The following is a 72,089-nucleotide window of genomic DNA, read 5'->3' as shown; positions in this document are numbered from 1 at the left end:
TGATGATGAGCCCAGATTCCACAAAATGGCTTGAGGCCATGAAATCTGAGATGGGATCCATGTATGAGAACAAAGTGTGGACTTTGGTTGACTTGCCCGATGATCGGCAGGCCATCGAAAATAAATGGATCTTCAGGAAGAAGACAGACGATGATGGTAATGTTACTGTCTACAAAGCTCGACTTGTTGCAAAAGGTTTTCGACAAGTTCAAGGAGTTGACTACGATGAGACCTTCTCACCAGTAGCGATGCTTAAGTCCGTCCGAATCATGTTAGCTATTGCCACATTTTATGATTATGAAATTTGGCAAATGGATGTAAAGACTACATTCCTGAATGGATTTCTAGAAGAAGAGTTGTATATGATGCAACCTGAAGGTTTTGTCGATCCAAAAGGTGCTAACAAAGTGTGCAAGCTCCAGCGATCCATTTATGGACTGGTGCAAGCCTCTCGGAGTTGGAATAAACGTTTTGATAGTGTGATCAAAGCATATGGTTTTATACAGACTTTTGGAGAAGTCTGTATTTACAAGAAAGTGAGTGGGAGCTCTGTAGCATTTCTAATATTATATGTGGATGACATATTGTTGATTGGAAATGATATAGAATTTCTGGATAGCATAAAAGGATACTTGAACAAGAGTTTTTCAATGAAAGACCTCGGTGAAGCTGCTTACATATTAGGCATCAAGATCTATAGAGATAGATCAAGACGCTTAATTGGACTTTCACAAAGCACATACCTTGACAAAGTTTTGAAGAAGTTCAAAATGGATCAGGCAAAGAAAGGGTTCTTGCCTGTGTTACAAGGTGTGAAGTTGAGTAAGACTCAATGCCCGACCACTCCAGAAGATAGAGAGAAAATGAAAGATGTTCCCTATGCTTCAGCCATAGGCTCTATCATGTATGCAATGCTGTGTACCAGACCTGATGTGTGCCTTGCTATTAGTTTAGCAGGGAGTTACCAAAGTAATCCAGGAGTGGATCACTAGACAGCTGTCAAGAACATCCTGAAATACCTAAAAAGGACTAAGGATATGTTTCTCGTTTATGGAGGTGACAAAGAGCTCATAGTAAATGGTTGCATTGATGCAAGCTTTGACACTGACCTGGACGATTCTAAATCGCAAACCGGATACGTGTTCATATTGAACGGTGGACCTATCAGTTGGAGAAGTTCTAAACAGAGTGTCGTGGCGGGATCTACGTGTGAAGCGGAGTACATTGCTGCTTCGGAAGCAGCGAATGAAGGAGTCTGGATGAAGGAGTTCATATCCGATCTAGGTGTCATACCTAGTGCATCGGGTCCAATGAAAATCTTTTGTGACAATACTGGTGCAATTGCCTTGGCAAAGGAATCCAGATTTCACAAGAGAACCAAGCACATCAAGAGACGCTTCAACTCCACCCGAGATCAAGTCCAGGTGGGAGACATAGAGATTTGCAAGATACATACAGATTTGAATGTTGTAGACCCGTTGACTAAGCCTCTTCCACGAGCAAAACATGATCAGCACCAAGGCTCCATGGGTGTTAGAATCATTACTGTGTAATCTAGATTATTGACTCTAGTGCAAGTGGGAGACTGAAGGAAATATGCCCTAGAGGCAATAATAAAGTTATTATTTATTTCCTTATATCATGATAAATGTTTATTATTCATGCTAGAATTTTATTAACCGGAAACATGATACATGTGTGAATACATAGACAAAAAGAGTGTCACTAGTATGCCTCTACTTGACTAGCTCGTTTATCAAAGATGGTTATGTTTCCTAACCATAGACATGAGTTGTCATTTGATTAACAGGATCACATCATTAGGAGAATGATGTGATTGACTTGACCCATTCCGTTAGCTTAGCACTTGATCGTTTAGTATGTTGCTATTGCTTTCTTCATGACTTATACATGTTCCTATGACTATGAGATTATGCAACTCCCATTTACCAGAGGAACACTTTGTGTGCTACCAAACGTCACAACATAACTGGGTGATTATAAAGGTGCTCTACAGGTGTCTCCGAAGGTACTTGTTGAGTTGGCGTATTTCGAGATTAGGATTTGTCACTCCGATTGTCGGAGAGATATCTCTGGGCCCACTCGGTAATGCACATCATTATAAGCCTTGCAAGCATTGTAACTAATGAGTTAGTTGCGGGATGATGTATTACAGAACAAGTAAAGAGACTTGCCGGTAACGAGATTGAACTAGGTATTGAGATACCGACGATCGAATCTCGGGCAAGTAACATACCGATGACAAAGGGAACACGTATGTTGTTATGCGGTTTGACCGATAAAGATCTTCGTAGAATATGTAGGAACCAATATGAGCATCCAGGTTCGGCGATTGGTTATTCACCGGAGACGTGTCTCGGTCATGTCTACATAGTTCTCGAACCCGTAGGGTCCGCACGCTTAAAGTTCGGTGACGATCGGTATTATGAGTTTTTGTGTTTTGATGTACCGAAGGTAGTTCGGAGTCCCGGATATGATCACGGACATGACGAGGAGTGTCTAAATGGTCGAGACATAAAGATCGATATATTGGACGACAATATTTGGATAGCGGAATGGTTCCGGGTGAGATCGGGAATTACCGGAGCATCGGGAGGTTATCGGAACCCCCCGGGAGGTATATGGGCCTTATTGGGCTTTAGTGGAAAGGAGGGGAAAGGAGCAAGGGAGGTGGCTCCCCTCCCAAGCCCAATCCGAATTGGGAGGGGGCCGGCCCCCCCTTTCCTTCCTCCCTCCTTCCTCTTCCTTCCCTCTCCTACTCCAAGTTGGAAAAGGGGGAATCCTACTCCCGGTGGGAGTAGGACTCCCCTTGGCGCGCCTCTCCCTGGCCCGCCGCCTCCTCCCCCTTGCTCCTTTATATACGGGGCAGGGGGGCACCCCATAGACACAATAATTTACCATTGATCTCTTAGCCGTGTGTGGTGCCCCCCTCCACCATAATCCACCTCGATCATATCGTAGCGGTGCTTAGGCAAAGCCCTGCGTCGGTAGCATCATCATCACCGTCACCACACCGTCGTGCTGACGAAACTCTCCTGTGAAGCCTTGCTGGATCGGAGCTCGCGGGACGTCATCGAGTTGAACATGTGCAGAACTCGAAGGTGCCGTGCGTTCGGTACTTGGATCGGTTGGATCGTTAAGACGTACGACTACATCAACCCCGTTGTGCTAACGCTTCCGCATTCGGTCTACGAGGGTACGTAGACACACTCTCCTCTCTCGTTGCTATGCATCACCATGATCTTGTGTGTGTAGGAAATTTTTGAAATTACTACGTTCCCCAACAATGTTGAGTACCAGACCTATTGTGTACCTCACCATAAGTTTGGCAAGAGTGTACAATAGTGATCCAGGAGTGGATTACTGGACAGCGGTCAAAAATATCCTTTGTGGAATAAGGAAATGTTTCTCGGTTATGGAGGTGACAAAGAGTTCATCGTAAAGAGTTACGTCGATGCAAGCTTTGACACCGATCTGGATGACTCTAAGTCTCGATCTAGATACATATTGAAAGTGGGAGCAATTAGCTAGAGTAGCTCCGTGCAAAGCATTGTAAACATAGAAAATTTGCAAAATACATACGGCTCTGAATGTGACAGACCCGTTGACTAAATTTCTCTCACAAGCAAAACATGATCACTCTTTGGCTGTTAGTCACATAGCGATGTGAACTAGATTATTGACTCTAGTAAACCCTTTGGGTGTTAGTCACATGGAGATGTGAACTAATCACATAAATATGTGAACTATTGGTGTTAAATCACATGACGATGTGAACTAGATTATTGACTCTAGTGCAAGTGGGAGACTGAAGGAAATATGCCCTAGAGGCAATAATAAAGTTGTTATTATATTTCCTTATATCATGATAAATGTTTATTATTCATGCTAGAATTGTATTAACCGGAAACTTAGTACATGTGTGAATACATAGACAAACAGAGTGTCACTAGTTTGCCTCTACTTGACTAGCTCGTTGAATCAATGATGGTTATGTTTCCTAACCATAGACATGAGTTGTCATTTGATTAACGGGATCACATCATTATAAAATGATGTGATTGACTTGACCCATCCGTTAGCTTAGCATGATGATCGTTTAGTTTGTTGCTATTGCTTTCTCCATAACTATACATGTTCCTATGACTATGAGGTCATGCAACTCCCGAATACCGGAGGAACACTTTATGTGCTACCAAACGTCACAACGTGACTGGGTGATTATAAAGGTGCTCTACAGGTGTCTCCGATGGTGTTTGTTGAGTTCGCATGGATCAAGATTAGGATTTGTCACTCCGATTGTCGGATAGGTATCTCTGGGCCCTCTCGGTAATGTACATCACTATGAGCCTTGCAAGCAATGTAGCTAATGAGTTAGTTACGGGATATAGCATTACAGAACAAGTAAAGAGACTTGCCGGTAACGAGATTGAACTAGGTATTAAGATACCGACGATCGAATCTTGGGCAAGTAACATACCGATGACAAAGGGAACAACGTATACCGTTATGCGGTTTGACCGATAAAGATCTTCGTAGAATATGTAGGAGCCAATATGAGCATCCAGGTTCTGCTATTGGTTATTGACCGGAGACATGTCTCGGTCATGTCTACATAGTTCTCGAACCTGTAGGGTCCGCACGCTTAACGTTCGGTGACGATTGGTATTATGAGTTTATGTGATTTGATGTACCGAAGGTTGTTCGGAGTCCCGGATGAGATCACGGACATGACGAGGAGTCTCGAAATGATCGAGCCGTAAATATCGATATATTGGAAGGCTATATTCGGACATCGGAAAGGTTCTGAGTGATCCGGGTATTTTTCGGAGTACCGGGGCAGTTACAGGAAGACGGGAGTACATATGGGCCTTAGTGGGATTTAAGGGAAAAAGAGGAGAAGCCACGAGGGCTGGCCGCGCGCCCCCCATGGGCCTAGTCCGAATTGGACTAGGGGAGGAGTTGTGCCCCCTCTTTCCTTCTCCTCCCCTTCTCCTTCCTCCCCCTCCTAGTAGGACTAGGAAAGGAGGAATCCTACTCCTACTAGGAGGAGGATTCCTCCACCCCCTTGGCGTGCCTAGAGAGGCCGGCCGGCCTCCCCTCCCTCCTTTATATACATGGGGAGGGGGGCACCCTAGAACACACAAGTTGATCAGTTGATCTTTTAGCCGTGTGCGGTGCCCCCCTCCACCATAATCCACCTCAGTCATATCGTAGCGGTGCTTAGGTGAAGCCCTGCGTCGGTAGCATCATCATCACGTCATCACGCTGTCGTGCTGATGGAACTCTCTCGTGAAGCTCTGCTGGATCGTGAGTTCGTGGGACTTCACCGAGCTAAACGTGTGCTGAACTCGGAGGTGCCGTGTGTTCGGTACTTTGATCGGTCGGATCGTGAAGACGTACGACTACATCAACCGCGTTCTCATAACGCTTCCGCTTATGGTCTACGTGTTGGGGAACGTAGTAATTTCAAAAATATTCCTACGCACACGCAAGATCATGGTGATGCATAGCAACGAGAGGGGAGAGTGTTGTCTACGTACCCTCGTAGACCGGAAGCGGAAGCGTTAGCACAACGTGGTTGATGTAGTCGTACGTCTTCACGGCCCGACCGATCAAGCACCGAAACTACGGCACCTCCGAGTTCTAGCACACGTTCAGCTTGATGACGATCCCTGGACTCCGATCCAGTAGAATGTCGGGGAAGAGTTCCGTCAGCACGATGGCGTGGTGACGATCTTGATGTTCTACCGTCGCGGGGCTTCGCCTAAGCACCACTACAATATTATCAAGGATTATGGTGGAGGAGGGCACCGCACACGGCTAATAGATCTCAAGGATCAATTGTTGTCTAGAGGTGCCCCCCTGCCCCCGTATATAAAGGAGCAAGGGGGAGGGGCAGCCGGCCAGGAGGAGGCGCGCCAGGGAGGAGTCCTACTCCTACCGGGAGTAGGACTCCCTCCTTTCCTTGTCCAACTAGGAGAGGGGGAAGGAAGGGAGAGAGGAGAGAAAGGAAAGGGGGGTGCCGCCCCTCCCTCCTTGTCCAATTCGGACTAGAGGGGGAGGGGCGCGCAGCCTGCCCTGGCCGCCCCTCCTCTGCTCCACTTTGGGCCCATGAGGCCCATTAACCCCCGGGGGGGTTCCGGTAACCCCCGGTACTCCGTTTTATATCCGATAACTCCCGAAACCATTCCTGTGTCCGAATATAGTCGTCCAATATATCAATCTTTATGTCTCGACTATTTCGAGACTCCTCGTTATGTCCGTGATCACATCCGGGACTCCGAACAACCTTCAGTACATCAAAATATATAAACTAATAATGAAACTGTCATCGTAACGTTAAGCGTACGGACCCTATGGGTTCGAGAACAATGTAGACATGACCGAGACACGTCTCCGGTCAATAACCAATAGCGGAACCTGGATGCTCATATTGGCTCCTACATATTCTACGAAGATCTTTTATCGGTCAGACCGCATAACAACATACATTGTTCCCTTTGTCATCGGTATGTTACTTGCCCGAGATTTGATCGTCGGTATCTCAATACCTAGTTCAATCTCGTTACCGGCAAGTCTCTTTACTCGTTCCGTAATACATCATCCTGCAACTAACTTATTAGTTGCAATGCTTGCAAGGCTTATGTGATGTGCATTACCGAGAGGGCCAGAGATACCTCTCCGAAAATCGGAGTGACAAATCCTAATCTCGAAATACGCCAACCCAACAAGTACCTTCAGAGACACCTGTAGAGCACCTTTATAATCACCCAGTTACGTTGTGACGTTTGGTAGCACACAAAGTGTTCCTCCGGTAAACGGGAGTTGCATAATCTCATAGTCATAGGAACATGTATAAGTCATGAAGAAAGCAATAGCAACAAACTAAACGATCAAGTGCTAAGCTAACGAAATGGGTCAAGTCAATCACATCATTCTCCTAATGATGTGATCCTGTTAATCAAACGACAACTCATGTCTATGGTTAGGAAACATAACCATCTTCGATCAACAAGCTAGTCAAGTAGAGGCATACTAGTGACACTATGTTTGTCTATGTATTCACACATGTATTATGTTTCCGGTTAATACAATTCTAGCATGAATAATAAACATTTATCATGATATAAGGAAATAAATAATAACTTTATTATTGCCTCTAGGGCATATTTCCTTCAGTCTCCCACTTACACTAGAGTCAATAATCTAGATTACACAGTAATGATTCTAACACCCATGGAGCCTTGGTGCTGATCATGTTTTGCTCGTGGAAGAGGCTTAGTCAGCGGGTCTGCAACATTCAGATCCGTATGTATCTTGCAAATTTCTATGTCTCCCACTTGGACTAAATCCCTAATGGAATTGAAGCGTCTCTTGATGTGCTTGGTTCTCTTGTGAAATCTGGATTTCTTTGCCAAGGCAATTGCACCAGTATTGTCACAAAAGATTTTCATTGGACCCGATGCACTAGGTATGACACCTAGATCGGATATGAACTCCTTCATCCAGACTCCTTCATTTGCTGCTTCCGAAGCAGCTATGTACTCTGCTTCTCATGTAGATCCCGCCACGACGCTTTGTTTAGAACTGCACCAACTGACAGCTCCACCGTTCAGTAAAAACACGTATCCGATTTGCGATTTAGAATCGTCCGGATCAGTGTCAAAGCTTGCATCAACGTAACCATTTACGATGAGCTCTTTGTCACCTCCATATACGAGAAACATATCCTTAGTCCTTTTCAGGTATTTCAGGATGTTCTTGACCGTTGTCCAGTGATCCACTCCTGGATTACTTTGGTACCTCCTCGTTGGACTTATAGCAAGGCACACATCAGGTCTGGTACACAGCATTGCATACATGATAGAGCCTATGGCTGAAGCATAGGGAACATCTTTCATTTTCTCTGTATCTTTTGCGGTGGTCGGACATTGAGTCTTACTCAACTTCACACCTTGTAACACAAGCAAGAACCCTTTCTTTGCTTGATCCATTTTGAACTTCTTCAAAACCTTGTCAAGGTATGTGCTTTGTGATAGTCCAATTAAGCATCTTGATCTATCTCTATAGATCTTAATGCCCAATATGTAAGCAGCTTCACCGAGGTCTTTCATTGAAAAACTCTTATTCAAGTATCCCTTTATGCTATCCAGAAATTCTATATCATTTCCAATCAATAATATGTCATCCACATATAATATCAGAAATGCTACAGAGCTCCCACTCAGTTTCTTGTAAATACAGGCTTCTCCAAAAGTCTGTACAAAACCAAATGCTTTGATCACACTATCAAAGCGTTTATTCCAACTCCGAGAGGCTTGCACCAGTCCATAAATGGATCGCTGGAGCTTGCACACTTTGTTAGCTCCCTTTGGATCGACAAAACCTTGTGGTTGCATCATATACAACTCTTCTTCCAGAAATCCATTAAGGAATGCAGTTTTGACATCCATTTGCCAAATTTCATAATCATAAAATGCGGTAATTGCTAACATGATTCGGACAGACTTAAGCATCGCTACATGTGAGAAGGTCTCATTGTAGTCAATCCCTTGAACTTGTCGAAAACCTTTTGCAACAAGTCGAGCTTTATAGACAGTAACATTACCGTCAGCGTCAGTCTTCTTCTTGAAGATCCATTTATTCTCAATTGCTTGCCGATCAACGGGCAAGTCAACCAAAGTCCACACTTTGTTCTCATACATGGATCCCATCTCAGATTTCATGGCTTCTAGCCATTTTGCGGATCAGGGGGCGCGCAGCCTGCCCTGGCCGCCCCTCCTCTGCTCCACTTTGGGCCCATGAGGCCCATTAACCCCCAGGGGGGTTCCGGTAACCCCCGGTACTCCGTTTTATATCCGGTAACTCCCGGAACCATTCCTGTGTCCGAATATAGTCGTCCAATATATCAATCTTTATGTCTCGACTATTTCGAGACTCCTCGTTATGTCCATGATCACATCCGGGACTCCGAACAACCTTCGGTACATCAAAATATATAAACTCATAATGAAACTGTCATCATAACGTTAAGCGTGCGGACCCTACGGGTTCGAGAACAATGTAGACATGACCGAGACACGTCTCCGGTCAATAACCAATAGCGGAACCTAGATGCTCATATTGGCTCCTACATATTCTACGAAGATCTTTTATTGGTCAGACCGCATAACAACATACATTGTTCCCTTTGTCATCGGTATGTTACTTGCCCGAGATTTGATCGTCGGTATCTCAATACCTAGTTCAATCTCGTTACCGGCAAGTCTCTTTACTCGTTCCGTAATACATCATCGCGCAACTAACTTATTAGTTGCAATGCTTGCAAGGCTTATGTGATGTGCATTACCGAGAGGGCCCAGAGATACCTCTCCGACAATCGGAGTGACAAATCCTAATCTCGAAATACGCCAACCCAACAAGTACCTTCGGAGACACCTGTAGAGCACCTTTATAATCACCCAGTTATGTTGTGACGTTTGGTAGCACACAAAGTGTTCCTCCGGTAAACGGGAGTTGCATAATCTCATAGTCATAGGAACATGTATAAGTCATGAAGAAAGCAATAGCAACAAACTAAACGATCAAGTGCTAAGCTAATGAAATGGGTCAAGTCAATCACATCATTCTCCTAATGATGTGATCCCGTTAATCAAATGACAACTCATGTCTACGGTTAGGAAACATAACCATCTTCGATCAACGAGCTAGTCAAGTAGAGGCATACTAGTGACACTATGTTTGTCTATGTATTCACACATGTATTATGTTTCCGGTTAATACAATTCTAGCATGAATAATAAAAATTTATCATGATATAAGGAAATAAATAATAACTTTATTATTGCCTCTAGGGCATATTTCCTTTACTACGAGGGTATGTGGACGACACTCTCCCCTCTCATTGCTATGCATCACCATGATCCTGCGTGTGCGTAGGAATTTTTTTGAAATTACTGCATTCCCCAACAATATCACACAAGGTATTCCTCCGGTATCCGGGAGTTGCATAATCTCATAGTCAAAGGAATATGTATATGACATGAAGAAAGCAATAGCAATAAAACTGAACCATCAATATGCTAAGCTAACGGATGGGTCTTGTCCATCACATCATTCTCGTAATGATGTGATCTCGTTCATCAAATGACAACACATGTCTATGGTTAGGAAACTTAACCATCTTTGATTAATGAGCTAGTCTAGTAGAGGCTTACTAGGGACACTATGTTTTGTCTATGTATCCACACATGTATCAAGTTTTCGATTAATACAATTCTAGCATGAATAATAAACATTTATCATGACATAAGGAAATATAAAATAACAACTTTATTATTGCCTCTAGGGCATATTTCCTTCAGTAAGCGTATCGATCCCATAGAGAGTACGAGAAATTGGACTTTATCCCTTACAGAAACTTCTGGAGATGTGCCTCCGAGTTAGTTGTAGACGCTAGCATCGTGCTTCTCGACTGGGGATAATGCCTCGAAAGGTTGTGTTGCTTTGCTCGATGCGACTCATGTCCATTTGCATTTTATTGAGCGTGTCCTCGTAGATGAGGTTCAGCCCGCTGCCGCCGTCCATGAGAACCTTAGTGAGCCGGAAGCCATCCACAATTGGGTTTAAGACCAAGGCGGCAGTGCTTGGACTGATCTGGCCCTTGGTTCGTCATCGGCAGTGAAGGTTATTGCCATATCGTTCCAAGGATTTATTGCGGCTACTTGGTCGACTTCGGCGAGGTCGCGAAGCGCCCTTTTGCGTCGATTGTTTGAAGAAAAGGTCTCGAAGACCGTAAAGACATTGAGATCGTCGTCCTCTGAAGAGTGCGTCTCCGGGGTGAGGTTGGTGAGGATGGCCTCGCCGCTCTTAGCCACTTGCCGGAGCACCCAACATGCCCGAAGGTTATGTGTTGGTTCGATATTCGGCGTAGTGTGCATCTGACAGGGCTTGTCGAGCAGTTCGTCAAGGACAGTTCTATGTCCTATGAAGGATTTGATTCTCTTGTCAATGAGGTGATGATTGGGTGACCCGTAAGGGTGCATCCTTTTAGCCCGTCCGGTGTGCTCCTTAAAGGTAGTAGGATCCCATCGGGCTGTCTGGGCTTTCCAAGCACTTTCCATTGCGCAATACTTCTGTACTATGTGTGCCAAATCTGCAAAAATGCAGTATGAGGCGGCGGTTGAGGGCATTGAGGATTCCCTCGTCCGCACAATTGCGGCAAAAAACTGAAACTGCATCATCGTCGCATCAATCTTTAATCTTGTTTTTAACAAGGAGGAACCTGGGCCAGAAGTGATGGACCGTTTCCTGAGGCTGTTGTCGTACATACATTAGGTCACATATGTCTGGAGTACCTGAATTGCTTGGGGAATATTTCTTGTGGTGGGTGGGCGGGTTAAAATCCGAACCCTGACCCGCCATTGGATCTGGAGCTTGAAGAATCTCTGAGGTCACTAGTCCAGGATCCGGAGGGTCCTGGAGACTTTCGGGCTTGACACCTGAGTCCATATTCGGAGGACATACAGTCTCTTCCCAAAGACGGGTATCCGGCACACAAGGCTCGAAAATCCGAACATAGCTTGTTCTTAACTTGGGGGAGAAGTGTTCTCAGATTGCTCCTCCACGACCGCTAGCAGATGGGTGATCGGCGGGGACTTGATTTCCCTCTGATTGGGTTCAAGCACAATCCAATCATAATCCGTTGTGACTCCCAGGGCGGCGATGCGATCTAGCAGTCCGTTCAAGGGCGAGACATCTGCCGGATCCATCTTTTTGGAGTGTTTGAGGCTGATGCAGAGGTGATGGTTGGTGATTGTGAGGGCTGCCTTTGGCTTAACAGCCAGGCGGGCGCTCATGGTGAAACCGCCAAGCTGGAGGACCTGTCCTAGAGCTAGGGCCCTTCCAGAGGTGATGCCATTATTATGACAAGGCGATCCATCGATCCTTCCATCAACGACACAGAGGGACTCTCAATGAAAGCACCAATGTCGGTGTCAAAACCGGCCGATCTCGGGTAGGAGGTTCCGAACTGTGCGTCTGAGGATCGAAGGTAACAGGAGACAAAGGGGACACGACGTTTACCCAGGTTTGGGCCCTCTCGATGTAGGTAAAACCCTACTTCCTGCTTGATTGACTTTGATGAGTATAGGGGTTACAAGAGTTGATCTACCTCGAGATCGTAATGGCTAAACCCTAGATGTCTAGCCTATATGAATTCTGATTATCCCTACGCACTAAATCCTCGGTTTATATAGACACCGGAGGGGCCTAGGGTTGTACAGAGTCGGTTTATAGAAGAAGGAATCTATACATCCGGACGCCAATCTTGCCATCCACGCAAAGGAGAATCCCATCCGGACACGGGGAAAGCCTTTTACTCTTTATCTTCACGGTCCATCAGTCCGGCCCATAATACACGGGCCAGATACCAGAGGACCCCTTAATTCAGGACTCCCTCAGACGCGGAGCACAATGAAGGCAAAAGATAGTAATGATTTTGAGTTGAGTGTGAACAAAACTAAATAGCATAAAGAATTAGAAGGGCGCATCACAACGAATAAAGCATTGAAATCGACGAAGGATTAAAGCGTTCTCAGGGACGTCTGAAATTCCCATTGGTATGTGTCTAACATAACATATGCTACTGCATAGTTCTAAGCTGGATACTTGACTCAAGAATTCCTCAAGTCACTCTTGATATTTGTGATTGGGCGGATCCTAGTACAGAATACGTTCTACTCGGGGTAGACTTCATACCATGCACGCCACTACTATAGTTTCCCTACTCGGTTATCACTACCGTAACTAAGGGTTTCCCCGTGGACGCAACATCGCCAAGGGTTCTCCGTTATTCCCCTATCAATTGCAAATGTGAGGTAGAGAGGTTTTTACTGTCACCTTGAATTACCTCAACATCTTAGCGTTTGCAACTACGATAATATGCTTCATGGTTTTGCGACGTAAATGCCGAGTGGGGCCCTTTCACGACATTCACAAAGGGTGTTACCAAACATTCAACAAAGAATCTCATATCCTTATTAACATTTTATCTTCTATACATACCAAGGTTCATCCATATCCCCGAGAACTAAGGGAACTACACACACATCACAGTATGCATCACCACCGAGATCCGTCGGTGGCTCCCAGACCACCTCCACCCCGTGCTAGTCGGTGACGCCACCGCAACCCGCTTGGACATCATCTCCGCCGCTTCAAGCCCCGTCTCTATCGCCGCTTGTCTCGTCTCCTCCGTGGCCCACATCGACACCGAAATCGACAACTTACCTCTCGTCAAAAGGGGAGAGAAGATGAGTGGATGGATAAGGTAGAACCAGTGCAACACTCGCGTTTGCGCTGGACCACGCAGGAGTGAACACTTTGTTGCATCTGACGTGTCAATGAGATCACACGTTAAGATTGACGAAGTGCATCCAACAGTTGCTAGGATGTTCGTGTTGAGAAAAAATATCTGAAACTTTTGGTAATTCTATAGACCTGGTCCACTGAATGCGGCACATGACCTGGCCAAATGGTCCGGCACGGCCCAACCTGGCCTAAATGGGCCAGACACGGCGCGACCCACCCAGGCACGCCTAATACGCAGGTCGTGTCGGGTAGGCACTCACACCGCACTCGTTGGCCCAAGCACATCACAACAAGAAAATGGGCCAGCCCATCGACACGTTTAGCCCACCAGCCCGCTTGATTTTGGGCAGTTTTGGGCCTAGCTGTTTTGAGGGGCTAATATATATTGATTTTTTTGAAATAAATAAAAAGTAAGCGACCGTGTTGTGCCGACATTTGTGCCCAGCCTCGCGGCCCAGGCACGGCCCTAGGTGGGCCACATGCCGGCACGACCTGATTATAACATGCCGGGCCAGGCTCACCATGTTGACGGGCACGCGGGTTATCGGGCCAGCACCGGCCCATTTGGCCACATTTGGGCATAGCTCACTCGTATAGACCGCGTCCACCTGTAGTGTCACTCAGGTCTCACAGGCCATCAGCGTCCAAACGGTGAAAGAAGCCCAAAGAGGGCAACGACGAGGGTTTTAGAGCCCATCCACACCAGCCATGGCGACGGCGGCTGGCGGCGCGCGGCGCGCCCTCGCGGGGCTGCGCTCCGCTTCCCCATCTACTCTGTCCAGAACGTTTTCCAGGCCGGCAGTTGCCCAGTCCCCGGAGCTGGCGGCCTCCGCTCTGCCCCGCGCCCCGCGCCGGCGCCTCGCGATCTCGAGGTAGGTACCTCTGTGATTCTTTTCCTCGGATTGGTCGTGCTTGGACAGTATGGTTTGCTCAGATTTGGCGCGGCCCTCATTCTGCAGGGTGCCGGTGGCGGCGCTGGGCGGCGCGCAGGGGCTGATGCCGCTGCACAGCGCGACGGCATCGGCGCTGCTCACCTCCATGCTCGGGCTTAAGCCCGGGTCTTGGGGTTGGCTCTCCGAAGGTAAAATGACTTAATTTGTCTTGTTGGGTCTCCTTGACATGGATGAGGCGTGGAAATGTTAAAAGTTCAGAAAACGAACTACAGTCATCTAGTGAATTATGTCAGAATTAGATTTTGTTCTCCCTTCTATTAGGTTTGAAGTTTGATGTATCTTTTAAACATAATAGTGCTTCGTTAGTTCTGAACTTTTTGATATATCTGCATTCCCATGTTTGAGATGGCGTCTATTCATGGCCAGGCTGAAATAAGGTGCACTTCAAATATGAACATAGCAATGCCTGAGTTAGAATGGTTGTTGTGGGAAGCGAGTGGCCAGTGTGTGCCTGAGTTTTAATCTAATATCGCTTGGTGTGTCCTTGTTTTGGGGTTAATGGATGGCATTCACTACTTTATCGTTGTTGCTGGCTTGCTCCAAATGCATGCCCCTATGTAGTATGTACCTTCAACTGAATTTTATTGTTTACAGAGGGAGTACAAACCTTGAAATTATCTACTCCGTTCCTAAATATAAGTCTTTAAAGATTCTAGTATGGACTACATACGGAGCCAAATGAGTGAATCTACACTCTAAACTACGTCTATATACATCCGTATGTAGTCCATAGTGAAATCTCTAAAAAGACTTATATTTAGGAACGGAGGAAGTAATTGTTATGTTCTTTAGTTGAGCTCCTTCCTCTTAGCGTATGGCCTGTCGATTTTCTGTTTGTAAGCATTTTGTTAACTGCTTTCTCCTTTTAGAAAAATGTTATGTATTCTCTCATTTATGCCTCTTGCTTGGTTGATTTCATCTTTTCTTAAATGATCAGGTCAAATAGCTTGATCATCTATTAATGTTCTTTACAATACCAGGACAAGGCACATAGTTATAGGGCATATACTGTATAAGAAGTTAAGAACTGACATCCCGAAAGACGGCAATGGCATGTAGAACCAAAGGTTGAAGCCAAGGTGTATGCAATCCTTATACCAAAATAACCGTTAATTTGTTATAGACTGTCAATAATGCTGCATCTTTGCTTATTTTGGTTCACCTGATCACTTGATGAATTTCTTTCCTTACAAAATGGATATGCTACACTGGTAATTAAGCCTGTCATATTGTATTGATACTAGATATTGTATGGAGCATCTTGATACTATCTCTGCTGATGAAAGATGCATGAATTTTATGTTGCTTGTACACCTGCCAATGCCTTTCACTAAAAGCCATCCTTTACCACTGTACTTTGGTAGTTGGCCTTCTGTAATGTGATAGTGGTACTTCCACACGTTCTCTTTGTTTTTTTGTAGTGTTCTTGTTCTGACCCTTTTTCCCCCTCTCATTTGCAACTTCAGGTTTTGCAACGCCTCTATAACAAGAATGGTGCTCCAGTCACCATACGAGAGTCTTCAGTTTAGCCTTCCCCTGGCAGATTCCGATAACACTAGCTACATGCCTTGTGGACTGTACCATTGGATTTTTGCTGATGGAATCTGTAGTTTCACTGCTTAAAACTTATGATGACATCGTGTGCCAGTCATCTTATTGCCCTGTGACGATATTCATGGCAAATTTGAAGTAACCTTCTTTCATGATACCAGTTTTTGTTTATCTGATGCATTTTATGATTCTTCGCCCTGAATGCATCATGAAATCCTAAACATACTCAATTCATAACGGCAGTTACATAGCTCAATGGAAAGTGATACACCACATCATTTGCATGAATACGGACTCTCTTTCAGCGTACACTGACTGGTTTGATTTCTAGTCGATATGCCAGTCACAGTCAGTGCTGAATACTATAGGCTAGAGTTTGCCTTTATTTCAAATTCAATATTTTTGTATTAAAAAATCTGTGTCTACTCTGTGCCCACACGTTTCAGGGTTCAAGATCAATGAAATGCGGGTTACATGCCATTAAAATTTATACCATTGAATTTATATTAAAAAAAAGTTCATAATGATATAACTGTCTACATCACATGGCTCGTATGTTTAGTCTAACTGATGGTGAATTAAATCTTGAAATACTGCAAAACCAGGGGGGATTTACTCTTTCACTTATAAAAATAGCATTTTTAATTGTGGCAATGTTTACAAGGCTGAGTTTGATTTGTGACACATCTTTAGAAAATAAAACTAATGGACAATTTGAAATTGTATACAAAAGCTGGATAAACTTATGGTATCATAATAACATGGGTACAAGTCAAAAGGTTAGCTTACTTATTCAGATTTGCTCTTTTATTATTTCCATAACTTTTTGTGTACTTGATACAAAGTTTCGATTATTAAACTTTCCCTGCGACCAGATCTTTTTATGCTGTCTTGGAACCAACAACTTACTTCATGCTATTACTAACACTTATCACTGAGCCGCACTTGCTTTTCAAAAGAAATTGAAACAATCATGCCTGTGACTAGCCAATAGAAGAAAGAGCCACAAGCAAGCCATATCAGCGTCCTGTTTCTCCGCTTTCTTCAACAATGCAAATCTACCTCACTCATCATAACTCAAATACAAATTCGAGTTCTAAATTGATATTTCCTTACCTAAGCAAAGTCTACAGAAAAATGTACCAAGATCTACACTATCAAATATATATGGTATGGAAATACACTTTATAAAGAATCCACTGGAAGTAATTTGGTGTTGCAAATATTGATATGTTTTTTTCTGGAGACTTGGTCAAACTTGAGTTGACATACGAAAAAGTTATCGATTATTTTGGAACGAAGAGAGTACGGGGAAGTCAAAGGATCATTTGGTGCATACCCAAATATATGATATATGTGCCTGCTTTGCTGTATCGTTATATCTTTGGAACTTTGTCCGCAAAACAACATATACACTGGTCCACGTACGAAATGTCACGAATATTGTGACCTTGGCTGTATCATCGCACCTACAGCCAATATGCAGCCAGACGGTGTTCTCATGCAAAACTGCATCATGATCTTTGCATTGCTTGACTTCATTCATTCGTCGTTGCATTCAAACGATCACGATTGTGTCCTTGCCCTTATCTTCTTCATCTTCCGAGTCATCATCGGCATGCGACACTAAATTTCTATCACTAGGTGGAGCGTTCTGAAATATATCGAACAGCAGATCTCGTATTCGCTTCCGCAGCCCCGAAGCTTGTACAGGCCTGAACCACTTGCGTCCAAACTAAAAACCAGCAAGAGCACAAAAGTCAAGACTCCTGATATTTATACTGAATACAAATAATGAAGCAGTTTAATTTACACCTTGCAAGGCCGCACTCCTGTCAAATCATCTGGTGCCTCTTGAATAAACTTATCGATGTAGTAAAGCATAAAGACACCACAGTCAAAGTCATTTTGCTGCTGGGGCACCTGGCAAGTGGAAATGAAAGGTGGCTTTAGAAAACTGGCACAAAAAAGCACAGTGAAGGAATAGGTACTGTAAAGCCAGCAAGTTCATTGTAATTCAATTCACGACGATCATAAGTTCATATTCTCAAGTAATCAGCTCCTTGAGAACATCATTAAAAACACTATGGTTCTTACCTCGATTTTTTCCTTATGTATATTTGTTGAAAGATGTCTCCATATTGTGTCTGAAAAAGGAATATCATAAGAAGAATCCTTCTGTAGATGGCGCCATTCTCCTATGAGATAGCTGTGAAAACATACAATTTCAAAAGCATGGACAAGACATTAAAATTAGGAATCTTTAGAATGGCAGGTTCCCCTATAGGGAGGGTACACAGCACTACAGCACCCTCCAGTCCTGAATAAATAATATGGATTGTAAATGGTTGGGATCAAGACCATTTTCTCACATAGTATCATGAAACATACCTCTCAATCACGCCAAAAACCTTGTCACTGGAATGTAGTCCTAGAGAGTCCAAGTGAAACACCCTTGGCCCAGATTCTATCTCTTTTGCGGGCATGAAGATAATGGCCAAGCTCCAATGCACCCTAATTTACAGAACAAAAGATAATCGCCATCTTATAAGTACTACCTCCATCCCAAAATATAAGACGTTTTGGTAGGTACAAATATAATGGAGGTAGTATATGATAACTAGATACACTAGAATGTTAACCATTGACCAACAAACACACCCTCATGTCAAATATCAACCAAACAAATAATATATGCTTGGGAGTAGCAGATAAGCACATCTGGTTTCATCTTGCAGTATTATCCAGAGAATAAGAAACTTACTGTCCATGAATTGGCAAAAGGAGGTATGGTGTCTTAAAAATATCTACACTTCTCCACCATCGCCTTAACTTGCTAAACTGCGAGCCACACTCACCCTAGAACAAATGCACAAGTCAGTCAGCATTTTAAAACGTTAGCTTCGAGGGGGTGAAGAATAGGTGATCCCAACATGCAAAAGGTAATAAATAAACAGAGATTTACAAAATGAAAGGGTAATGGGAAGTACGATATTTTCCAGAGAAAAACATATATGAACCGGCTTTCTGGAACATATCATGTTGAAAACAAAAAAACCCATGCATATTGCAATTTACACATTAAACATTCAAATGACTGCCACGGTTTTATACAATTTCTTGGAACATAAACTGGGAATAAAACTTCGCAATACGAAAAACTGTCTCAAGAAATAGTACAAAGTAATATGATTGTTATATTTACATATGCACATGTCAGCCCCATATTTTACTAACCTTATCAGTAAGGTGACATAATTTAAAATAAGCTTTGGAAAATCAATAGAACATGGACAAATTAGTATATGAAAAATAATGTGAATTGAATGACACCAGGGTGTTAACTTTGCAATGAGAGAATGCAGTGCACTACAGCAGAAAGTTACAAGTGTTTATGTGCGCATCGCTGTATGGGAACAATGAAGCTTCCACTTCAGGGCAGCTCATGCACCAACTAGAATGTAACTTCAACCCATGGATTTGCAAGGACATGTAGTGTTGAACATCATAAATGACTAAATACAACACAATAAGATCAAAGAGCATACCGTCCTGGATAACGCTTTTTCAAGTTTGCTATAGACATATGTATTGAAGATGTACAAGTCGTCACAAGGCCTGGAATTTTTTAGGTACCTGACATTGCCATAGTAGGTATGGACAGAAAACATGTATTAAAAACTACTCCCTCCGTGTAGTGTCAAAAACGCTCTTATATTATGGACGGAGGGACTAGAAAGCATATGATCGAATTTTTTATGCTTATTCAGCTAAACCATCCAAACTAGAAAAACAAATACAACACCAGCATTCGATCTTGAAGGGGACACATCACAGTAGGGGTTGTTTGGATAGCAAATATTAGGCGTTGGTTTATAGAAAATGAGTTTTTAGCTGATTTTTAGCAAAACCAGTTTTACTATTATTTCGGTTAAGAATGAGTTTGTATAAGACTACGTTTGGGTTGGAGAGTGTGTTTGTCAGTTCCTTATTCGATAATGATTCAGAGTACTATTCCTATTCTGCGGTGAGCTTCTTATTTTCCCGTCACATTCCGTCGAGGTACGCAAATACAGGAGAGTTGACTCATCGATCTCGCCGGACAGCCGTGTACACGCTCATGTAGAAGCTAGCTACTGAGGCAAGCGCTCGATCAATTCGATCCGCCTGCTGCCAGACGCACGAAATTACGGCCATGAACACGCACACAGATGTAGAATCTTGCTGCCTAGAGCGATGGCTGGATCAATTCTATCGGCCGGCTGCAGAACTCACGAAACGATGCCGCCCACATGTGTATCTAGAAGCTAGCTACCGACGGGAACAAGCTGGATCGATTTGATCTGCTGGCTTCCGAGTTCCGACGCATGTACACGCTCAAGGAGCTGACCTTGGCGGCGACAACGACAAGACGGACGGCGCAGAAGAAGCGGCGGCAGGCGGCAGGCGGCCGGCGGCTAGAGGATGACGTCGTCGAGGTGTGGCACACTAGTGAGAGCCCATCGAGGCTGTCGCCGGTCACGGGCACATCTGCAGATTCTAATTCTTTGGCTGATGAACGTGCCCACGAGGATCAGCGAGAGAGATATAGGAATCGCGTTTATAGAAAAATGACTAATAGTCGTTTTTGTACAAACCTGAAATTCCAGGTTTATAGGAATCCAGTTTTGCATATCCGTGGATTAGTTAGAAGACCCAAACGTGGTTTTAGTCGGTTAAACAGTTTTTTTGTTTTATATAGAACCGATTCTCTATATTCCATCTATCCAAACAACCCCTAAATGTGAGATGTTGAAACGTCATGAATCATTCGATCGGATACACTTGCACTTTTAGTCCTTTATACACATCAAATATGTCTTTCAACCACGCATTCATTAACTAGTCTGTTGGTACTGATAATTCCCTGTAGTAGCTCAGTGATAGAGTGAGTACATCACATAACGTACTTTTCTAATTCTACATAACATTTGATAGTCCTTAAGTGGCATCTAAGGTAAGAACTGCATATAATAAGAAAAGAAAAAAGACATCTATAAATAAATGCAGTTCAGTCATACCCATGCAAACTTTCTAACAGCTGCATGTGAGCACTTGGACGTTGAACTTACTAACAGAAGAAAGAGGAAGATAATGTCACAAGCAGAAAAGAGAAATATTACTTACTGGATGTAAAAGTTTACGACAGGTGATTTTAAAAAAACTTCGGGGTCAAGACATTTTATGTCAGAATATGTCAGCTCGACAGTTTCCGGATCAGTCCTGTAAGACAGTAGTAGACATTAGTATGGGCAGAGAATCCCTCTGTCAATACCTCTTAACAGTACATGATTCTTACCTCGATGGATAGTAGATCTTTGATTTGTCCCTACAGAAATCCAATTTGATTAATTAAGCATATAAATGGTCATAGTGATGAAATGTTAACAGGCAGAAACATTATCACTTATTGTGTTACCAATTTACCGTATATTAACAATCTCGACATCAACTGATTTAGAAGGTTCTGTATCCTCGTCATCCAAGAGTACTGTATCCTCGTCATCCAAGTGAACTACTTCCTGACAAAGATAAGAGCATGATTGGAATACATATGTAGAAATCTTAATTCATGTCAAACATTTGCAGCTAAGATTAATGAAATTAATGATAATGATGAAGTATTCAAGCATCAATGACGATCTTCTCAGTGAATCAAATCCAAACACTGTAAATGATTTGATGACCAATATTTGTATTTGGCAGATCTAGGTTTTAACTCGATACATTTATTATTTATAGGAGGGGCCTTCTCTACTGTTTATGCTAAAAAAGATTTATTATTCAGAAGACATGTTGGATGAAATAACAGAAACAACCTTTGCATTTGTACTCATAATGTTACACCATGATAAGTACTATAACGCTAGTTGTGGATAGCAATTTTAGTTCTGATAATGAATTTCATTTTCATAAGGAGGGAATGGAAAAAACAATACCACAAAACAGTCAAAGAAAAAAGTGAAACAGCTGTCAGCATATTCACCTTCTTTTCGTTTCTTCTATTTAACCTCCGGTATTGGTAGGTATCATTCTTGGAATGGTCCCACCTGCACATCAGAATAATTTATCAGAGAAACAAAATGTTATGTAGGGTACTACGTACCAACAGGAGCTCAAGCCCTCACCCAAGAGCTGTGGTACACCATGGCTACAAACCCCGGCCTCCCATCCAGCACAACTACAATCTACAGTCACGATCCGGGGTTTATACCACATATAGTGGTTTTAAAGACAGATGTTACTTATAAGAATTATTCAGATGCAACTATGTTCCTCTTATAAATTAGAAAAGATAAGGCAAACTTATTCCCACATGGAGACTCCAACAGGTTAATCCAAATAGCTGGCTATGAGGGCTCCGGAGTCGTATATGCATGTTATAAGCCCACTGTTTCATTATTTCACTAACTTCCACCGACAGCTAATGGTGACGTTATGGACTACACAAAGAAGATATAGCATTGAAGATAGATGTGCTTAGCATGCCAATTGCTGCAATGACAGGACATAATCTTTGAAGTCTCTAATGATGATAACAGCCCTCCGGAGACACAAACAAAACAAAGATACCAGTGTCTATGAAATCAGAAAGACACCAGAATTATTTATATTGAAGTTTATTTATAAATGAAACGCAAAATAGTGTAGCTGACAGAGTGACAATAGAAAGAGAAATAAATCAACAAATGGAGACACGCACAAGCAAAATGACACAAGTCATAAATGTTGTACAACAAGAACAAAGTGAAAAGTCTCAGATGCATAAGCAAAACAGATGACAACTAAAGAAGAGATAACATAGCTCATACAACTAATAAAGGTAAAAGAACAGATGAATTGGATCAGCAAACAGGAGTGAATACCTCTTGGTCGAACTCCCAGAAGTGCGATCTTCTGTGCGTAGTTTAGTGGACATGCCCTTTGGCTCAGCAGAGTAATTTTTCTGTTGATCTTCTGTACAGATCTTCATACCTAACTTACTACCATTTGTATCTAAATGTTTCTTGTCAGCAATATTTTGAGAAACTCTACGCCTTTTTGGTTGACGATTCACCGTGTTCGTTGCTCTTTTCCGATCTATCACTTGGGAAGCACGTTTGCTTGTGTTAAAATGGCCTAGCTCATCAGTGAATGCTGCTTCGCCCTACATATAACCAGGAAAGTTGTCAAAACGTTTGTAATTTGTAAATACTAACCACAATAGTATCGTAACATACAAAACTAGGAGCGAGGACACTAAAATGCATACCTTGCCATGGCAATGCCATTTATCAGAAAACCTGCTGCAGTTGATGTGGTCACTTTCCTCTGCAAAAGAAATGGCAAAGGTACATTGATGACTGATAAAACATAAGTGGCACCCATCAGACAGTTGAAGGCAGGAAAAAGGAAGGTCTTAGATCGACCAACCACCAAAAGGAAGACCTAATAAATGAATCCTAATGCTTACTGATCAGGTGCATTACGCCATTGAAATATCCAAAAGGGACGTGCATTTTTTATATCAACAAAATATGATTATGCTGGAAACATGGTACCATAGGTGTTTGTTGACCTTGTAAACAGACTGTCTAGAGCCTGAAGCATCTATGCTCCCTCCCATGTAAGGAAACATCCATATCTTGTCAAGCAGTATACAACATAATGAAATCAGTTGACCACCACTATCCATTATAAGAACTTCCTAGAAAGTCCAAATCCAAATTCAGCTATATGCTAGCTAGTAGCTACTTCCTCTTAAGTCTTAACAACATCTAGCATCAGAAACCATGAACGATAACCAAGTCTCGGTACTGTTTATGTATTCTGTTTGAGAGATTGGGATAGCATGCGTTCATTAAAACAAGAATATTGAATTAGCCAATAGTTTAACACCTCCCCTCCAATGCCCAAATCACCTTCAAACCATGCCATACGGTCTTCTTCTACATGGTAGTTATCCCTATGGGTTTCAGGTGGCCATCAGATGGGTAAAAGAAAACAAAACAGCATATGTATCTGATATTACTTGAGGTTTTTTTAAGTGCTAGGCGCTGAGAGAGCATTTTGCCTCCACTTATAGTGCAATAACAGCTTAAGCAGCACCTAGGCGTGCTTAAGCGTTCTGTATGGATGTCATACGGAGAGGAACAAGGGCACACCAAAAAAAACATTTTTCAAAGCATGCAAGGTATGTATAAATGTAAAATAGCAATTATGTTGGGAAAGGAGAGACGAGGAGTAACTCAAGGTTGGGGAAGAGAAGCCACCAGGCTCCAGCCTAGACAAGGAGGAGTCCGTGATCGGGGGAGAGGGGGAAGGACTGGTGGCGTGGTCGGGGAAGGGGAGCTCAAGGTCCAGCGGCACTAGGTTGGGGAAGATGGGTGGTGAGGTTGGGGAAGAAAGCCCCAGATCTGGCGGCGCAATGTCGCCTTGCTCTCCTCTGTTTGTCTCACTCGGCTCTCCTTCATCTAACCCTAAGGCATCCGAGCGCTTTTTTCAGCGCTTATCCCAAAAGCAAAGCGGTAGGCCTCCACTCAGAGCTTAAGCGCGCCTAGGCGTACACTCAACTTTTCACTGATATTCTACTGACGTGCATTGCATAAACAACTAAACAGAAATAATAAAGCTTACTGAAGGTGTAAGGATCATCCCCACTGGGTGTCTGCGCTGACTGTCTCCGACCCGTGTCAACCTAAAATAATTAATGAAAACCACAAAGTAAGGGCATGGATGAAATATGCTGACACATCCAATAAAAGTATGCTCACAAATAGGAATATATTAGGACGGCCCAATAATACCGCCATAGAACATAGCAAAAGTAAATTGTTCAGAAATATTATTAAATTCCTTGTTAGTTGCCCTGATTGTGAAGACACAACATCTCATTCACATGCCCATAACACCAAAGAACTGATGCTTCAAACACATTCAAGATAAAAATAATATATCGTGGAACAGAAGACGTTTGGCACAGTGAACTGAGCGCTAGCTCAGTGGTAAGGGCACTGTCAAGCGTCCCGAGCCAGCCGGGTTCGATCCCGCACAGGGAGCTAATATTTCAACCGAGATTCTCGCTTCTATAATCAAAGGCCGAGGGGTCCTTCCCCCTATGGGCTCATTTTTCTTTCCATCAAAAACAATGTTTGGCAGAAGCTGCTTATGTGCCAACTTAACTGCACAAGTCTGCAACCATGGCTTAGAACTTCCAGCATCCCACTTTCACAAACAAGACAACATATACTTTCCTTAACTGAATACAAAAGGGAAGAGCACAAATCTGCAGTTAATCAAGACAATGAGGCTATTGAAAGTGGGGCATCTAGTATCACTCATCACACTGAATACTACTCCCTCCGTCCAAAAATACTTGTCATCAAAATGGATAAAAAGAGATGTATCTAGAACTAAAATACATCTAGATACATCCCCTTTTCTCCATTTTGATGACAAGTATTTCCGGACGGAGGGAGTATCTTTCAAAAGAAATTACTTGACTGACAATAGGCACCTGAATCGCTACCCAACATAATAAATCGGACATCACCAAAGGCTAAACTACTAGCCAGCATTTAGAATTTAATTACTGAAACAAAACAAACTTCCTGTCACGAAGAGATAGAATGCAGATCAGCTGATAAAACACCCCTTTGGTCACGCGCGATTTCACCTTTGCAACATAACCATCGATAATCCTCACATACACGAATTCAGATTGGGGCAAAAGCACGCAGTTTGGAGAAAAATCCCCGTGAAACGATATTATGCAAAGCCCACATTATACTCACCTTCCTCGGCCCGGCAGCGCGGCGGCGATCAAGCTCTTTCTTCATCCTGCAGAGGAACTTACGCATCTTCTCGCCGCCGTCAGGTACGGATAGGGTCCGATTACCGCTCCAGTGCTTGATCCTTTCCTCCAGTTTTTCATCGGTGAATCTCTTGAACTCATCCGGATCCCCCTCACCACCGTCGGAAGCGCCATCGCTCGCCGCAGGGGGCTGCGGCGTCACACGCGGAGAGGAGGAGGCGACGATCTCGACCTCCGCCGGCGGCGAGTCGAGGGGCATTTGCGCCCGGTCGATGATTATCGGGCCGTTCGGCATGGTCGGTGCCGCCGGGCGGCGGCGGGCGGGCGGTGGAAAACGGGCGGAGGAGGGTTTTATTCCATACGAGGGGAGAGTGCGGTGCGGCGGGTGCAGGAAAGGAGGAGACGAAGGGGAAAACGAGATTTTTCGAAAATCGAAAAGTCGGAGAAATCCCGAGAAATAACCTCCGACTGATATGCTGCCGCTTCAATCCCCCCCTCAAAAACGCAGTAATGCGTCCACCTGCCTGGCGTGGCGCCTGTCCAATTTATGCGCACCTTCTTGCCACTGTCCACTCAACGTGGCCTACGCAACTACCAAGGCCTCCTTTGATTTGATTTAATTTGGAGGAATTTTATAGGGTAGGATTCATATATAGAAAAAAAATCCCTTGGGCATTTCTAGCCGATCCGCAGAATTTAGAGTAAACGACTGAGTATTTCTCTTTCTCAAAATAGGTTTCGTCCAGCTTTATAAATAAAGCAACCATCCATACAACCAACATTCAAACGTCATAGCAAATACGGCTGGGCAAACAACACAATCACGCTCAAAAAAGCAAAAGAGAAATAATAAAAAGAAAAAACATCGAGTGGCGGCCGACAGAGGCCCTACGAAGAGGATAGTGGGTCCTACGAAGAGGTTAGGCGACACACGGTAGTCAGAAGCGCATCCAGCATGAGCCCGGGCCGATCACGGTCGTGTTGTCTAGAGAGTGGGTGCCAGTGTTGCAGAAAAGTAAGGAATTTGAAGGAGTCAGAGGCTTGTCGCAGAAAGATCCGCTCAATCACCATTTTATTACGTGCCATCCATGACGTACAGGACATCGCCGCAAAGATTAGCCAGAATAAGCGGTGATGCCGCTCGTGCTGTGTAGCTCTGTCCTGAAGAAACTCCTCAAAGTCCAGGGCCTCCCAGTCGAACCCCAGAGCCTCGCGGGCGAAAGTCCAGAGGACCCATGTTGTCGTGCACGAGAATAGGATGTGAGTCCCGGTTTCCGGGACCGCACAAAAAGGCACAAGCCATCACCCGGGCCATGCCGCTTAAGCACCTCGGTCCCCGAGGGAATGCGGTCTTGTAGTAGTTGCCACACAAAAATCTTAATCTTCAAGGGCAGTGGTGCCTTCCACATAGGGGAAAGAGAGGGGATGATGGGCGACCGGCATAGTGCCTGGTAAGCCAAGCTCACCGAGAACTCACCCGAAGGAGTGAGGCTCCAAGAAACGGTATCTGGATAATCTAGCAACACCGGCGGGAGGGCAGCCCGCAATCTAGCCCACCCCTCAGTTTCCACTTGCCCAAATGTGCGAGGGGACATGATGTTCCACTACCCATCATGGGATGCCGTGGAAACCAGGAGCGTCGGGTCCGCGCAGATAGCGAAGAGACCAAGGAAGCTCACCCTAAATGGCTCGCCGCGCACCCAAGGATCCAACTAGAATTGGGTTCCTTCCCCATTTCCTCTAGTGAAGGAGACCCCTAGACGAATATCCTCCTTGATCCGTTGGATGGATCTCCAAGACTGGGAACCCCCCGAGCGAGAGCAAGCTAGGAGAGGCTCACCCCTTAGTTTTTTTTTGCATGAAGCAGCTGCAGCTACAAGCCGCCCTCGCCTTGCAAGATCCGCCACACCCATTGCAGCATGATGGGGACGCTCATGCATCGGGAGGCCATAATACCTAGTCCCCCTGATCCTTGGGAAACATATGTCCACCCATTTGACCATATGATACTTCAGGCGGCCATTCGCGGCCTGCTAGAAAAACCTAGCAAGATCCTTATCGAAGGATCTATGGACCTAGTAGAAAACAGAACTTTCGTCCGCCCCTTTAGTCCCGGCCTGGTTTTGGCCCGAGACTAATGTGACCATTAGTCCCAGTTCCAACGGCTAAGAGCGGACGGGGGTACGGGCATCATTAGTCCCGGTTCATTTTGACCTTTAGTCCCGGTTTGTGATACAAACCGGGACTAAAGGGGTGGTGGCAGGCTGGCGTCAGCCTGGGGCCCCCACTAGTCCCTTTAGTCCTGGTTTGTATCACAAACCGAGACTAGTGGTAGACCTCTAGTCCCGGTTTGTATAACCTGCTACCTCTTTTAGCACTGCGTTGGTTTTCCCCGAAGAGGAAGGGATGATGCAGCAAAGTAGCGTAAGTATTTCCCTCAGTTTTTGAGAACCAAGGTATCAATCCAGTAGGAGGCTATGCGCGAGTCCCTCGTACCTGCACAAAACAAATAAATCCTCGCAACCAACGCAAATAGGGGTTGTCAATCCCTATAGGGCCACTTACGAGAGTGAATCTGATAGATATGATAAGATAATATTTTTGTATTTTTATGATAAAGATGCAAAGTAAAATAAAGGCAAAGTAAATAGCAAAGTAAATAACTAAGTAGTAGGAGATTAATATGATAAAGATAGACCCGGGGGCCATAGGTTTCACTAGTGGCTTCTCTCGAGAGCATAAGTATTCTACGGTGGGTGAACAAATTACTGTTGAGCAATTGACAAAATTGAGCATAGTTATGAGAATATCTAGGTATGATCATGTATATAGGCATCACGTCCGAGACAAGTAGACCGACTCCTGCCTGCATCTACTACTATTACTCCACTCATCGACTGCTATCCAGCATGCATCTAGAGTATTAAGTTAAAAACAGAGTAACGCCTTAAGCAAGATGACATGATATAGAGGGATAGACTCATGCAATATGAAGAAAACCCCATCTTGTTATCCTCGATGGCAACAATACAATACGTGCCTTGCCGCCCTTACTGTCACCGGAAAAGGACACCGCGAGATTGAACCCAAAGCTAAGCACTTCTCCCATTGCAAGAAAGATCAATCTAGTAGGCCAAACCAAACTGATAATTCGAAGAGACTTGCAAACATAACCAATCATACATAAAAGAATTCAGAGAAGATTCAAAAATTATTCATAGACAGACTTGATCATAAACCCACAATTCATCGGTCTCAACAAACACACCGCAAAAAGAAGATTACATCGAATAGATCTCCACAAGAGAGGGGGAGAACATTGTATTGAGATCCAAAAAGAGAGAAGAAGCCATCTAGCTACTAACTATGGACCCGTAGGTCTGAAGTAAACTAATCACACTTCATCGGAGAGGCTATGGTGTGATGTAGAAGCCCTCCGTGATCGATGCCCCCTCCGGCGGAGCTCCAGAACAGGCCCCAAGATGGGATCTCGTGGATACAGAAAGTTACGGCGGTGGAATTAGGGTTTTGGCTCCTGTTCTGATCGTTTGGGGGTACGTGGATATATATAGGAGGAAGAAGTACGTCGGTGGAGCAACAGGGGGCCCATGAGGGTGGAGAGCGCGCCTGGGGGGGGGGGCAGGTGCACCCCCTACCTCGTGGCCTCCTGTTAGTTGGCTTGACGTAGGGTCCAAGTCTCCTGAGTTGTATTCGGTGAGAAAATCACGTTCCCGAAGGTTTCATTCCGTTTGGACTCCGTTTGATATTCCTTTTCTTCGAAACCCTAAAACAGGCAAAAAAACAGCAATTATGGGCTGGGCCTCCGGTTAATAGGTTAGTCCCAAAAATAATATAAAATGGATAATAAAGCCCAATAATGTCCAAAACAGTAGATAATATAGCATGGAGCAATCAAAAATTATAGATACGTTGGAGACGTATCATAACCAACCGGGACTAAAGATGTCCCTATATAAACCCTTTGTCTAGCCCGAGCCCATTTCTTTGTTTTCTCCTTTCCCCTCTCTGTTCTTCCCCTTAGCTCGAGCTCATCCTCAATTTTTTGCCAAGATTTGTCAAGATTTGAGGCACCCCATCTCTCCAAGTGTTCACAGAGGTTAGCAACTTTGTCCATTCATCTCTCATTGCTAGATTAGCTTGTGCAATGCTCTATAAGTATAGTGATTTGTGGGTTTTAGTTTGGGAGTAATTATGTGGGAGTTTGATACGTCTCCAACGTATCTATATTTTGTGATTGCTCCATGCTATTATATTATCTATTTTGGATGTTAATGGGCTTATTTTTACACTTTTATATTATTTTTGGGACTAACCTATTAACCGGAGGCCCGGTCCAAATTGATGTTTTTTTGTCTATTTTAGAGTTTCGCCGAAAAGGAATATCAAACGGAGTCCAAACGGAATGAAACCTTAGGGAGCATTATTTTTGTAACAAACGTGATCCAGGAGACTTGGAGTGGACATCAAGAAACAATCGAGGAGGCCACAAGGCAGGGGGCGCGCCCACCCCCTGGGCGTGCCCTCCACCCTCGTGGGCTCCTCGTTGCTCCACCGACCTACTTCCTCCTCCTATATATATATCCATATACCCCGCAAACATCCAGGAGCACCACGAAACCCTATTTCCACCGCCGCAACCTTCTGTACCCAAGAGCTCCATCTTGGGGCCTTTTCCGGAGCTCCGCCGGAGGGGGCATTGATCACGGAGGGCCTCTACATCAACTCCATGGCCCCTCCGATGATATGTGAATAGTTTACTTCAGACCTTCGGGTCCATAGCTAGTAGCTAGATGGCTTCCTCTCTCTCTCTTTGGATCTCAATACAAATTTCTCCTCGATTCTCTTGGAGATCTATTCGATGTAATCTTCTTTTGCGGTGTGTTTGTCGAGATCCAATGAATTGTGGGTTTTTGATCAAGTCTATCTATGAACAATATTTGAATCTTCTCTGAATTCTTTTATGTATGATTGGTTTATCTTTGCAAGTCTCTTCGAATTATCAGTTTGGTTTGGCCTACTAGATTGATCTTTCTTGCAATGGGAGAAGTGCTTAGCTTTGGGTTCAATCTTGCGGTGCTCGATCCCAGCGACAGAAAGGGAAACAACACGTATTGTATTGTTGCCATCGAGGATAAAAAGATGGGGTTTACATCATATTGCATGAGTTTATCCCTCTACATAATGTCATCTTGCTTAAGGCGTTACTCTGTTCTTATGAACTTAATACTCTAGATGCATGCTGGATAGCGGCCGATGTGTGGAGTAATAGTAGTAGATGCAGAATCATTTCGGTCTACTTGTCACGGACGTGATGCCTATATACATGATCATGCCTAGATATTCTCATAATTATTCGTTTTTCTATCAATTACTCGACAGTAATTTGTTCACCCACCGTAATACTTATACTATCTTGAGAGAAGCCACTAGTGAAACCTATGGCCCCCGGGTCTATTCTCCATCATATAAGTTTCCAATCTATTTTATTTTGCAATCTTTACTTTCAATCTATATCATAAAAATACCAAAAATATTTATCTTATTATTATCACCTCTATAAGATCTCACTCTTGCAAGTGGCCGTGAAGGGATTGACAACCCCTTTATCACGTTGGTTGCGAGGTTCTTATTTGTTTGTGTAAGTACGAGGTGACTCGCGCATGGTCTCCTACTGGATTGATACCTTGGTTCTCAAAAATTGAGGGAAATACTTACGCCGCTTTACTGCATCACCCTTTCCTCTTCAAGGGAAAACCAACGCAGTGCTCAAGAGGTAGCAAGAAGGATTTCTGGTGCCATTGCCGGGGAGATCTACGCCAAGTCAAGACATACCAAGTACCCATCACAACTCTTATCCTTCGCATTACATTATTTGCCATTTGCCTCTCGTTTTCCTCTCCCCCACTTCACCCTTGCCGTTTTATTCGCCCTCTTTTTCCGTTCGCTTTCTCCCCGTATGTATCTTTCTTTGTGTTTCCATGTGCCTTCTGTTTGCTTGCATCTTTGCTTGCTAAAAATCTATTGATATGGATCCACTTAAAGTGTTCTACTTGGATCATCTTCGATCCTTATGCGCTCGTGCTGAAACCCCAACTAGCCTAGTTGATGGGAAATCTTTAGATGAGCATGCTCATTTTGTGCGTCACCGTTTGTCTGAAAAAGGGAGACTCTTATGGGATCAAATAAACATATTGCTATGTTATGCTTGGAATCTTTGTGAAATTTGTGATTTTACTTGTTGCTCTAAGAACCATAAAAAACACCTTCCCTACCTATGTGAGTTTAATGATAATGAAATATTATCTTCTTATGCAAAGGGTGTTTATAGTTACTACGATATCGAACAAATTGAAGAATTTATTGCTTTTAAGGGTGCTTATGAAGTTGCTTCTCTGATTGAAAAGTATGATATTACTCTCTACGAATCTGAAAAAATTTGACATACTTAAATATTGCTATGACAATTATGCCCATAATGTCTATGTCAAAGAATTTATTGAAAGAATGACCATTGCTTCGGAAGAAAATAATGATATGAATGAATCTATAGACAATTATGATTCCTATGATTTGATTGAAATACCCCTTGATGAACATGATGCTTGCTATTCTTGTGGCCATGATGCCAATATTTATGAAAATGAATTTGCCATAGTTCCTTATGTTAAACATGAGATCATTGCTATTGCACCCATACTTGATAGTTCCTTTGATGAAAAGCATGATTGCAATGATGTTATTATAAATTCTCTTAATGTAAATTGTGTTAATGATATGCAAAACCTCAAGCTTGGGGATGCTAGTTTTGCTATGACTACTATTTGTTGCAATGATCATGATTGGGGTGATTCTTCTTTTGATCTTGAAAATTTATTTAAGCCCCATGATGAATATGAGATTGATAATAGTGTTTGCAATATTATTGAAAGTGGGTTTGGAAGAGTGTCAACTTTAGATCCCACATATTTGGAGCATGCTCAATCTTATGATAAAAGTGGGTTTGGAGAGGTCATGACTTTAGTTAATTTTAATCCCACTATTTTGGAAGAGTGTCAACTTTGCATACATGTGGATCGTGTTAAGAATATGTTTTGTGATAGATATATTGTAGAATTTGCTTATGATCATACATGTAATTATTATGAGTGAGGAAAATATGGTTGTAGAAATTTTCATGTTACTAAATTACCTTTCGTTATGTTGAGATTGCTATTGTTTCTTTCCGCCTCCTTGCATATGCTAGTTTTTGCTTGCCTTGATAATTTGTTTGCCTATAAGATGCCTATGCATAGGAAGTATGTTAGACCTATATGTGTTTGTCACGTGTTTTATGATGCTCCCTTTGTGATTCAGTTCTTGTCTTTCATGTGAGCATCATTGAAATCTTTATGCCTAGCTAGGGGCATCAAACGATAGCGCTTGTTGGGAGGCAACCCAATTTTATTTTTATTCCTTGATTTTTGTTCCTATTTAGTAATAAATAATTTATCTAGCCTCTGTTTTGGTTGTGTTTTTTGTGTTTAATTAGTGTTTGTGCCAAGTAGAACCGTTGGGAAGACTTGGGGAAAGTCTTTTTGATCTTGCTGTAAAAAACAGAAACTTTAGCGCTCATGAGAATTGCTGTCATTTTTTATTGGAGAGTGATATTTAGTTAATTCCTTTTGAAGATGATTAATAGATAAATTACTCACGTCCAGCAATTTATTTTAGAATTTTTGGGGTTCCATAAGTTTGCGTTAGTTACAGATTACTACAGACTATTCTGTTTTTGACAGATTCTGTTTTTCGTGTGTTGTTTGCTTATTTTGATGAATCTATGGCTAGTAAAAGAGTTTCTAAACCATAGAGAAGTTGGAATACAGTAGGTTTAACACCAATATAAATAAATAATGAGTTAATTACAGTACCTTGAAGTGGTGTTTTGTTTTCTTTCGCTAACGGAGCTCACAAGATTTTCTTGTTAAGTTTTGTGTTGTGAAGTTTTCAAGTTTTGGGTAAAGATTTGATGGATTATGGAACAAGGAGTGGCAAGAGCCTAAGCTTGGGGATGCCCAGGGCACCCCAAGGTAAATCCAAGGACACCAAAAAGCCTAAGCTTGGGGATGCCCCAGAAGGCATCCCCTCTTTTGTCTTCGTTCATCGGTAACTTTACTTGGAGCTATATTTTTATTCGCCACATGATATGTGTTTTGCTTGGAGCATTTTGTATGATTTGAGTCTTTGCTTTTTAGTTTATCACAATCATACTTGCTGTACACACCTTTTGAGAGAGACACACATGAATTATAATTTATTAGAATACTCTATGTGCTTCACTTATATCTTTTGAGCTATATAGTTTTTGCTCTAGTGCTTCACTTATATCTTTTAGAGCACGGCGGTTGATACGTCTCCGTCGTATCTACTTTTTCAAACACTTTTGCCCTTGTTTTGGACTATAACTTGCATGATTTGAATGGAACTAACCCGGACTGACGCTATTTTTAGCAGAATTGCCATGGTGTTATTTATGTGCAGAAACAAAAGTTCTCGGAATGACCTGGAACTTCATGGAACGTCTATTTGGAAATAATAAAAAATCCTTGCAAAAGATGAAGACCAGGGGGCCCACACCCTAGCCACGAGGGTGGGGGCGCGCCTGCCCTCCCCCCCAGGGCGCGCTCCCCTACCTCGTGGCCCCCCTGGAGCTCCTCCGACCTCAACTCCAACTCTATATATTTGCTTTTGGGGAGAAAAAAATCAGGGAGAAGGATTCATCGCGTTTTACGATACAGAGCCACCGCCAAGCCCTAAAACCTCTCGGGAGGGCTGATCTGGAGTCTGTTCGGGGCTCCGGAGAGGGGAATCTGTTGCCATCGTCATCATCAACCTTCCTCCATCACCAATTTCATGATGTTCACCGCCGTGCGCGAGTATTTCCATCGTAGGCTTGCTGGACGGTGATGGGTTGGATGAGATTTATCATGTAATCGAGTTAGTTTTGTTAGGGTTTGATCCCTAGTATCCACTATGTTCTGAGATTGAAGTTGCTATGACTTTGCTATGCTTAATGCTTGTCACTAGGGCCCGAGTGCCATGATTTCAGATCTGAACCTATTATGTTTTCATCAATATATGAGAGTTCTTGATCCTATCTTGCAAGTCTATAGTCACCTACTATGTGCTATGATCCGGCAACCCCGAAGTGACAATAATCGGGACCACTCCCAGTGATGACCATAGTTTGAGGAGTTCATGTATTCACTATGTGTTAATGCTTTGGTACGGTACTCTATTAAAAGGAGGCCTTAATATCCCTTAGTTTCCAATAGGACCCTGCTGCCACAGGAGGGTAGGACAAAAGATGTCATGCAAGTTCTTTTCCATAAGCACGTATGACTATATTCGGAATACATGCCTACATTACATTGATGAATTGGAGCTAGTTCTGCATCACCCTAGGTTATGACTGTTACATGATGAACCGCATCCGGCATAATTCTCCATCACTGATCCATTGCCTACGAGCTTTCCATATATTGTTCTACGCTTATTTACTTCTCCGTTGATATTGCTATCATCACTACAAAATACCAAAAACACTACTTTTGTTACTATTACCTTTTGCTATCGTTACCACTACTATCATATTACTTTGCTACTAAATACTTTGCTGCAGATATTAAGTTTCCAGGTGTGGTTGAATTGACAACTCAGCTGCTAATACTTGAGAATATTCTTTGGCTCCCCTTGTGTCGAATCAATAAATTGGGTTGAATACTCTACCCTCGAAAACTGTTGCGATCCCCTATACTTGTGGGTTATCAAGACTATTTTCTGGCGCCGTTGCCGGGGAGCATAGCTCTATTCTTTGAGTCACTTGGGATTTATATCTGCTTATCATTATGAAGAACTTGAGAGATCCAAAAACCAAGATTTATCCCTCAACTGCGAGGGGGGGGGGGTAAGGAACTGCCATCTAGCTCTGCACTTGATTCACCTTCCGTTTTGAGTAAGCTTGCGACACCTGAACCTGCTTCTGCTATTCGTTCTGATATGTCGCATGTTATTGATGATGCCACTTCTGCTATGCATGATACTTATGATGGAACTACTTCTATGCTTGATACTACTATGCCACTTGGTGAATTTCTTGATGAACAACTTGCTAGGGTTAGAGAGAATGAAATTATTGAAACTGATAACATTGATGAAAGTGATGATGAAGACTCTCCCCCTAATGAATATGAATCGCCTGTTATTCCTGAGGGTTATGTTTTTGAAAAAGAAGCTGCTTTAGCTATTTTAGCTTGCAAAGATAGATACGAGCTCAAGAGGTTATTAGCTAAATGGAAGCAGCAATCTCTTAATGCTAGAATGAAACCTGACCCTGCTTTTGCTACTTCACCTATCTGTGTTACTGATAAGGATTATGAATTCTCTGTTGATCCTGATATAATTACTTTGGTTGAATCTGATCCTTTTCATGCCTATGAATCTGAAACTGTTGTGGCACATCTTACTAAATTAAATGATATAGCTACCCTGTTCACTAATGATGAGAGAACTCGTTACTTTTCTATCCTTAAAATATTCCCGTTCTCATTAAAGGGTGATGCTAAGATGTGGTTTAATTCTCTTGATCCTGGTTGTGTGCGTAGTCCCCGGGATATGATTTATTACTTCTCTGCTAGATATTTCCCTGCTCATAAGAAACAAGCCGCCTTAAGGGATATATATAATTTTGTGCAAATTGAAGAAGAGAGTCTCCCACAAGCTTGGGGGAGGCTTCTCAAGTTACTTAATGCTTTGCCTGATCATCCGCTTAAGAAAAATGAAATACTTGATATCTTTTATAATGGACTAACCGATGCTTCCAGAGATTACCTGGATAGTTGTGCTGGTTCTGTTTTCAGGGAAAGAACACCGAATGAAGCTGAAATTCTATTAAACAATATGTTTACTATTGAAAATAATTGGACACTTCCTGAGCCTATTCCTAAACCAACTCCGAAGAAGAGAGGTGTTCTATTTCTCAGTCCTAAAGATATGCAAGAGGCAAAGAAATCTATGAAAGAAAAAGGTATTAAAGCTGAAGATGTTAAGAATTTACCTCCCATTGAAGAAATACACGGTCTTAATTTACCGCCTATTGAAGAAACATATGATCTTAATCCATTACCTATTGAAGAAATACATGGTCTTGATAACCCGACACAAGTAGTAAAGGTAAATTCTCTCTATAGATATGATAAAGCTGAAATCCCATTTACTAAGTTTGCTAGCCCATGCTTAGATGAGTTTGATAAATTTATGGTTAAGCAAGAAGACTTCAATGCTTATTTTGGTAGACAATTTAAATACAATTCAAATATGCTTGAACACTTGGGTGATTATATGGCTAATGTCAAAGGTGAACTTAAACTTATTAGTAAACATGCTTCTATGGTTACCACTCAAGTAGAACAAGTACTTAAAGCTCAAAATGATTTGCTCAATGAATTGAATAGTAAGAATAATGATTATCTGTTAGAGTGGCTACTAGAACTGGTAGAATGACTCAGGAACCTCTGTATCCTGAAGGCCACCCTAAGAGAACTAAGCAAGATTCTCAGAGAAATAATATAGATGCACCTAGTACTTCTAAAAGGAAGAAAAAGAAAAATGATAGGACTTTGCATGCTTCCGGTGAACCTATTGCTGAAACACCTAAGACTCCAAATGATATTTCTATTTCTGATGCTGAAACACAATCTGGTAATGAACCTGAAACTAGTGATAATGTTAATGGTAATGTCCATGATGATGCTCAACCTAGTAATGATAATGATATAGAAATTGAACCTGTTGTTGATCTTGATAACCCACAATCAAAGAATCAACGTTATGATAAGAAAAACTTTGTTGCTAGGAAACATGGTAAAGAAAGAGAACCATGGGTTCAGAAACCCATGCCTTTTCCTCCCAAACCATCCAAGAAAAAGGATGATGAGGATTTTGAGCGCTTTGCTGAAATGATTAGACCTATCTTTTTGCATATGCGATTAACTGATATGCTCAAAATGAATCCTTATGCTAAGTATATGAAAGAAATTGTTACTAATAAAAGAAAGATACCGGAAGATGAAATTTCCACCATGCTTGCTAATTATACTTTTAAGGGTGGAATGCCAAAGAAACTTGGAGATCCATGAGTACCCACTATACCATGCTCCATTAAAAGAAACTATGTTAAAACTGCTTTATGTGATCTTGGAGCCAGTGTTAGTGTTATGCCTCTCTCTTTATATCGTAGGCTTGACTTGAATAAGTTGAGACCTATTGAAATATCTTTGCAAATGGCTGATAAATCAACTGCTATACCTGTCGTATTTGTGAGGATGTGCCTGTTGTGGTTGCAAACGTTACTATCTTAACGGACTTTGTTATTCTTGATATTCCCGAGGACGATAGTATGTCTATTATTCTTGGAGACCTTTTTTGAATACTGCAGGGGCTGTTATTGATTGCACCAAAGGCAATATCACTTTTCATGTTAATGGTAATGAGCATACGGTACACTTTCCGAGGAAACAACCTCAAGTTCATAGTATCAACTCTATTGGAAAAATTCCATCGATTACTATTGGAGGTTTTGAATTTCCTCTTTCTACTGTCAAGAAGAAATATGTTATTCTTATTATTGGGGATGTGCATATCCCCGTTGAGGTAACATAGTGTTATTCGAAATTTGTCCGGTTCCATGTTATTCGGAATGAGTTCGTTAACAAGACTTGATCAACCTTGTTAGTGGATTCCTTTTGATGATCATGAGATGGATGAAGTTAGAAGGCACAACCTTCTGTACCCTCCTTTTACTTTCTGTTATTTATAATAAATAAAATAAAAATAAGTATTTTCCGTCTGTTATCTGAATTATCTGTGCAATATAAAAATACCCCAAAAATAAAAGTTCTCCAAATGCCCTGAAATTTAAATATGATTTTTCTGGAATATTTGAGAATATTTGGCACTAAGAACACAGCACGGGGGGCATCCCCCTGGCCACGAGGGTGGAGGGAGCGCCCTACCCCCTGGGCGCGCCCCCCTGCCTTGTGGGCCCACGGTGGCCCTCCTCCACTTATTCCTGCACCCACACACTCCTTCCTCCCACAAACACCAATATCCAGCTGAAACCCGAGTCCAAACTCATTTTGCTGCCATTTTCGATCTCCTTGCTCAAAGCACCTCTCACAAAATTGCTTGGGGGGATTGTTCCTTGGTATGTGACTCCTCCATTGGTCCAATTAGTTTTTGTTCTAGTGCTTTATTCATCGCAAATTTATGCTGCCTAGGTGACCATGTTCTTGAGCTTGCATGTCAAATTTATATGGTTCCAAGTAGTTCTAATGCATGATATATGCTCTAGGCACTTGTAGGAGTAGTTGCTATCAATTTTGTTGAGTTTGGTTTACTTTTATTTTGAAGTTACTAAAAATTTTAGAAATTTTTTAGAGGAAGAAATATGCCTAGGAAAATGTACCAAGGTGGTTCTTCAAGGAAGCAAGGACCCAGGCTTGCAATGCGTGATGCTGATGAGGAGCCACCATGGGACGCTCCAGTGCGGCCCTGTGAATGGCCTTCAGAGGACTTTATGGATCGAGTGGAAATCAAGGAAGAATTTAACTCATATTTGCGTAACGCTGATCTTGTGAGCTTCGAGGAGGAAAAGTGCCGCCAGTACCACTATTTCACTAGTTCCTTTGTGAGGAGGTTTGAATTTTCATCTTCACGCAATTCTCCAACTATCCTGTTTGATCTTTATGAAAAATCTTATACGATGGACTTAGAGGATTTTACCACTGCTTGCAAACTTCCACAATGGGGTAGTGTCAAGGAACCTCGCAAATCTGAATTTAGAAATTTTCTTGCTAGTATAACTATGGGGGAATCTAGAGATATAACACAAGCTACCATAGGGAGCATTCACTTTCCTGCTATACATTATTTTGCTCTCTTCATAGGTAGATGCATTAATGGTAAAGATGAGGCATGTCACATGTGTGTCCCTGACCTCAGTATTCTTAGGAGTGTTGTGTTAGGATATAAATCTTATAATTTGGGAGCCATTTTTGCACGTAGTTTGCATCTTAATAGATTTAATGGAGATTTCTTTGGTGGAATTTATGCAACCCACATAGCTAATTTTTTGGGTATAACATACGTGAAGATGGTATTGAATTGCCTCCTGCTTACCTAGACTTTAATGCTATGGTTCACCACCAGTTTGTTGAGAGGAATGAATCACCTCTCTCCAGTATCGCTTAATCTTTGACAGACGCCATGTTGTCCGTATTGCTCTCCATGCTCCTGCCTTCTTTGATTATCAGGCAAAAGGAAGATATGTTATTACCAGAGAGGAGGCAGATGAGTATGAGAGGAGAGCGGAGGCCGCTCGTCGCCACGCTGCAGCTCAGGAGGCGATAGCCGCTGCATCTCAGTACGACCCCAACTATTGCTATGGATATCCGCCAGGCCAACCGTGGCCATAGACCAACTTAGGCCAAAAGCCTAAGCTTGGGGGAGTACGTATTTCTCACCGACATTACATTCATGTTCACACACTCATTGTTAGATGCCGGTGCTCATACTTTTTCATTCTAATATCCATGCTAGTTTATTTTCTCTTTTTATGCTTTCTTCTTGTGTGTTTAATAAACCTTAAGAAAAACCAAAAAATTAGTTGTAGCTTTTAGCTAGTTTTAATTTCCATGCTTGTAGTAGTAATTAAAAAGAAAACCCAAAAAGATTTCATGTTCTTCTTTTTGCTTGTTGGGAGCTTTCCCATGTAAATAGTTTTATTTCTTTTCTTTTCTTTGGGGGTCGATAGGAGAAGACGATAATTAAATTGTTGAAGTGGCTCTTATATGCATTATTGTTGATCTGAGAAAAGAGCCCATATTGCCTTGTCTTCTCCTGTTTATTGAATGCTTGCAGATTCCAGCTTATTCCAATGCACGTGCATTGTTATTATTATCCACATCGTTCGGTCGTGCAAGTTAAAGGCCATTATGACGATATATGATGGATTGATTGAGATGGGAGAAGCTGGTATGAACTCGACCTCTCTTGTTTTTGTAAATATGATTAGTTCATCGTTCCTGATTCAGCCTATTATGAATAAACATGTTTGCAATGACAACTAGAGATCATAGTTTCTTGTGCCATGCTTAATTAGCTAGGAGCCTATAATGGTTTACCTTGCATGCCAACATGCTATTAAAATGGTTGTGATGTGGTATGATAGGGTGGTATCCTCCTCTGAATGATTTAAGTGACTTGACTTGGCACATGTTCACGCATGTAGTTGAAACAAAATCAACATAGCCTTCATCATATTTATGTTCATGATGGATTATATCCTACTCATGCTTGCATTCGGTGTTGATTAATTTTAATGCATGTTCATGACTGTTGTCGCTCTCTAGCTGGTCGCTTCCCAGTCTTTTTTCTAGCCTTCACCTATATTAAGCGGGAATATTGCTTGTGCATCCAACTCCATAAACCCCAAAGTTATGCCATATGAGTCCACCATACCTACTTATATACGGTATCTACCTGCCGTTCCAAGTAAATTTGCATGTGCCAAACTCTAAACCTTCAAATAAATATCCTGTTTTGTATGCTCGAATAGCTCATGTATCAACTAGGGTTGTCCGTATCTTCCATGTTAGGCGGGTTATTCTCAATAGGAGTGGACTCCGCTCCTCACTCACGAGAAAATGGCTGGTCACCGGGATGCCCAGTCCCATGCTTTATGCAAACTAAATCAAAATAATTGCAAACAAAACTCCCCCTGGGACTCTTGTTAGTTGGAGGCACTCGTTGTTTTGAGCAAGCCATGGATTGATGCTTGTTGGTGGAGGGGAGTATAAACTTTACCATTCTGTTTGGGAACCGCCTATAATGTGTGTAGCATGGAAGATATCGTCATCTCTTGGTTGTTATGTTGACAATGAAAGTATACCGCTCAAAATATTATTCACCTCTATTTCAAAACTGAGCTCTGGCACCTCTACAAATCCATGCTTCCCTCTGCGAAGGGCCTAACTATTTACTTTTATGTTGAGTCATCATCCTCTTATTAAAAAGCACCATTTGGAGAGCACCACTGTCATTTGCATTCATTACTGTTAGTTTACATTGAGTATGACTTGACTGGATCTATTTTACCATGAATTACAATGTCTAGCCAGTCCTTGATCTTTAAAGGTGCTCCGCATTTATGTTTTGCGGTCCCAGAAAGGGCTAGCGAGATACCATCTTGTTATATCATATTATGATTGTTTTGAGAAAGTGTTGTCATCCGAGATTTATTATTATTGCTCGCTAGTTGATTATGCCATTGATATGAGTAAACATGAGACCTAAGCGTTATTGTGAATATGGTTAGTTTATAATCTTTGATGAAAACTTGAATGCTGGCTTTACATATTTGCAACAACAAGAGCAAACAGAGTTTGTAAAAGTTTTTCTTTATCAGTTTCAGTTTATCAACTGAATTGCTTGAGGACAAGCAAAGGTTTAAGCTTGGGGGAGTTGATACGTCTCCATCGTATCTACTTTTCCAAACACTTTTGCCCTTGTTTTGGACTCTAACTTACATGATTTGAATGGAACTAACCCGGACTGACGCTGTTTTCAGCAGAATTGCCATGGTGTTATTTATGTGCAGAAACAAAAGTTCTCGGAATGACCTGAAACTTCACGGAGCAACTTTTTGGAAAAAATAAAAAATCCTTGCAAAAGATGAAGACCAGGCGCGCCCCCTACCTCGTGGCCCCCCTGGAGCTCCTCCGACCTCAACTCCAACTCTATATATTTGCTTTCGGGGAGAAAAAAATTAGGGAGAAGGATTCATCGCGTTTTACGATACGGAGCCGCTGCCAAGCCCTAAAACCTTTCGGGAGGGCTGATGTGGAGTCCATTCGGGGCTCCGGAGAGGGGAATCCATCGCCATCGTCATCATCAACCTTCCTCCATCACCAATTTCATGATGCTCACCGCCGTGCGTGAGTAATTCCGTCGTAGGCTTGCTGGACGGTGATGGGTTGGATGAGATTTATCATGTAATCGAGTTAGTTTTGTTAGGGTTTGATCCCTAGTATCCACTATGTTCTGAGATTGATGTTGCTATGACTTTGCTATGCTTAATGCTTGTCACTAGGGCCCGAGTGCCATGATTTCAGATCTGAACCTATTATGTTTTCATCAATATATGAGAGTTCTTGATCCTATCTTGCAAGTCTATAGTCACCTACTATGTGTTATGATCCGGCAACCCCGGAGTGACAATAATCGGGACCACTCCCGGTGATGACCGTAGTTTGAGGAGTTCATGCATTCACTATGTGTTAATGCTTTGGTCCGGTACTCTATTAAAAGGAGGCATTAATATCCCTTATTTCCAATAGGACCCCGCTGCCACGGGAGGGTAGGACAAAAGATGTCATGCAAGTTCTTTTCCATAAGCACGTATGACTATATTCGGAATACATGCCTACATTACATTGGTGAATTGGAGCTAGTTCTGTGTCACCCTAGGTTGTGACTGTTACATGATGAACCACATCCGGCATAATTCTCCATCACTGATCCATTGCCTACGAGCTTTCCATATATTGTTCTACGCTTATTTATTTTTCCGTTGATATTGCTATCATCACTACAAAATACCAAAAACACTACTTTTGTTACCGTTACATTTTTCTATCATTACCACTACTATCATATTACTTTGCTACTAAATACTTTGCTGCAGATATTAAGTTTCCAGGTGTGGTTGAATTGACAACTCAGCTGCTAATACTTGAGAATATTCTTTGGCTCCCCTTGTGTCGAATTAATAAATTGGGTTGAAGACTCTACCCTCGAAAACTGTTGCGATCCCCTATACTTGTGGGTTATCAGCGGTGGTTCTATTTTATAGAAATAATTGATCTCTCATGCTTCACTTATATTATTTTGAGAGTCCTTTAGAACAACATGGCAATTTGCTTTTAGGCACAATAAAAACTTTCATATAAGTGCATTGAATACTAAGAGAAGTTTGATAGTTGATGATTGTTATGAGATATGGAGATGGTGATATTAGAGTCATGCTGGTTGAGTAGTTGTGAATTTGAGAAATACTTGTGTTGAAGTTTGTGATTCCCGTAGCATGCACGTATGGTGAACCGTTATGTGATGAAGTCAAAGCATGATTTATTTATTGATTGCCTTCCTTATGAGTGGCGGTCGGGGACGAGCGATGGTCTTTTCCTACCAATCTATCCCCCTAGGAGCATGCACATAGTACTTTGTTTCGATAACTAATAGATTTTTGCAATAAGTATGTGAGTTCTTTATGACTAATGTTGAGTCCATGGATTATACGCACCCTCACCCTTCCACATTGCTAGCCTCTCTAGTACCGCGCAACTTTCGCCGGTACCATAAACCCACCATATACCTTCCTCAAAACAGCCACCATACCTACCTATTATGGCATTTCCATAGCCATTCCGAGATATATTGCCATGCAACTTTCCACTGTTCCGTTTGCTATGACACGCTTCATCATTGTCATATTGCTTTGCATGATCATGTAGTTGACATCGTATTTGTGGCAAAGCCACCGTTCATAATTTTTTCATACATGTCACTCTTGATTCATGGCATATCCCGGTACACCGCCGGAGGCATTCACATAGAGTCATATTTTGTTCTAAGTATTGAGTTGTAATTCTTGAGTTGTAAGTAAAAAACAAGTGCGATTATCATCATTATTAGAGCATTGTCCCAGTGAGGAAAGGATGATGGAGACTATGATTCCCCCACAAGTCGGGATGAGACTCCGGACAAAAAAAATTAAAAAAGGAAAAGAGGCCAAAAGAAAAAAAGGCCCAAAAAAATGAGAGAAAAAGAGAGAAGGGACAATGTTACTATCCTTTTTCCACACTTGTGCTTCAAAGTAGCACCATGATCTTCATGATAGAGAGTCTCCTATGTTGTCACTTTCATAAACTAGTGGGAATTTTACATTATAAAACTTGGCTTGTATATTCCAATGATGGGCTTCCTCAAATTGCCCTAGGTCTTCGTGAGCAAGCAAGTTGGATGCACACCCACTTAGTTTCTTTTGTTGAGCTTTCATACACTTATAGCTCTAGTGCATTTGTTGCATGGCAATCCCTACTCACTCACATTGATATCTATTAATGGGCATCTCCATAGCCCGTTGATATGCCTAGTTGATGTGAGACTATCTTCTCCTTTTTTTGTCTTCTCCACAACCACCATTCTATTCCACCATAGTGCTATATCCATGGCTCACACTCATATATTGCATGAAGATTGAAAAAGTTTGAGAACATCAAAAGTATGAAACAATTGCTTGGCTTGCCATCGGGGTTGTGCATGATTTAATATTTTGTGCGATGAAGATAGAGCATAGCCAGACTATATGATTTTGTAGGCATAACTTTCTTTGGCCATGTTATTTTGAGAAGACATAATTGCTTAGTTAGTATGCTTGAAGTATTATTATTTCTATGTCAATATTAAACTTTTATCTTGAATCTTTCGGATCTGAACATTCATGCCACAATAAAGAAAAATTACATTGAGAAATATGTTAGGAAGCATTCCACATCCAAAATTCTGTTTTTATCATTTACCTACTCGAGGACGAGCAGGAATTAAGCTTGGGGATGCTTGATACGTCTCCAACGTATCTATAATTTTTGATTGCTCCATGCTATTATATTATCTATTTTGGATGTTAATGGGCTTATTTTTACACTTCTATATTATTTTGGGGACTAACCTATTAACCGGAGGCCTAGCCCAAATTGTTGTTTTTGCCTATTTTAGAGTTTCGCCGAAAAGGAATATCAAACGGAGTCCAAACAGAATGAAACCTTCGGGAGCGTTATTTTTGGAACAAACGTGATCCAGGAGACTTGGAGTGGACGTCAAGAAACAATCGAGGAGGCCAGGAGGCAGGGGCGCGCCCACCACCCCTGGGCGTGCCCTCCACCCTCGCGGGCCCCTCGTTGCTCCACCGACCTACTTCTTCCTCCTATATATATCCATATACCCCGCAAACATCTAGGAGCACCATGAAACCCTATTTCCACCGCCGCAACTTTCTGTACCCAAGAGATCCCATCTTGGGGCCTTTTCCGGAGCTCCGTCGGAGGGGGCATTGATCATGGAGGGCCTCTACATCAACTCCATGGCCCCTACGATGATGTGTGAGTAGTTTACTTCAAACCTTCGGGTCCATAGCTAGTAGCTAGATGGCTTCCTCTCTCTTTTTGGATCTCAATACAAAGTTCTCCTCGATTCTCTTGGAGATCTATTCGATGTAATCTTCTTTTCCGGTGTGTTTGTCGAGATCCAATGAATTGTGGGTTTTTGATCAAGTCTATCTATGAACAATATTTGAATCTTCTCTGAATTCTTTTATGTATGATTGGTTTATCTTTGCAAGTCTCTTCGAATTATCAGTTTGGTTTGGCCTACTAGATTGATCTTTCTTGCAATGGGAGAAGTGCTTAGCTTTGGGTTCAATCTTGCGGTGCTCGATCCCAGCGACAGAAAGGGAAACAACACGTATTGTATTGTTGCCATCGAGGATAAAAAGATGGGGTTTACATCATATTGCATGAGTTTATCCCTCTACATAATGTCATCTTGCTTAAGGCGTTACTCTGTTCTTATGAACTTAATACTCTAGATGCATGCTGGATAGCGGCCGATGTGTGGAGTAATAGTAGTAGATGCAGAATCATTTTGGTCTACTTGTCACGGACGTGATGCCTATATACATGATCATGCCTAGATATTCTCATAATTATTCGCTTTTCTATCAATTGCTCAACAATAATTTATTCACCCATCGTAATAGTTATGCTATCTTGAGAGAAGCCACTGGTGAAACCTATGGCCCCGGGGTCTATTCTCCATCATATAAGTTTCCAATCTATTTTATTTTGTAATCTTTACTTTCAATCTATATCATAAAAATACCAAAAATATTTATCTTATTATTATCATCTCTATAAGATCTCACTCTTGCAAGTGGCCGTGAAGGGATTGACAACCCCTTTATCGTGTTGGTTGCGAGGTTCTTATTTGTTTGTGTAGGTACGAGGTGACTCGCGCGTGGTCTCCTACTGGATTGATACCTTGGTTCTCAAAAACTGAGGGAAATACTTACGCTGCTTTACTGCATCACCCTTTCTTCTTCAAGGGAAAACCAACGCAGTGCTCAAGAGGTAGCAGAGTTTATTTGATTTATATGCAATCTGAGCTCAAATTAACTTATTGGTTTGCATATGCGTAGGTGTGGTTTACTTAGTGTCTTCCCGTCTCCGTCCTAACCACCGTTGATCGCCTGCACCATCCCGTTGCCAGCACCACCTTGGTGAGCCTTTTGTTCTTACCATTTTTATAAAAAAAACTTATTTGTATGATTTAGATAGTTACTTGTATAATTTTCTTACTTGTATGATTGTTTGTTATACATGGTGCCATGGTCTTGATATCCGTCCCCATCGGCCCTTGTCTGGTTTATGATTTGGATGTGGTATATTCTTTTTACAACTATTTGTTGCAATTCGTGTTTATGACAATTATGCCCATCAAGTTGACATAGACATTTTTATCTAGGAGGTATGTGAACCGGAAATTGCAACCAACCTCTTATCGAGAAGTTAAATTTATTGAAAAAGAAAACGAGCATTTGAAAGAAAAAATGAATAGAATTGAAGTAGAGAAGATGAAATTGGAGTTGTATGTTGCCGATGTCGTCGATGATCACAAGATCAAGATGGATGCAATGTGCTTGAAGATTAGAAAGTATGTCGTTAATAAAGAGGCTTGGTATCACTATGCTATTGGATCAATTGTTACCTTAGTTGCGATCTTGATCACATTTGTTGTTGCATTTAAATGCTTTAGCTAGAGAGTTTGTATGTTGTTTTATGAGAATAAGTGTGTATGAACTTGTATTAATTTGGTCTTTTTGGTGTTGTGTAATGAAGATGAGCCGGCAATGGATGTACGATGATCGACACTCTCCCCAGTTCATTGATGGCGTGCATAGTTTTCTGCGTGCGGCTGAGGCAAACAAGCGGGGTGATGGTTTTATGTGTTGTCCATATGCTGTTTGATGCGTATCCAATGTATCTATAATTTATGAAGTATTCATGCCATGTTTACAATAGTTTTATATGATTTTGGTATGATTTGATTAGAACTAACCCGGACTGACACTGTTTTCAGCAGACTACCGTGGTGCTGTTCTTGTGCAGAAATGGAATGCGATGAAAATCAATGGAGATTTTTTCTGGAAAATATAAAAAATAGTGGAACAAAAATCTACCGAAGGGGAGTCCCGTGGGCCCCACGAGGGTGGGGGGGCGCCCACCCCCTGGGCGCGCCCCTGTGCCTCATGGACTTCCCGTGGGGCCCCCTGACTTGTTCTCGACGCCAACCTCTCCTATAAATACCCAAACCTCCAGAAATTAACCTAGATCGGAAGTTCCGCCGCCGCAAGCCTCTGTAGCCACGAGAAATCAATCTAGGCCCTCTCTAGCACCCTGCCGGAGGGGGCCATCATCACCGGAAGCTATGGAGGAGGATCCCAGAGGGGCTATCATCACCATTAAGGCCAAGGACCAGAGGGAGAACCTCTCCCCATCCAGGGGGGCATGGAGGAGGAAGCACAAGGGGGAGAACCTCTCCTCCTCTCTCTCGGTGGCACCGGAGTGCCATCGGGAGGGGAATCATCGCCGCGATGATTGTTTTCATCACCATCACCATCACCATCACCATCCTCATCTCTTTTACGCGGCCCACTCTCCCGCACCCCGATGTAATCCCTACTTGAACATGGTGCTTTATGCCACATATTATGATCCAATGATGTGTTGCCATCCTATGATGTTTTGAGTAGATATCCTTTGTCTATTGGGTTGATTGATGATTTAGATTGGTACGAGTTGTATGTTTTATTTTGGTGCTGTCCTATTGTGCCCTCTGTGTCACGCAAGCGTGAGGGATTCCCGCTGTAGGGTGTTGCAATACGTTCATGATTCGCTTATAGTGGGTTGCTTGAGTGACAGAAGCATAAACCCGAGTAAGGGGGTTGTTGCGTATGGGATAAAGGGGACTTGATGCTTTAATGCTATGGTTGGGTTTTACCTTAATGATCTTTAGTAGTTGTGGATGCTTGCTAGAGTTCCAATCATAAGTGCATATGATCCAAGAAGAAAAGGTATGTTAGCTTATGCCTCTCCCTCATATGAAATTGCAATGACGACTATCGGTCTTGTTAACAATTGCCTAGGACAATTCTGCACGCCGACCCATCATTATTCCAAACTCGCTATTTATAATATTTAGTAATATATTCTAACTTTATGAAAACATCACCTACTTTCATATTTTATCTCTCTAATATCATGCAAAGTTATCCTCTTCATACCTACAATGTAGTTTTATTTTTCGTTTCTAGTTGGAAGCAAATGTTCGGTGTACGTAGAGTCATATCAGTGGCAGATAGGACTTGAGAGAATATTGATCTTACCTTTAGCTCGTTTCTAGTTGGAAGCAAATGTTTCTAGTTTTATTTCTCGTTTCTAGTTGGAAGCAAATGCTCGTTGTGTGTTCGAAACTCCATACTTATCACTTCCACCTTTGGGAATTGCTATGATGATTCCCTGCACTTGGGGATTATCAAGCTCTTTTCTGGCGCCGTTGCTGGGGAGCAATAGCGTGGGGTTGATATTCTCGTGTGTGCTTGTTTGCTTTCTTCACTAAGTAGATTTTGTTTTTCCTTTTTTGTTTCTATTTAGTTATGGGTGAAACATACAATTTTTTTAAAAGAATGAAAATACAAAAAAATTACTTGCCTTTCATACCTAAAAAGTTTTTCAATACGAGAAGCGATTGGAAGGTTATGCATTGGAGAAGTGAGGGTCGACCTTGCACACTTGTGTTCATGCTCATGGAAATAGTGTAAAAGAAATCATGGAAGCTTCTCTGAAAATAATTATCCCCTTGTATATATCCATTGTATTATAAAAATAATGTGCCAAGCTTCGGCTTTAGGATGATTAGATTGCTTGTTTACTATGTACAGTACAAAAACAGAAACTTTGGCTATAGCGCGTGATTTTACATTTTTTACTGGAAAGTCAAATGGGTCTGGAACTTTTTGCACATTACTTCTGTACAAATTTTTTAAATTTCATATTTTTTAGAATTTGTTGGAGTTACAGAAGTTTACTAAACTTCCAGATTACTACAGACTATCCTGTTTTTGACAGATCCTGTTTTCTATGAGTTGTTCATTTATTTTGATGAATCTATGGGTAGTATCGGGGGGGTATGAACCATGGTGAAGTTGGAATAAAATAGATATAGTTCTAATATGAAATTGGAATAAGTTTGCAACAGTACCTAAAGATAGTGATTTTCCTTATTACACTAACGGATCTCACAAAGTTTTTGTTAAAGTTTTGTGTGGATGAAGTGTTCGAAGATCGAGGAGCTATCAATATGAGAAGAATAAAGAGAGGCAAGAGCTCAAGCTTGGGGATGCCCAAGGCACCCCAAGTAAATATTTCAAGGATACTCAAGCATCTAAGCTTGGGGATGCCCCGGTTGGCATCCCATCCTTCTTCTTCAACAATTATCGGTATACCTCGGTTTTTGTTTTGTTCACATAATTTGTGTCCTTTGTGTTTTTGTTTTTCCTTTAATAAACATGTTAGTATGACATAGCCCTTTATTTATTTATAGAATACTTCATGTGCTTCACTTATATCTTTTAAGTATGATCTTATAGAATTGCTATTTGTGCTTCACTTAAATCTGTTGAGTATGGTTTTATAGAATGCTTCGTGTGATTCACTTATATATTTTGAGCTTGGATATTGGTTAGTCTATATTAATTATAGAATGCTCCATGAACTTCACTTATATCTTTTGGATTATGAATAATACTATCATCTAAAGTGTATTTAGAAGAAGTTTGCTCCCAATATTCCGAATGAGGAGAATTTTGCTTATGAGGAGAGTAGTAAAATTTCTATGCTCGTAGATCATATAAAGAATGCTTTATGTGATGGTTATATTGTTTAAATCATTCATGATGCTACTAAAAATTATTATGAGGGAGTAATACATGCTTGTAGGAGTTGCAATAATATCAATTTTCCTCTCTATGTGCTTAAAGTTTTGAAGTTATACTTGTTTTGCCTTCCTATGCTAGTTGATTCTTGTTCCCATAAAGTGTGTGCTCACAAAATCCATAGGAATAGGAAGTGGGTTAGTTTTAAATGTTCTAGTCATATACTTCATGATGCTCTCTGTATGTTTCAATTCTTATCTTTTATGTGAGCATCATTGAAATCATCATGCCTAGCTAAAAGGCATTAAAAAGCGCTTGTTGGGAGACAACCCAATATTTATCCTTACTGTTTTTGTGTGTTCTAATGATTAAGCTACTGTAGTAATTATGTTTTATAGCTTTTGTTTCAATAAAGTGCCAAGTAAGACCTTTGGGAAGACTTGGGTGATAGTTAATGTGATCTTGCTGTAAAAAACAGAAACTTTGTGCTCACGAGATTAGCTGTCATTTTTTTACGGAAGAGTGCGATTGAGTTGATTCTTTTTTTAGAAGATTAATAGACAAATTACTCACGTACACCAATTTATTTCATAATTTTTGGAGTAGCAGAAGTATGGTTGGTGTTTAGATATTACAAACTGATCTGTTTCTGACAAATTCTGTTTTCATTGCATAGTTTGCTTGTTTTCTAGTTTCTATGGCTTATATTTATCAATATAAATTGTAGAAATGATATGGTACAGTAGGCATTGTGTGAGAATAATTATGAACCTTGTCTTTGACAGTACCAAAGTGAATGGTTTACTCTTTATCATACTAACCTATCTCACGAAGTTCCATTAAATTTTGTGTGATTGAAGTTTTCAAGCTTTGGGTGAGATATCGATATGAGGAGAATAAGGAGTGGACAGAGCCTAAGCTTGGGGATGCCCAAGGCACCCTGTCGGTGTCAAAACCGGCGGATCTCGGGTAGGGGGTCCCGAACTGTGCGTCTAAGGCGGATGGTAACAGGAGGCAGGGGACACGATGTTTTACCCAGGTTCGGGCCCTCTTGATGGAGGTAAAACCCTACGTCCTTCTTGATTTATTCTTGATGATATAAGTGTTACAAGAGTTGGTCTACCACGAGATCGGAGAGGCTAAACCCTAGAAGCTAGCCCATGGTATGATTGTACCTTGTCCTACGGACTAAAACCCTCCGATTTATATAGACACCAGAGGGGGCTAGGGTTACACATGGTCGGTTACAAAGGAGGAGATATACATATCCGTATTGCCTAGCTTGCCTTCCACGCCAAGTAGAGTCCCATCCGGACACGAGACGAAGTCTTCAATCTTGTATCTTCATAGTCTAACAGTCCGGCCAAAGGATATAGTCCGGCTGTCCGGAGACCCCCTAATCCAGGACTCCCTCAGTAGCCCCTGAACCAGGCTTCAATGATGACGAGTCCGGCGCGCAGTATTGTCTTCGGCATTGCAAGGCGGGTTCCTCCTCCGAATACACCACGGAAGGATTTGAAATACAAGGATAGTGTCCGACCCTGCAAAATAATTTCCACATATCACCGTAGAGAGAATAATATTTCCACAAATCTAATTTGCTGACATGTTTTGGCAACATGACTTCATGCCATGGCCCAGTGATTATTCGAACCGTTTCCTTTAACTAGCCCCGCACATAACGCGAGGCAGTTTCTTGACACATCTTGTCAAAGCAGAGATCGTGTCCCCCTTATTACGGGATTCTCATCAATACGGGCGTGGGTAACCCAACCACGCCTAGGACTCCTAGATTTTAGGCAAGTCCCAAACGGCCACGAGGAGGACGCTTGATATTCACCCTCTTTATAAAGGGTCAAGGTTTTTACTTTTTTCCTCCCGTGCTCAATCGACTCCTTCCCCCGCCTCGAGTTCTAACACCCAAAACCAAGGTCAGGTGCTTCGGACCTTCAATCATGTCCGGATCCAGCCTCCAGGGCTGGTGGATGCCCTCCTCCATCACGGAAGAGGATATCAAGAAGTTGAGGGAGGCAAGATACTTGATCGCCGAAGTCTCGCATCGGCTGCCCGCCCGAGGGCAGGTCGTCCCCACTCCCAAACCCAACGAAGACGTCGTGTTCATATCCCACTTCCTTCAAGGACTAGGCCTCACTCTGGATCCCTTCGTTAGGGGTTTGATGTTCTATTACGGGCTTGATTTCCACGATCTAGCCCCGGATTCCTTTCTCCACATCTCGGCATTTATTATCGTATGTGAGGCCTTCCTCCGCATTACCCCTCACTTAGGCCTGTGGCTCAAGACCTTTGATGTGAAGCCGAAGACGGTCGAGGGGCAATATGCAGCGTGCGGGGGTGCATTAATAAGCAAGATTGCTGGAGCTCCGTGGCCAAAAGGTTCCTTTCCAGAGGTGTCCGGATTATGGCAAAGGGAGTGGTTCTACATCACCGCTCCCAAAAGTGCCAAGTGGGTGGCTTCCCCCACCTTTCGCTCGGTCCCTCCACCACAACTGATGTCATGGATCAGCAGGGGGCTGAGCCGGGGTCCAGCCAAGGATGTGCCCATACTACAGAGCCGCATCCGGGATCTCTTCGAGGGAGATTTTAGTTTTGTTATGGTAGTGCAAGTCATGCTGGTTCGTCAAGTCCAGCCTTGCAAACGCCGGCCCCTCCGTTTATGGGAATTCAACCCAGAAGGACCGTGCGCTATTCAGAATTTCCTTGGCCCGATGCACGAGAAGATGTACAAGTCGTTCTTTGGACCCCAGATAGAGTGTCCGGACACCTCCGAGGACGTGGGCCTGAACAGCAACCGCACCGCGGCCCAATTAAGTAATCCTCTAACCGAACACACTGTCTTTCTTTTATCATGACATCATTCCTAAGAATCGCTCTTTGACCAGGACTGGATAGCAAAGGCGAAGATGATCCGGTGTTCGGCTCCCCTTCCCGAAGGCTTGGATAATCCGGTGCTGGAAAAGATGCTCGAGCCAGCACCTTTCCTGGTGCCCTCAAAGGAAGATGAAGGGGGGAAGAAAGAGGGCCAAAGCGGGCCTCCACCGCTATATGTTCCAACCGAGGGAACGAGCGCCTCCATGAGGGAGGATAGCCAAGGGAAGGAATCTGACATTCCCTCGCCCCGGGGGAGGAAGAGGACTATCTCTGATGATCCGGAAACCAAGGTTTCCAAACGGGAGAAGAAAACTCCACCAGAGGGTCCCGTCTCGGAGGGTGCTCTTGCCGCACAAAGTTCGTGCGGGGATCAGCCCTTTAATGAGTCGTAAGTGATCAAAATCTACTTAATAGTAGAGATATTCTACCTTACTTCCGAGGAAAATAACCGAAGCGTTTATCTTGCAGTTCGGATCTTAGCCCTTCTCAACAGAGCTCGTCTTCAGGGGACCTTCTTCCGGAGATGATGGAGAGCAAAACGCCTCCCCCGGACTCCCCCGCTCAAGCAGCGGGCGACCTTGAAGTGTCGTCACGGAGGGCCTCTCCGGATCCGGTGAGGCCAGAAGATAATCCTATAGTCACCCGAAGTCCCCAGCATCCGGCTCTTGAAGAGGGCAGACAAAAGAGTCCGGCGCCGTCTGGTATGCGGTCGGACGTACTGAGGGATCTGTTGAAGCGAGCGACCATCTCGGAAGAACACCGTGCGTTGATGGGTACGGTGATGGAAAGGATTTCGTCCGCCGAAAGCGGGTTGCACGGCGCTTTTATGAGTCTACTAACGGGCTTTGAGGTACGTAAAATGATATACCTTTGTGATAGTACCGCACATTTTTAGGTGTACCTTGTGTAGATAGTAGCCCCTGAGACTCTGGTTGTCACCAAGAACGGCGGCAAACAGAGGATCGTAGTCCCAGGTAATAACCATACCGCCTTTATGTGCAGGTAGTGGAGGCTCCGGTGGCTAGCCGGACTCATGAGTTTGCCAAACTAAAGCGGCAACTGGATGCGGCGGATGCCGACATCGAGCTTGTTAACAAGCGGCTTGACGAGGCATAGGGTAAGTGATATTTTCTGGTGAATGTCACATAGTAAGAGCAGCGTGATGCCAGTATCTTTAATATGTTGTGACTGCACATGGAGCTGCCACCGTGGAGACCCTTCGGGCGGAACTTGCCCGAGCCAAAGAACAAGCAAGGAGTAGTAATGCGGCTGCTTTGAAGGCGGACGATGAGTTAAGAGCCGAGAAGGCCGCGCATTGCGAGAGCAAAGAGAAAATGGCCAAGATGGCTGTAAAGTTAAAAGACACTGCCGACCGTTGCCAGTTCCTTGAGGAAGAAAACCGAGCGAAGGCGACGGACCTTGAAAAGGCCACGATGGCGACCAAAGACACCCGTTCTGCCATGAGAGCGAAGAAGGAGGAGCTGCGTGAAGCCTGTGATATTGTGGCTGGGAAGCCCTTTTTGCTGCGGAGGAAATTCGGAGATCTGCGGCATGCCCCTCTGGATCAGCTGTGGAGTTCGGCAGACGCATATCTGGACTTGGCGGCGAGTGCTGTCGATGCGGCCGAATACTTCCGAGATCAAACAGATCGTGAAGTGGACAAGCTGTTCTGGGCGCAGTTTAACGTTCCAGAGCGTCTGCTTCCATTGAACGATCAGCTAGCCAAATGGGCCGAACTCAATAGGTTGTCCGGACTCGCCATGAGGTCTGTCGTGGATCAGCTGTGGCCGGAAAGGCCAAAGCCGAACAGTTATTTTAGCCTGGTGCAGCAGTTCCTTGGTGCGGTGCCGCACATCGATGCGATGAAGAGGTCGGCGTGCATAGAAGGCTCGCGGATGGCCCTTGCCCATGTCAAAGCATACTGGGCGGAGATGGATGCTACCACTGTCGCGGCGCAGGGTTCAGCCATAGGCCGAGTGGCTGCTGAGCACTATTTTGAAGAAGTTCTTGAGGGTGCTCGTTTGATAGAGGCCCAGTGCTCGAAGAATATTATGTTTGAGTGACATGTATTCCCATTGTAAAAACAATGTTTTATTAAATTTATTAAGGTCGTGTTTATACTTTTGCCCGAAAGTATTGTGATGCCTCCTGTGCGGCCATTTATGTATATAACCTGAAAGATTGCAGTCGTCGGCTTCAGCCCTCACGCATACAATGCGGGGGTGTTCGCAGAAGACGCATATTCACACTTAATCCAACGTCTTAGTCCTAGTAAGGAGGTGATAGCGCACCGAACTAGGCAACCACACTATAATGCCTTAACTAGGTATTGCGTTAAAGCGAGCGAAAGCCTCGCGTCCGAGTAGTGCTTGATAGCCACTTTGGAACGGAGCGATGTGGAAGGTTAAATTTTTGTTGCGGAAGTTGTCGGGGGAGCCGAATATAACCTCTAGTAGCAGGGAGCCCCTGCAGTGAGCCTCCGGGCCTGGGGTTACTCCTTTAAAGGTAGCATTGCTGCGGAAAATTTTTGTTGGGTCCTGATATATCAGATTTAAACTGCCGCCGCCATCCATCAGGACTCGGGTGAAGTGGTATTCATCAATTATTGGATCTAATACCAAGGCAGCCCATCCTGCACACCGGATACTTGCCGAGTAATCCCAATGGTCGAAGGTGATCGGTTGGGACGACCAGTGGCGGAGCTCCGCAGTGATAGGCCCTGGGGCATGTTCCTCTAAGGGTGCTGCTTTGTTTCTCCCTTTTATCACATGTAACACGTTGACTGTTTTGACTTCTGGTGGGAATTTCTTCTGTTCCCCTGTGCTTTGATTGCGAGGCTCATCCTCGTCTTCACTTGGTGTATCCTGCCCCTTGTGTTCGGCGTTGAGCTTGCCGGACTGTTTGAAGACCCAACATTCTCTGTGGGTGTGATTTGCAGGTTTATCCGGGGTGCTATGGATCTGACATATTTGATCCAGAATTTTGTTTAGGCTGGACAGTTCGTCTCTGTTGCCTTTGGAGGGCGGCTTCTGCTGGCCTGGCCGAGAGCTTCTAAACCCGGCGTTTACCGCTGTGCTCTTCGGGCTGTCTTCCTTATTTCAGCGCTTGTTCTTGCTGCGTCGTGATTTCCCGTTTCCATCCCTGACTTCGGAGGTACTTGGGTCGCTGGTGCTGCATCTGGCTAACCAGCTGTCCTCGCCCTCGCAAAAACGGGTCATGAGGCTTGTTAATGCTGCCATTGTTCTCGGCTTTTCTTGACCGAGGTGTCTGGCAAGCCTTTCGTCTCAGACGCTATGTTTAAAAGCTGCTAAGGCTTCAGCGTCCGGATAGTCGACTATTTGGTTCTTTTTAGTGAGGAACCTATTCCAAAGCTTTCGGGCTGACTCACCGGGCTGTTGAGTTATATGACTTAAATCGTCTGCATCCGGTGGTCGGACATATGTCCCTTGAAAATTTTCCCAAAAGGCGTCTTCGAGCTCTTCCCAGCTTCCGATGGAGTTTTTGGGGAGGCTTTTAAGCCAGTGCCGAGCTGGCCCTTTGAGCTTGAGGGGTAAGTATTTTATGGCGTGGAGATCATCTCCTCGAGCCATATGGATATGGAGGATGTAATCCTCAATCCAAACCCCAGGGTCTGTTGTTCCGTCGTACGCCTCTATGTTTATGGGTTTGAATCCCTCTGGAAATTCATAATCCAGCACCTCATCGGTGAAACATAGAGGGTGTGCGGCACCCCTGTATTTGGGTGTACCGTGGTATTCGGATGTTTGTTGTGTCGCATTGTATGTTGGAGCGCGCCTGCGTGGTCCATAGATGGATCTGGTTGCGCCATCCTTTTGATGCGAGCCCTACGTGGATCGCGTACTGGTTTATGTGTGGAATTGATTGCCGCTTTATGTTGGCTATGAGGTCGTCTATCTGACCGGATGGCCATTTTATTTTTTAATTGTGGAGGATCTAAGGCCTCCTCGTCGAATTCAGGTAGCAACTTTCGCTTCGGATAGCTCTTGGTGTGGCGATTACTACCGTACTTCGCTGCTGTGTTGAGTACTTCACTCCATTTGATTTTGAGTGTGTCTTGTGCAGCCTTGAGCCTTTGCTTCTGTTTTTTAGGCTCCTCGCCATGGCAACAAGCCTTTGGTGGGCATTATGTTGCTCCTGGCGCCTGTCCGGTGTGATGTCGTCCGGACTGTTATCTTCGACGGGGTTGGGTTGTTCGGCTTGATTTTCCGTGTTGCCGTGGCCGGGCAATGGTTCACCCTGCTCTAACGCTGGGTCTATGTGATCGTTATTTCTGCCGAGGCGGGATTTGGAGCGGCATTTACGCCGCCGCTTTGACTGCTGCTCGAGGGAACCACCCTTCGCTGCATCCTTCCTTTCCTCGTCGTTATTTTCTTTGGGTGTGTCTACCATGTATGCGTCATGTGATGGAATGGGCGTCCAGTGCCCTGTGGGCAGTGGTTCCTCTTCGCCTCCAGCATCGTCGTCTATACCGTCGATGTCTTCGGAATCAAAGTCAAGCATGTCGGTTAAGTCATCGACAGTGGCTACTAAATGGGTGGTGGGTGGGCGGCGAATTTCTTCATCATCCGCATCCCAATCCTGCCGGATGTAGTTCGGCCAGGATCCTCCTGACAAGGAAAGAGACCTTAATGAGTTCAGTATGTCGCCGAAGGGCGAGTGCTGAAAAATATCCGCGGAGGTAAACTCCATGATTGGCGCCCAATCGGATTCGATAGGAACGGGCGCAGGCGGTTCGGAGTCCGTGGCTGGAGAAGGATCCGATAGTTTGGCAACATGGCTCTCGTGAAGGGTAAGGTCGATATTCGGCTCGATCGCCGCAGAGGGTACGGCCTTTGTGACGGGGTCTATCCACCCGTCCACAGATGACGAAACTGGCTCCGAATTGAGGGTCAGATCGGCTGCCGGTGCGATCTCCTAAATACAGTCCGATGGTAGAGCTAAATCGTACTCATCGTGACCGCATGGCGCACAAGGCAGGGGCTCGGATTCGTCAAAGATCAAATCTCTGTGGATATCAGCCATGTAGTTTAAGCTTCCAAACCTGACCTGGTGGCCAGGGGCGTAACTTTCGATCTGCTCCAGATGGCCAAGCGAGTTGGCCCGCAGTGCGAAGCCGCCGAACACAAAGATCTGTCCAGGGAGAAAAGTCTCACCCTGGACTGCATCGCTATCGATGATCGTAGGAGCCATCAAGCCTAACGGCGACGACACAGAGGAACTCTCAATGAAAGCACCAATGTCGGTGTCAAAACCGGCGGATCTCGGGTAGGGGGTCCCGAACTATGCGTCTAAGGCAGATGGTAACAGGAGGCAGGGGACATTATGTTTTACCCAGGTTTGGGCCCTCTTGATGGAGGTAAAACCCTACGTCCTGCTTGATTTATTCTTGATGATATAAGTGTTACAAGAGTTTATCTACCACGAGATCGGAGAGGCTAAACCCTAGAAGCTATCCTATGGTATGATTGTATGTTGTCCTACGGATTAAAACCCTCCGGTTTATATAGACACCAGAGGGGGCTAGGGTTACACAAGGTCGGTTACAAAGGAGGAGATATACATATCCGTATTGCCTAGCTTGCCTTCCACGCCAAGTAGAGTCCCATCCGGACACGAGACGAAGTCTTCAATCTTATATCTTCATAGTCTAACAGTCCGGCCAAAGGATATAGTCCGGCTGTCCGGAGACCCCCTAATCCAGGACTCCCTCACACCCCAAGGTAATATTAAAGGAAGACTCAAGCGCCTAAGCTTGGGGATGCCCCGGAAGGCATCCCCTCTTTCATCTTCAAAACTATCGGTATACCTTACTCGAAGCTATATTTTTATTCGTCACATGATATGTGTTTTGCTTGGAGCGTATTTTCAATTTTACTTGTTGTTTGAATAAAATCATTGGATCTGAAATCTTGAATGAAAAAGAATCCTCCCATGGCTATTTAATTATTTGACTACTCAGTATTCTTCACTTATATCTTTTTGGAGTAGTTTGTCATTTACTCACGTGCTTCACATATATCCTATGAGTAAATGGTTGAATGAATTGAATATCATAAATTTGAATTTATATACATTTCATATTCTTACAACATGGGGAGTAATGACTTCAGACATAATAAGTATAGGTAGTAAACTTATTGAAAGTTAGCAAACGCAGAATTGGTCACTTGAACAATTCATGAAAAAATATTGAGGGAAGAGAGATTTCACATATAAATATACTATCTTGGACATCTTTTGCAATTGTGAGCACTCATTTAAATATGACATGCTAAAAGGTTGATGTTGGACAAGGTAGACAACTTAATGGGTTATGTTTTCCTATATCCGAAATGTTATATTGTCTTGGATCATCCAACATGTTGAGCTCGCCTTTCCTCTCATGCTAGCAAAATTCTTTCCACCAAGTGGAAATACTACTTGTGCTTCCGAATATCCTTAAACCCAGTTTTGCCATGAGAGTCCACCATATCTACCTATGGATTGAGTAAGATCCTTCAAGTAAGTTGTCATTGTTGCAAGCAATAAAAATTGCTCTCTAAATATATATGATCTATTAGTGTGTAGAAAATAAGCTTTATACGATCTTGTGATGTGGAAGAAATAAAAGCGACAGACTGCATAATAAAGGTCCATATCACAAGTGGCAATATAAAGTGACGTTCTTTTGCATTAAGATTTTGTGCATCCAACCATAAAAGCGCATGACAACCTCTGCTTCCCTCTGCGAAGGGCCTATCTTTTACTTTTATCTTCTACCCTTATACAAGTCATGGTGGTCATCACCTTTCCTTTTTACACTTTTTCCTTTGGCAAGCACTTTGTGTTGGAGCGATCCGGATATATATATATATATATATATACATACACACACACACATATATATATATGGTCGCGCTATTCGTCACCCTGGGTGAGGAATAGTTATTCTTCACCCCCCTCTATTTTACCATCAATGCACCGTAATTTTACGTTCCGTAAGTTTTGTCTTATTTCCGATGCAAAAAGGGACCGTAAGAAAATATATAAATGCCGTAAAAAATATTTTATGTTATGTAAAATTACAAACGTAAAAACATAGTCTAAAATACACATAAACTACAAATTTTCTTGTCTTATGATCTATAATTTTATTTTCTTATGTCAAATTTTACCTAGTGAATCAATAGGAATGTAACTATTTGAATTCCAAACGTAATTTAATTATGAAATGATTGTAAGATTACATCGGGTGAAGAATAACTTATTCTGCACCCTGGGTGATGAATAGTAACACTATATATATATATCACTTGGATGTAGGTTTTCATAAATTATTATTGTTGACATTACCTTTGAGGTAAAAGGTTGGGAGGCGAAACTATAAGCCCCTATCTTTCTCTGTGTCTGATTGAAACTTTGAACCCATAAATATCACATGAGTGTTAGCAATTGTGAAAGATTAAATGATAGTTGAGTATGTGGAGTTTGCTGAACCAAAGCTCTTACATAGGCCCTTCCCGAAAATAAGATGAATTGCAATTCTTTGATGACTAAGAGCATGGTTTGTTAGTTTTCAATAAAGTTTATGATCTATACTTTAACATGTGAATAGCTTATTACTTGATCATGAGAAGTTTTATGAGTTGAGCTACTGTTTTGATATATAATGATGCTAGAAAAAGTGATTGGAACTATCATTGATCAAACTTAAGCACTTGCTAGCATTGACACTTCATAAATTATTTCTTTTATCATTTACCTACTCGAGGACGAGCAGGATATAAGCTTGGGGATGCTGATACATCTCCAACGTATCTATAATTTATGAAGTATTTATGCCATGTTTACAATAGTTTTATATGATTTTGGTATGATTTGATTAGAACTAACCCGGACTGACGCTGTTTTCAGCAGAACTACCGTGGTGTTGTTTTTGTCCAGAAATGGAAGTTCTCAGAATGCGATGAAAATCAACGGAGAATTTTTCTGAAAAAATAAAAAAAATAGTGGAACAAAAATCTACCGGAGAGGAGTCCCGTGGGCCCCACGAGGGTGGGGGCGCGCCCACCCCCTGGGCGCGCCCCTGTGCCTCATGGACTTCCCATGGGGCCCCCTGACTTGTTCTCGATGCCAACCTCTCCTATAAATACCCAAACCTCTAGAAATTAACCTAGATCGGAAGTTCCGCCGCCGCAAGCCTCTGTAGCCATGAGAAATCAATCTAGGCCCTCTCTGGCACCCCGTCGGAGGGGGACATCCTCATCGGAAGCTATGGAGGAGGATCCCGGAGGGGCCATCATCACCATGAAGGCCAAGGACCAGAGGGAGAACCTCTCCCCATCCAGGGGGAGGCCATGGAGGAGGAAGCACAAGAGGGAGAACCTCTCCTCCTCTCTCTCGGTGGCACCGGAGTGCCATCGGGAGGGGAATCATCACCGCAGTGATCGTCTTCATCAACATCACCATCATCATCACAATCCTCGTCTCTTTTACGCGATCCACTCTCCCGCACCCCGCTGTAATCCCTACTTGAACATGGTGTTTTATGCCACGTATTATGATCTAATGATGTGTTGTCATCCTATGATGTTTTGAGTAGATATCCTTTGTCTATTGGGTTGATTGATGATCTAGATTGGTACGAGTTGTATGTTTTATTTTGGTGTTGTCCTATTGTGCCTCCGTGTCGCGCAAGCATGAGGGATTCCCGCTGTAGGGTGTTGCAATACATTCATGATTCGCTTATAGTGGGTTGCTTGAGTGACAAAAGCATAAACCCTAGTAAGGGGGTTGTTGCGTATGGGATAAAGGGGGCTTGATGCTTTAATGATATGGTTGGGTTTTATCTTAATGATCTTTAGTAGTTGTGGATGCTTGCTAGAGTTCTAGTCATAAGTGCATATGATCCAAGAAGAAAAAGCATGTTAGCTTATGCCTCTCCCTCATATGAAATTGCAATGACGACTATCGGTCTTGTTAACAATTTCCTAGGACAACTCCGCACACCGACCCATCATTATTCCACACTCGCTATTTATAATATTTAGTAATATATTCTAACTTTATGACAACAGCACCTACTTTCATATTTTAGCTCTCTGATATCATGCAAAGTTATCCTCTTCATACCCACAACATAGTTTTATTTCTCGTTTCTAGTTGGAAGCAAACGTTCGGTGTACGTAGAGTCGTATTAGTGGCAGATAGGACTTGAGACAATATTGATCTTACCTTTAGCTCCTTGTGGGTTCGACACTCCATACTTATCACTTCCACCTTTGGGAATTGCTACGATGATTCCCTGCACTTGGGGATTATCACTGTCTGTAAGAATGATAACAAGTACTCTTGCTCAAGACTCATTCACGTCCACCTGTTTATGTCCGACTATAACTGTTGGACCAAGCACGGAGAAAGAGGGGTTCTAATGGAAGAGAATGAATAAGAAGAGGATGATGACAACAATCCTGGGTTCCCTGAATATGATGGTACTACAATGGGGGAAGAAGCTGAAGAAGAGGCATTAGATGAGCCCGCTGATGATCTTGGTCGGGCCATTGTTGATGCAAAGAGAAACTGCGTGATAACCCACAAGTATAGGGATCACAACAGTTTTCGAGGGTAGAGTATTCAACCCAAATTTATTGATTCGACACAAGGGGAGCCAAAGAATATTCTCAAGTATTAGCAGCTGAGTTGTCAATTCAACCACACCTGGATAACTTAATATCTGCAGCAAAGTACTATGATAGTAGTGGTAACGGTAGCAAAAGGTAACAATAGCAAAAGTAATGTTTTTGGTATTTTGTAGTGATGATAGCAATAGCAACGGAAAAGTAAATAACCGAAGAACAATATATGGAAAGCTCGTAGGCAATGGATCAGTGATGGAGAATTATGCCGGATCCGGTTCATCATGTAACAGTCATAACCTAGGGTGACACAGAACTAGCTCCAGTTCATTGATATAATGTAAGCATGTATTCCGAATATAGTCATACGTGCTTATGGAAAAGAACTTGCAAGACATTTTTGTCCTACCCTCCCGTGGCAGCGGGGTCCTTACGGAAACTAAGGGATATTAAGGCCTCCTTTTAATAGAGTACCGGAACAAAGCATTAACACATAGTGAATACATGAACTCCTCAAACTACGGTCATCACCGGTAAGTATCCCGATTATTGTCACTTCAGGGTTAACGGATCATAACACATAATAGGTGACTATAGACTTGCAAGATAGGATCAAGAACTCTCATATATTGATGAAAACATAATAGGTTCAGATCTGAAATCATGGCACTCGGGCCCTAGTGACAAGCATTAAGCATAGCAAAGTCATAGCAACATCAATCTCAGAACATAGTGGATACTAGGGATCAAACCCTAACAAAACTAACTCGATTACATGATAGATCCCATCCAACCCATCACCGTCCAGCAAGCCTACGATGGAATTACTCACGCACGGCGGTGAGCATCATCAAATTGGTGATGGAGGATGGTTGATGATGACGATGGCGACAGATTCCCCTCTCCGGAGCCCCGAACGGACTCCAGATCAGCCCTCCCGAGAGGTTTTAGGGCTTGGCGGCGGCTCCGTATCGTAAAACGCGATGAATCCTTCTCTTTGATTTTTTCTCCCCGAAACCAAATATATAGAGTTGGAGTTAGAGTCGGAGGAGCTCCAGGGGGCCCACGAGGTAGGGGGGCCCCCCACCCTCGTGGACAGGTGGTGGGCCCCCTGGCCTTCATCTTTTGCAAGGATTTTTTATATTTTCCGAGAAGTTGCTTCGTGAAGTTTCAGGTCATTCCGAGAACTTTTGTTTCTGCATATAAATAACACCATGGTAATTCTGCTGAAAACAGCGTCAGTCCGGGTAAGTTCCATTCAAATCATGCAAGTTAGAGTCCAAAACAAGGGCAACAGTGTTTGGAAAAGTAGATACGACGGAGACGTATCAACTCCCCCAAGCTTAAACATTTGCTTGTCCTCAAGAAATTCAGTTGATAAACTGAAAGTGATAAAGAAAAACTTTTACAAACTCTGTTTGCTCTTGTTGTTGTAAATAGGTAAAGCCAACATTCAAGTTTTCAGCAAAGATATAACTAACCACATTCACAATAACGCTTAGGTCTCAAGTTTACTCATATCAATGGCATAATCAACTAGCGAGCAATAATAATAAATCTTGGATGACAACACTTTCTCAAAACAATCATAATATGATATAACAAGATGGTATCTCGCTAGCCCTTTCTGAGACCACAAAACATAAATGCAGAGCACCTTTAAAGATCAAGGACCGACTAGACATTGTAATTCATGGTAAAAGAGATCCAGTCAAGTCATGCCCAATGTAAACTAACAATAATGAATGCAAATGACAGCAGTGCTCTCCAACTGGTGCTTTTTAATAAGAGGTTGATGACTCAGCGTAAAAGTAAATAGATAGGCCCTTCATAGAGGGAAGCAGGGATTTGTAGAGGTGCCAGAGCTCGGTTTTGAAATAGAGGTGAATAATATTTTGAGCGGTATACTTTCATTGTCAACATAACAACCAAGAGATGGCGATATCTTCCATGCTACACACATTATAGGCGGTTCCCAAACAGAATGGTAAAGTTTATACTCCCCCTTCCACCAACAAGCATCAATCCATGACTTGCTCGAAACAATTGTGCCTCCAAATAACAAGAGTCCCAGGGGGAGTTTTGTTTGCAATTATTTTGATTTAGTTTGCATAAAGCATGGGACTGGGCATCCCGGTGACCAGCCATTTTCTCGTGAGTGAGGAGCGGAGTCCACTCCTCTTGAGAATAACCCACCTAACATGGAAGATACAGACATCCCTAGTTGACACATGAGCTATTCGAGCATACAAAACAGGATATTTATTTGAAGGTTTAGAGTTTGGCACATACAAATTTACTTGGAACGGCAGGTAGATACCGTATATAGGTAGGTATGTTGGGCTCATATGGAATAACTTTGGGGTTTAAGGGATTGGATGCACAAGCAGTATTCCCGCTTAGTACAGGTGAAGGCTAGCGAAAGACTGGGAAGCGACCAGCTAGAGAGCAACAATAGTCATGAACATGCATTAAAATTAATCAACACCGAATGCAAGCATGAGTGGGATATAATCCACCATGAAGATAAATATCGTGAAGGCTATGTTGATTTTGTTTCAACTACATGTGTGAACATGTGCCAAGTCAAGTCACTTAAATCATTCAGAGGAGGATACCACCCTATCATACCACATCATAACCATTTCAATAGCATGTTGGCACACAAGGTAAACCATTATAACTCATAGCTAATCAAGCATGGCACAAGAACTATGATCTCTAGTTGTCATTGCAAACATGTTTATTCATAATAGGCTGAATCAGGAACGATGAACTAATCATATTTACAAAAGCAAAAGAGATCAAGTTCATACCAGCTTTTCTCATCTCAATCAGTCCATCATATAATCATCATTATTGCCTTTCACGTACACGACCGAACGATGTGGATAATAATAATAGTGCACGTGCTTTGGACTAAGCTGGAATCTGCAAGCATTCAATAAACAGGAGAAGACAACGCAATATGGGCTCTTTTGTCAGATCAACAATTATGCATATAAGAGCCACTTCAACAATTTAATCATGGTCTTCTCCTATCGACCCCCAAAGAAAAGAAAAAGAAATAAAACTATTTACATGGGAAAGCTCCCAACAAGCAAAAGAAGAACAGGAAATCTTTTTGGGTTTTCTTTTTAATTACTACTACAAGCATGGAAAGTAAACTAATTAAAAGCTACAACTATTTTTTTTGGTTTTTCTTAAGGTTTATTAAACACACAAGAAGAAAGCATAAAAAGGAAAATAAACTAGCATGGATGATACAATGAAAAAGTGTGAGCACCGACATCTAGCAATGAGTGTGTGAACATAAATGTAATGTTGGTGGGAAATACGTAGTCCCCCAAGCTTAGGCTTTTGGCCTAAGTTGGTCTATGGCCATAGCTGGCCTAGAGGATATCCATAATAGAAGTTAGGGTCGTACTGAGATGCAGCGGCTATCGCCTCCTGAGCTGCAGCGTGACGACGAGCGGCCTCCGCTCTCCTCTCATACTCATCTGCCTCCTCTCTGGTAATAACATATCTTCCTTTTGCCTGATAATCAAAGAAGGCAGGAGCAGGGAGAGTAATACGGACAGCGCGCCGTCTGTCAAAGATTTGTCGGTATTGGAGAGGTGATTCATTCCTCTCAACAAACTGGTGGTGAACCATAGCATTAAAGTCTAGGTAAGGAGGAGGTAATTCAATATCATCTTCACGTATGGCTATACCAAGAAAATTAGCTATGTGGGTTGCATAAATTCCACCAAAGAAATCCCCATTAAGTCTATTAAGATGCAACCTACGTGTAACAATGGCTCCCAAATTATAAGATTTGTCTCCTAACACAGCACTCCTAAGAATACTGAGGTCAGGAACACACATATGACATGCTTCATCTTTACCATTAATGCATCTACCTATGAAGAGAGCAAAATAATGTATAGCAGGAAAATGAATGCTCCCTATGGTAGCTTGTGTTATATCTCTAGATTCCCCCAGAGTTATACTAGCAAGAAAATCTCTAAATTCAGATTTGCGAGGATCCCTGACACTACCCCATTGTGGAAGTTTGCGAGAAGTGGTAAAATCCTCTAAGTCCATAGTGTAAGAATTTTCATAAAGATCAAATAGGAAGTTGGAGAATTACGTGAAGTTGAAAATTCAAACCTCCTCACAAAGGAACTAGTGAGATAGTGATACTGGCTGCACTTCTCTTCCTCGAAGCTCACAAGATCAGCGTTACGCAAATATGCGTTAAATTCTTCCTTAATTCCCGCTTGATCCATAAAGTTCTTAGAAGGCCATTCACAAGGACGCACTGGAGCGTCTCTTGGTGGCTCTTCATAGCATCACGCATTGCAAGCCTGGGTCCTTGCTTCCTTGAAGAACCACCTTGGAACATTTTCCTAAGCATATTTCTTCCTCTGAAAAATTCTGAAAATTTTAGTAACTTCAAAATAAAAGTAAACCAAACTCAATAATATTGATAGCAACTACTCCTACAAGTGCCTAGAGCCTATATCATGCATCAAAACTACTTGAAACCATATAAATTTGACATGCAAGCTCAAGAACATGGTCACCTAGGCAGCACAAATTTGCAATGAATAAAGCACTAGAACAAAAACTAATTGGACCAATGGAGGAGTCACATACCAAGGAACAATCTCCCCAAGCAGTTTTGTGAGAGGTGCTTTGAGCAAGGAGATAAAAAATGGCAGCAAAATGAGCTTGGACTCGGGTATGAACTGGATATTCGTGTTTGGGGGAGGAAGGAGTGTGTGGGTGAAAGGATAAGTGGAGGAGGGCCACCGTGGGCCCACGAGGCAGGGGGTGCGCCCTCCACCCTCGTGGGCAGGTGGGTGACCCCCTGCTGTGTTCTCAATGCCAAATATTCTAAAATATTCTAGAAAAAATCATATTTAAATTTTAGGGCATTTGGAGAACTTTTATTTTTGGGGTATTTTTATATTGCACGAATAATCAGATAACAGACGGAAAAATACTATTTTTATTTTATTTAATATAAATAACAGAAAGTACAAGGAGGGTATAGAAGGTTGTGCCTTCTAGTTTCATCCATCTCATGCTCATCAAAAGGAATCCACTAACAAGGTTGATCAGGTCTTGTTAACAAACTCATTCCGAATAACATGGAACCGGAGAAATTTTGAATAACACTATGTTACCTCAACGGGGATATGCACATCCCCAATAATAAGAATATCATATTTCTTCTTGGCAGTAGGAAGAGGAATTTCAAAACCTCCAAATATAATCGATGGGATTTTTCCAATATAGTTGATACTATGAACTTGAGGTTGTTTCCTCGGAAAGTGTACCGTATGCTCATTACCATTAACATGAAAAGTGGCATTGCCTTTAGTGCAATCAATAACAGCCCCTGCAGTATTCAAAAAGGGTCTTCCAAGCATAATAGGCATACTATCATTCCCGGGAATATCGAGAATAACAAATTCCGTTAAAATAGTAACGTTTGCAACTACAATAGGCACATCCTCACAAATACGGACAGGTATAGCAGTTGATTTATCAGCCATTTGCAAAGATATTTCAGTAGGTGTCAACTTATTCAAATCAAGTCTGCGATATAAAGAGAGAGGCATAACACTAACACTGGATCCAAGATCACATAAAGAAGTTTTAACATAGTTTCTTTTAATGGAGCATGGTATAGTTGGTACACCGGGATCTCCAAGTTTCTTTGGTATTCCACCCTCAAAAGTATAATTATCAAGCATGGTGGAAATTTCAGCTTCCGGTATATTTCTTTTATTAGTAACAATATCTTTCATATACTTAGCATAAGGATTCATTTTGAGCATATCAGTTAATTGCATACGCAAAAAGATAGGTCTAATCATTTCAGCAAAGCGCTCGAAATCCTCATCGTCCTTTTTCTTGGATGGTTTGGGAGGAAACGACATGGGTTTCTGAACCCATGGTTCTCTTTCTTTACCATGTTTCCTAGCAACAAAGTCTTTCTTATCATAACGTTGATTCTTTGATTTTGGGTTATCAAGATCAATAGCAGGTTCAATTTCTATATCATTATCATTACTAGGTTGAGCATCATCATGAACATTATCATAAATATTATCACTAGTTTCAGGTTCATTACCAGATTGTGTTTAAGCATCAGAGATAGAAATATCATTTGGGTTCTCAGGTGTTTCAATAATAGGTTCACTAGAAGCATGCAAATTCCTATCATTTTTCTTTTTCTTCCTTTTAGAAGGACTAGGTGCATCTATATTATTTCTCTGAGAATCTTGCTCAATTCTCTTAGGATGGCCTTCAGGATACAAGGGTTCCTGAGTCATTCTACCACCTCTAGTCATAACTCTAACAACATTATCATTATTCTTACTATTCAATTCATTGAGCAAATCATTTTGAGCTTCAAGTACTTGTTCTACTTGAGTGGTAACCATAGAAGCATGTTTACTAATAAGTTTAAGTTCACCTTTGACATTAGCCATATAATCACCCAAGTGCTCAAGCATATTTGAATTGTATTTCAATTGTCTACCAAAATAAGCATTGAAGTCTTCTTGCTTAGCCATAAATTTATCAAGCTCATCTAAGCACCGGCTAGCAAATTTAGTAAATGGGATTTCAGCTTTATCATATCTATACAAAGAATTTACCTTTACTACCTGTGTCAGGTTATCAAGACCACGAGTTTCTTCGACATGCGGTAAATTAAGACCATGTATTTCTTCAATAGGAGGTAAATTCTTAACATCTTCAGCTTTAATACCTTTTTATTTCATAGATTTCTTTGCGTCTTGCATATCTTCAGGACTGAGAAACAGAATACCTCTCTTCTTCGGAGTTGGTTTAGGAATAGGCTTAGGAATCGGCTCCGGAGGTGTCCAATTATTTTCATTTGTCAACATATTATTCAATAGAATTTCAGCTTCATCCGGTGTTCTTTCCCTGAAAACAGAACCAGCACAACTATCCAGGTAATCTCTGGAAGCATCGGTTAGTCCATTATAAAAGATATCTAGTATTTCATTTTTCTTAAGAGGATGATCGGGCAAAGCATTAAGTAATTTGAAAAGCCTCCCTCAAGCTTGTGGGAGACTCTCTTCTTCAATTTGCACAAAGTTATATATATCCCTTAAAGCAGCTTGTTTCTTATGAGCAGGGAAATTTTTAGCAGAGAAGTAATAAATCATATCCTGGGGACTACGCACACAACCAGGATCAAGAGAATTATACCATATCTTAGCATCACCCTTTGATGAGAACGGAAATATTTTAAGGATATAAAATTAACGAGTTCTCTCATCATTAGTGAACAGGGTAGCTATATCATTTAATTTAGTAAGATGTGCCACAATAGTTTCAGATTCATAGCCATGAAAAGGATCAGATTCAACCAAAGTAATTATATCAGGATCAACAGAGAATTCATAATCCTTATCAGTAACATAGATAGGTGAAGTAGCAAAAGCAGGGTCAGGTTTCATCCTAGCATTTAGAGATTGCTTATTCCATTTAGCTAATAACCTCTTGAGTTCGTATCTATCTTTGCAAGCTACAATAGCTAAAGAAGCTTCTCTATCAAAAACATAACCCTCAGGAATAACAGGCAAGTCTTCATCATCAATTTCATCAGTATTATTGAAAGTGCAACTATCCCTAGGTGGTTTTGGTAATTCATAACAACATATAGCTCATTGAGCTAATGCTATTCCAAGATGACTATTTCAGGAAAGCTCAATGATTGGCATGGCATGGATGTGAAAGTGGAACCCTCAAAATGCTAAGGACAAAGGATTGGCTCAAGCTCAAAATCTCAAGACTCTTCATTTTATATTTTAGTGATCCAAGTTCACATTGAGTCTTTAGGAAAAGCCAATACTATCAAGGAGGGATGAGGTGTTGCTTAATGAGCCTCTTGCTTCATGTGCTTAGTGATATGCTCCAAAACCCTCAACTACTTTCCCATATCCACATATGACCTAAACCCTAAGCCAAACTCGGTCCTACCGATTCTTTCTATCCGGCGCCACCGAGTTTCACTTGTCATAAGCCACTGCCAACCCCCAGCAATTCGGTTCTACCGATAGGGATCTCGGTCTCACCGAGATGGGATTGCAAACTCTCTGTTTCCCTTTCGTAACTTTTCGGTCTCACCGAAAGAGCGAATCGGTCCCACCGAGATTGCAGTGTAAACTCTATGTTTCCTTTTTGTAACTTTTCGGTCTCACCGAAAGAGCAAATCGGTCCCACCGAGTTTACCTGACCAACTCTCTGGTTAGCTTATTACCAAACTCGGTCTCACTGAGTTTGTGTAATCGGTCTCACCGAGATTACGTTATGCCCAAACCCTAACCATATCGGTCCTACCGAGTTGCATGTCAGTCCCACCGAAAATCTCTAACGGTCACTAGGTTTACCTTTTCGGTCCGACCGAGTTTGTTGATTCGGTCCCACCGAGATTGGAAAACTTTGTGTAACGGTTGGATTTTGTGTGGAGGCTATATATACCCCTCCACCTCCTCTTCATTCGTGGAGAGAGCCATCAGAACACGTACACAATTCCAACTCATATGTTCTGAGAGAGAACCACCTACTCATGTGTTGAGACCAAGATATTCCATTCCTACCATATGAATCTTGATCTCTAGCCTTCCCCAAGTTGCTTT

At 42.5% G+C, this 72,089-nt stretch overlaps 2 protein-coding genes across 2 annotated transcripts; one reads left to right on the top strand and one right to left on the bottom strand.

The window, feature by feature from the left end:
- Positions 1-14,014: 14,014 nt before the first annotated feature.
- On the top strand, positions 14,015-16,056 carry LOC125548573 (protein NUCLEAR FUSION DEFECTIVE 6, mitochondrial). Its single transcript, XM_048712143.1, has 3 exons — positions 14,015-14,267; positions 14,355-14,476; positions 15,815-16,056. Exons 1-3 carry the CDS (start codon positions 14,104-14,106, stop codon positions 15,832-15,834), a joined length of 306 nt encoding a protein of 101 aa, XP_048568100.1. The 5' UTR covers positions 14,015-14,103; the 3' UTR covers positions 15,835-16,056.
- A 1,106-nt stretch (positions 16,057-17,162) lies between these two features.
- LOC125544664 (ubiquitin-like-specific protease 1D) lies at positions 17,163-26,219 on the bottom strand. The gene is made up of 14 exons (XM_048708411.1): positions 25,712-26,219; positions 24,555-24,615; positions 23,191-23,249; positions 22,805-23,085; positions 21,925-21,988; positions 21,366-21,460; positions 21,238-21,267; positions 21,066-21,161; positions 19,448-19,535; positions 18,664-18,758; positions 18,291-18,413; positions 17,997-18,108; positions 17,715-17,822; positions 17,163-17,634 (listed from the first exon to the last, which is right to left on the bottom strand). Exons 1-14 carry the CDS (start codon positions 26,024-26,026, stop codon positions 17,458-17,460), a joined length of 1,704 nt encoding a protein of 567 aa, XP_048564368.1. The 5' UTR covers positions 26,027-26,219; the 3' UTR covers positions 17,163-17,457.
- Between the last annotated feature and the right edge of the window lie 45,870 nt (positions 26,220-72,089).

This window comes from Triticum urartu, chromosome 3 (genome assembly GCF_003073215.2).
Source record: "Triticum urartu cultivar G1812 chromosome 3, Tu2.1, whole genome shotgun sequence".
Taxonomy (NCBI): Eukaryota; Viridiplantae; Streptophyta; class Magnoliopsida; order Poales; family Poaceae; genus Triticum; species Triticum urartu.
Note: the sequence above shows the minus strand (reverse complement) of the source record. Positions and strands in the feature narration are given on the sequence as shown.

What these genes read in the sequence shown, in the direction of transcription:
- LOC125548573 (XM_048712143.1), top strand. Translation starts at nt 14,104, where the DNA reads ATGGCGACGGCGGCTGGCGGCGCGCGGCGCGCCCTCGCGGGGCTGCGC. An exon ending in CGGCGCCTCGCGATCTCGAG is followed by an intron (nt 14,268 to 14,354) that starts GTAGGTACCTCT and finishes CTCATTCTGCAG; the next exon opens with GGTGCCGGTGGCGGCGCTGG. An exon ending in TTGGGGTTGGCTCTCCGAAG is followed by an intron (nt 14,477 to 15,814) that starts GTAAAATGACTT and finishes TTGCAACTTCAG; the next exon opens with GTTTTGCAACGCCTCTATAA.
- LOC125544664 (XM_048708411.1), bottom strand. Translation starts at nt 26,026, where the DNA reads ATGCCGAACGGCCCGATAATCATCGACCGGGCGCAAATGCCCCTCGAC. An exon ending in ATAGAAGAAACGAAAAGAAG is followed by an intron (nt 21,461 to 21,924) that starts GTGAATATGCTG and finishes TATCTTTGTCAG; the next exon opens with GAAGTAGTTCACTTGGATGA. An exon ending in AAGATCTACTATCCATCGAG is followed by an intron (nt 21,162 to 21,237) that starts GTAAGAATCATG and finishes ACTGTCTTACAG; the next exon opens with GACTGATCCGGAAACTGTCG.